At 38.6% G+C, this 72,089-nt stretch overlaps 1 protein-coding gene across 4 annotated transcripts; it reads left to right on the forward strand.

Moving 5' to 3' along the window:
• Positions 1–6,475: 6,475 nt before the first annotated feature.
• LOC131253755 (small GTPase LIP1) lies at positions 6,476–47,566 on the forward strand. Of its 4 annotated transcripts, XR_009175294.1 has the most exons (8): positions 6,476–7,041; positions 15,233–15,324; positions 15,422–15,563; positions 21,294–21,595; positions 43,023–43,076; positions 43,169–43,311; positions 45,304–45,379; positions 47,094–47,223. XR_009175294.1 is itself a non-coding variant. In XM_058254910.1 (7 exons), the coding sequence occupies exons 1-7, from the start codon at positions 6,909–6,911 to the stop codon at positions 44,565–44,567; spliced, it is 897 nt and encodes a 298-aa protein (XP_058110893.1). In that variant the 5' UTR covers positions 6,476–6,908; the 3' UTR covers positions 44,568–44,966. The 4 variants fall into 4 exon arrangements, 3 of the variants coding, with proteins under 3 accessions (XP_058110893.1, XP_058110879.1, XP_058110885.1); XM_058254910.1 differs by lacking the exons at positions 45,304–45,379; positions 47,094–47,223 and adding an exon at positions 44,537–44,966; XM_058254896.1 differs by lacking the exon at positions 45,304–45,379 and having other exon boundaries at positions 6,478–7,041; positions 47,091–47,566.
• The last annotated feature ends 24,523 nt before the right edge of the window (positions 47,567–72,089 follow it).

The raw sequence follows: 72,089 nt of genomic DNA on the forward strand, positions 1-72,089 counted from the left end.
GGAAGACCCAGATAATTGATGTGAAAATTGTCATTAATGACCTTAGTTCTGATATATGGTAGCAGATGAGGTTGAAAAATGTATAGTAGTTGGACATTGAATGATTAAAAGCATTCACTACTTCTGTTGCTTTTCTGCATATACACATGATTCATAGGCTGAAAAATTGTCATTGAGTTCGTGTTTTATGTTCGATTAGTAGAGAAGGAGAAGCTCTTTACACCAGATGACCTACAAAAGAAGAAAATTTCCAAGTAAATTGTACGAGGTTTACAGTAATCATGGAGTGCAGAAAATTTTCAAGTATTTGCATTTCAGTCCGAGTTTTTTATCTAATCATGATAGCCTTGAGAGGGTTGATCTGAGGGATGAGTTGATTGCAAAAGGGCTGATTAAAACTATATTGGGTTATCTTGTTGGCATAATGATTTCAGGACTAGCAAGATAACCCAATATAGTTTTAATCAGCCCTTTTGCAGTCAACCCATCCCTCGGATCAACCCAACCCAAGGCTATCGTGATTAGAGAAGGAACTCAAACTGAAATTCACATACTTGGAAATTTTCTACACTCCAAGATTATTGTAAACCTCGTACAATGTATATAATACAACATCTCATAAAAGATTTCTCCCATGCCCTTGACAAATATCATATACAGACTAGAGACAAGCAATCATATGTTATTGACTTCCTCCAATCGGCGGTGAATTTTTGCATGTCTGTTCCCGCCAAGGTGAGACCGCTACACAAAATGTCAATGAATTTCATTACGAATATGCCGCAGTCAAAACCATTGTACTGCTTTGGCGCCGATTCATCGACTCTAACGGTCCACTTCTTCCCTTCAAGCATTGTGTTATCTTCAGTGACATGGAAGTGAATGGGGAGTGCATCAGTCATCTTCTTCATCTTCTGCTTGTACTTTATTAATGGATTTGTGCTTAAGCTATCCACAATGATGATTTCTCTTTCTCTAGGATAGATGACCAGTAAAAACCAATGTACATTTTCATGATTTATGGGCGCAACACCTATACATGATTCAAAAAATAATATATTAGTCAAAACATGATAGAACACATAACAGTCAAAGATGATGTTCTTTGACGAGTGCATTACCTGTTCATCACTTTCTGTTGATCCCTCCTCACCCTTATCGTCATTCTCGTTACCCTCATCGCTCAATTCCTAGGTTTTGATGACCTACAAAATGTATCAATGCACATATAAGAATCGAAAAACTTTTAATGTTGAATTAAACAACATTCTATTTTAATTAAACGTTTATGATATCTCACCTAAAAACTATCATGGAGCAAGCGAACGGCGTCCGTTTCCCATTCTTGTAGGGTGGGTTTTAAGTTCTTTATTAAGATAGTTTGTAAAAGAACTCAGACTGATGTTAATATACGGAGTGTAAGTGTCAAATCAAGCAAAATGAACGGCAGAGAAATACATATAATTATAGCTTTACTCTAAAAAATTGCATGTATTTTGTTGTACCTCCAACCCTTCTAACCTCGATATTGAATGAAGAGTGGAATTTGTGAGGGAACAAACGAAATAACACACTCTCGTAGGGCCGATAATCTCTCTACAGCCCATATCTGTTTTAATGAGATTGCATGAGGATAAAAAATCCACAATTGAATATAATCATGTAAAATAAAGAAATGGTTCTTACCTGTAAAGGAAAGACATAACCATATACATTGTAGCGAACCACATCTGATGCCATCACAGCAGCTGCGACCCCTTGCGACATTGTAGTGTAGACCAAACTATTCCAAGGATAGCTATAGAAATCCTCTATGGAGTCTACTAGGTACATATAATCAGCCATGTTACACATAGTTTTCGATTAGGGGAACTAGTTTTCGATTCGGTTCCCCTAACAAAACACTCTACACACATAAGTAGAACAACCTTCACGACATCCTTGTGCTTATTAGTGTCAACTAATTTATTAAACACATCTAATAAATGCTTCTTAAAAATTGGATATTCTTTGAAGTATTTGTCCATTAATGTACTCTGATGGGACCTTTTTTTGGTATTGTAAGCTCCCTAGTCTTAAACCCCATTATGAGGGCGAAGTCCATCTTCGTGAATTGCAACTGTGTCCCCCGTATTTTAAATATAAGATCGCTTTTATATCTTACAAGAAGAAGGTGAAATAGAGCCCCTATAAATCGAAAGGATGAGAGGTGCAATAAAAAGGAAAATGGAGATTGCTTGAATAGACTTAGCCGAGCGTCATGCTTCTTTAATCCACCCTTCACCGTGTCGAACCATCATCTGAAAATATATTAAAAGTAAATTTCACTACTTCAAGAATCATAATGCAAAAAATTAAACATAGTTGAAATTGAGCGAAGCAAACTAAAAATTAAACGAGGCAAATTAGAAAATGAGTGAGGGAAACATGAAATTCAGCAAGGCAAACATTAAATTCAGCGAGGCAATTTAGGATTCAACGAGGCAACCTAGGAATTGAGCGAGGGAAGCTAGAAATTGAGCGAGGCATCTTAGGAATTGAGCGAGGGAAGCTAGGAATTGAGTGAGGGAACCTAAAAATTTAGCGAGGCAACTTAGGATTTGAGTGAGGGAAGCTAGAAATTGAATGAGGGAACCTAGAAATTCAGTGAGGCAACTTAGGAATTGATCGAGGGAAGCTAGAAATTGAGCGAGGGAACCTATAAATTCAGCGAGACAACCTAGGATTTGAGCAAGGGAAGCTAGGAATTGAGCGAGGCAACGTAGGAATTGAGCAAGGTAACCTAGGAATTGAGAGAGGCAACCTTAAATTGAGCGAGACAACGTAGAAATTCAATGAGGAAACCTAGGAATTAAGCGAGGGAAGCTACAAATTGAGCAAGGCAACCTAGAAATTGAGCGAGGCAACCCAGGAATTGAGCTAGGCAACGCAGGATTTGAGCGAGGGAACCTAGGATTTGAGCGAGGCAACCTATAAATTGAGTGAGACAACCTAGGAATAGAGCGAGGGAACCTATCAATTGAGCGAGACAACTTAAGAATTGAGCGAGGGAAGCTAAAAATTGAGCGAGGCAACTTAGAAATTGAGCGAGGCAATGTAGAAATTCAGTGAGACAACCTAGGATTTGAGTGAGGGAAGCTAGAAATTCAACGAAGAAACTTAGGAATTGAGCGAGGCAACCTAGGAATTGAGCAAGGCAACATATAAATTCAGCGAGGAAACATATGAATTGAGCGAGGGAAGCTAGAAATTAAGTGAGGCAACCTAGAAATTCAGCGAGGCAACCTATAAATTGAACGAGGCAACTTAGGAATTGAGCGAGGGAAGCTAAAAATTGAGCGAGGTAACCTAGAAATTGAGCGAGGGAACCTAGGAATTGAGCCAGGCAACTTAAATATTTAGCAAGGCAACCTGTGAATTGAGCGAGGGAACCTAGAAATTCAGCGAGGCAACGTAAAAATTCAGCGAGGCAACCAACAGATTGAGCGCTAGCAACAAGCAACGACTTTGAAGCTGCAACCGTTTTCTTACTGCCTACACTCGCTCCTCCGTTTGCTAGGCTTTTCACCGTTGCTTGTAGAATAAAGAATCTTCCTTTTTTTAAAAAAGAAAATATACCTCTAGTTAAATCATCAACAAAGATGAGAACGACTTTTGTTGAGAGACTATTTATCCTCTCATAGATAGATGAATAGATAGAAGAGAGAAGATCTCTATATCTTTTCTCATAGGTATAATATAAAAGAGAGATCCCTCTCATTTTTTATCAGGGGAGAGGTCTCTCTTCCCCGAGGGCTTTGAATTCAATGATTTTTAGGAGCAAGACAAAAAAGAAGCGTTGTGATAATACCTTTCATCCTAATCTCATCTACTAAAAAAGGGGGCTCTCTTAATCACTTGAAGAGATTTTTAGACAGAATTAGCATACTTATGACCGTGAGGATTGAGCTGCCAAATGAGATTATCCTCATTCCTTGGCTGGGGTTCTGAAAAATTAGATTTATGCAGTAAAAAAAAGTCTTTTAAATTGAGCAAGGGAAGTTAGAAATTGAGCGAGGCAACCTAGAAATTGAGCGAGGGAACCTAGGAATTGAGCGAGGCAACGTAGAATTCAGCGAGGCAACCTAGGAATTGAGCGAGGGAACCTAGAAATTGAGTGAGGGAACCTACGATTTGAGCGAGGCAACCTAGGAATTGAGCAAGGCAACCTAGGAATTGAGCAAGACAACCTACAAATTGAGCAAGACAACCTAGGAATTGACCGAGGGAAGCTAGAAATTGAGCGAGGGAAGCTAGAAATTGAGCGCAACAACTTAGGAATTGAGCGAGGCAACATACAAATTGAGCGAGGCAACCTAGGAGTTGAGCGAGATAAGCTAGAAATTGAGTGAGGGAACCTAGAAATTCAATGAGGCAATGTAGAAATTCAGCGATGGAACCTAGGAATTGCCCGAGGCAACATAGAAATTGAGCGAGGCAACCTAGAAATTGAGCGAACGAACCTAGAAATTGAGCGAGGCAATTTAGAAATTGCAGGACGAAACCTAAAAATTGAGCGAGACAACCTAGAAATTGCGCGAGACAACGTAGAAATTGAGCGAGGCAACCTATAGAAATTCAGCGAGGTAACCTAGAATTTGAGCGAGGCAACCTAGAAATTCAGTGAGGCAACATAGAAATTGCGCGAGGCAATGTAGAAATTGAACGAGGCAACTTAGAAATTGAGCGACGGAACCTAGAAATTCAGCGAGGCAATGTAGAAATTGAGCGAGGCAATCTAGAATTTGAGTGAGGGAAACTAGAAATTCAGCGAGGCAACCTAGAAATTTAGCAAGACAACGTAGAAATTGAGTGAGGGAACCTAAGAATTCAGCGAGGCGACCTAGAAATTCAGCGAGGTAAATTAGAAATTAAGTGGGGCAAACAAGAAATTGGGCGAGGCAAGGTGAAAATTGACCAAGGCAAGATAAAAATTGAGCGAGGCAAGCTGAAAATTGAGCAAGGGAAACATGAATTTGAGCGAGGCAAGCTTGAAATTGGGTGAGGCTAACTTGAAATTCAACGAGGCGAACATGAAATTTAGTGAGGCTAACATGAATTGGAATGAACTTTAAATGTAATTGAACTAGCCTAACAATTTGCTCTTTGGTGAATTTGACTGAGCAGTTAATGAAATTGACAGAGCTTTACATGAAATTCTCTTCGGTGAAATTGACCGAGCAATTAATGAAATTGATCGAGCGGTTTATAAAATTTTTTGTTACATTACATGAATCCGTGGAAGTTCCTCATATATTTTTATGATATCTCTGTCAAATTTATGAATTGCTCGGGGAATTTCACCAATCATGAACCGAGAAGTAGGTCAAATAGATCAAAACCTCTCGCAAATTGGATTTACAGTTTGCTCAGTACGCTCTTATAATACTGAGTTAACTGAGTTGGGCCCGCCTTGAATGTATGTGAGCTATCCACAATGTTCATCTGTTTTTCCATCTAAAGTAAGGGTTTGAGCCCAAAATGGTGGCATCTTGAAATATCAAGTGGATCATACCATAGGAAACAGTGGTTCCATAGTAGAAACCTTGTTATGCCCCCCATAATGATGTTTTATTTGTAATCCATCATGTTCATAGGATGATTTTTACATGGATGAACCGAAAACCAAGATGCGAGAATCATCCGGCAGTTCAATGGCCCACAAAATATTTACACCATTTAGGTAAATATATTACAATATACCCGTGGTGCGTGCTTTCTTCCGTGAAGGGACTATTTTCAGAAAAATGAGAGAATGCCGATGAATAAAGAGGGTGAGATCCAGCTAGAGGATGGTGCGATCCAAGCAACGGAAGTAATGCAAGATTTTTTGTCTTTTTTTTTTTTCCAAAAATGGATCGAGGGGAGGGAGGGAGAGGAAACGCAACGGCAGTGGAAAGGAGGGGTGGGTGTTTGCACGTGCTAGTCTAAGTTGGTAACTTAAGTTTGTATTGCTTCATAAAAACCGCTGGTTAAAAGGTTTTGTGTACAGTGGTAAATTCTCTTGAAACATCAAGGACAATTTCGTACATTCATAGAACGAGTAATAAAAAGCGAGGTAAAACTTTGATACTCTGGTAGAGTGTGATGGATAATACACAGGCACCGAGAAAGCATAGATATGGCATACAAATTATTGAAATTGTACCGACGAAATTACGGATCCCATTCGAACCAAATAACACATTTGATAACATAGTTATCGGATTGGTGGACATTTATTGGACGGTCAGGATGAAAATATCTGATCATACTTCGAATCAGAGGTAAGGATTGTTCAAGCGGATTGTGCTTAGTTAAAATAGTTTCCACAGTTTAGATGGTTTACTTTCAATTGATGCATGCCGCGCATACAATTTCTCAGTGGTTGTGTATCAAGCATCACAGGCTGCCAGAGTATCAAATAACTTGAAAGAACTCGAGATGGATCGAAGTGCGATATGCTCACACCGCCAAACCCGGTTTATTTCCTACTCGTTTTTTTCTTCTTTTACCAAACGAAATCTCCATTCGATCTGCTTGCAGGCTTTGGATCCTCTTACATCTCCAATCTCTTTGGAGAAATCGAGCGATTACACGAAATGAGTTTTCTTACAATCATCGAATTCCGTTGAGATTTGCCAGAAAATTACATTTCACCCATCTTTTCTCAGATCTCACCTCTCTCTCTCTCTCTCTCTCTCGTTTCATTTTCGCCGTTGTCGGTGGAAGTTTTGTTGAGAGAAATCAATGGTTTTGCCCATGGATTGTAATTGATTGAGTTTTGGAGATAACTGGCATCGGATTCTTCGAATTTCGATAGATCCTGGACTTTGCTTTGCCTGGTATGGCTTTGAAATCGGAAATCGAGAGACCCTTTTTGGTATCTTATGTCGGGAGGTGAATTTGGGGGTACGGATTCCGGAAGTATGTTTTGGAGGGAAAGAGATAGAGATAATAAAGAGCTGAATGGTGGCGGCCCGCCTTGCGGACAGGTCCGGGTCCTTCTTCTGGGAGACTCAGGTACTTCGTTTCGAATCTGTTGTCGTTTTTGTTCCATTCTTGTTCTTTAAATCTAAATTTAGAGTAGAGTATCTGAACGGATTCTGATTTAATTATGCCCTGTTTGAATGATGGTCTAAAAATTAGTTTCTGAAAACTCCATTATGTGGAACCTCAGATTTCGGAATGCATTTTCTGAAAATCCATCTTATAAAGAACTTGCATTACAGTTGTCTGTTTTTTTTTTTTTCCTTATGATACTGTTTGGATGCCAATATTTGAAGAATCATTTTATGAAAGTCAATGCATCGTAATGCAGTTATCAACAACATTTATAATTAATGCAATGTCTTAAGATCTCCTTAGGACTAAGGGATTGTTTGGCACCATGGATTTGGGGGGTTTGAGGGGATTCCCCTGGTATGTTTGGCACCATAAAATAACTGGGGGTTTCAAATCCTCTCAAAGAGGGGGTTTGAAATCCAAGGTGAAAGCTTGGATTGCATCTATAATCCTTCCAAGAGCTGCATGTGTAACATGTGTGTCACTAGGCTATTAATCTATTGGGCACATGGCCCACTTATGATATCCCAAAACAATTAGATTATCAATTGCATCACTATAATTACTTTAACATGATAATCTGCGCTGTCCAAACATCGTCCATGTAAATCAACGGTTAAAAATCGTTGGTTAGTCACTCAGATGTGATCTTGTGCTTGTGGCCCATCCGAGACTCGGAATTTCATCATTTTCGGGCAAAAAATATATTTCAACGGGCTTATTCTAACCATTGTGTTAAACATTACATACGTACACTAATTAGAGATATTAAAGTTGATTTAGTAATTAAATTCAAACCCCTGTAAATATATTATGCATAGCTACTTTTGGATTACAGGGGATTCTGAATCCATGGTGGCAAACACATCAGGAGGATTTCAAATCTAGGGGGTTTCACATTCAGGGGGTTCTGAATCCAGGGGGTTCCAAATCCCCGCTCCGAAATTGAGCCTGATAGCTTTGATTGGAGGCTAGGATCTTCCGGTCTGGATATAATCTGGGCATCGCTCATTCACTTTTATTTGCTACGATTAGAATGCTATGAAGAGAACTACAGTGACATTCCACATTCGACTAAAAGTTTGCTAGCTCTAGAATTCTCGCTGTAATTAAACTAATTGAGAGATTAGGGTAAATTCCCTTCTCCCTTGTCCATTTATATTAATAATGCTATATTCTAATATGATAGTCCACAGGACTACCCAAAAATATAGTGTTTTGTACTTCAACACTCCCCCTCAAGTTGGAGCATAAATATCTGTCATGCCTAGCTTGAAACATAGTAGAGAAAATTGTGCACATGGTAAGGACTTAGTGATGATATCTGCAATATCAATATGTGTTTTGGACTGAATATAAGTTGTGCTAATCTCCTTGGAAGCAATCTTCTCTCGGATGAAATGACAGTCAACTTCTATATGCTTTGCCCTCTCATGAAAGACTGGATTATTTGCAATATGGGTTGCTGCTTGATTATCACAATAAAGCATCATTGGCCCACCAAAAAATAACTGGAGTTCCTGTAATAAGGACTTGAGCCCTAATAGCTCACAAACGGCATGACCCATGGCTCTATACTCGGCCCATGCACTAGAATGGGCCACCACATTTTGCTTCTTACTCTTCCAAGTGACCAACTTCCCTCCAACAAATGTTCAGTACCTTGAAGTAGATTGCATATCTGTAATCTAACCTGCCCAATCAGCATCAACAAATGGCTTTACGTGAAGATGACCATTACCTCGATATAAAATCCCCTGGCCAGGTGCTTTCTTCGTATATTGCCTCCCAATATGGAACTCTCAGTTAGCGCATGTATCTACTCACAATGCTGATGATGAATGCAATATCTAGTCGAATGACTGTAAGATATATTAGCTTGCCAACCATCCTTCTATATGTACCTAGGTCATCAAATGTTGGACAACCCCAAGTGTAGGGTTGCTAAGTAGTATATACTCGGTGAGACTGAGGTCGATCCACAGGGATTGGGAAGAACACTTCTAGAACTAAACTAGGTTCGCTCTAACGAATTAAAAGAGTTGTAAAAACAATAATAAACTAAGAACTAAGGATCCAGTGATCTGCTTCTAATCAATCTACAACTCTAGCTCACTGATTCAACTTCAATAACTCAATTGGAATCAAATAATGATTCCTTCCAATCGGAGAATAAAACAGTTAATTCAAGTATAATTCACCAACAAGACATGAACTTCAATTGAATGATTCTCTTATGAAGAACAAAGTGATTGATCGTAGGGAATTCCAAGCATCCATTGTACCTGTAGTTTACAATAGATCAAGGGATTTTATAGATCAACACCTTCACAAAAACTAGCTAATTGATTGCAGAGAATTCTAAACATCCACAGTGCTCGGAGTCTACAATGGATCAAAGGATTATACAATTCAATAACAATTCAAACCAATAAAATTAAAAATTCATCTTTCAAACTAATGTATTGAATTAAATAAACTAGAACGTTGTAAATTAACTAGAAACTTCACCCCTTAGCCTTAGCTAAGAGATTAGCCTACCATAGTGCAATGGAAAACTAAACTCAAACTAGAAAACATAAAAACAAATTACAAGTAGAAGAAGAAATCAAAAAAGGAAGGCGCCGACAAAGCTTCGCCCTAACTTTCTCTCTCTTCAATCCTAGATGATACCCTAATTTGGGTTTGGAACCCCTTAAATAAGCGTTTCCACCGACTTTGCACTAATTTTGGAAACAAGTTTCTCAAATCCGCACAACTTATGCAACCTTTGATAGAACTCTTCGATCGAATCGAGTGCAATCAACAACCCGTCTTCGATCGAATTGAAGATGTGTAAAATAGTCCAACAAGCAAACTCGAAAATCCAAAGTTTCTTGATCGAATCGAAGACAACTTTGATCATATCGAGCCCCATCGAATGACCATTGATGGAATCGAAGTCCTATTGAAAATTCCTGAAAATTGCCCTTTAATTCTTCAAAGCTCCTATTTGTTGGATCTTGTTGTCCATTAAGCTTTAATCTTCATAAATGTCTTGGATCTTCTCTATCTTCCATCTAAGGTACTTGTTTCCTTTGATCTTCAACACTTCACTTCTTCAATTTCTTCTCGTGATCTCTTTTCAGGCTTTAAAACTTCCATCTTAGCTCAGATTTCATCTTAGACTTAAAATTCTTCCGCATATTGAAAATTTATCTAATCAAGCCATTTTAGCATTCAAATGCAAGGGAAAAGGATGCAAAACAAGAGATAAGTATGCAATATTTAACACTAACACACCCCCAACTAGCATTTTGTTAGTCTCGAGCAAAACATGTGAAAAGATCTCAAAAATCCAAGACCAAAAATTCATTTCCGAAGAACAAATTCTGTGGGTTAATGTAACCTTAAAGCGACCCAAATAGCTGAATTCCAAGGCACAAAGCTTTTAGGACAATGATAATTTAGATTCAAACACACTCAGTACTCAATCAAATTGATGAGTTCAAAACATTAATCATCTAGTGGAAAAATTCCAAACGTTGAAAACCATGATGCTTAGTGAAATCCAACTTTACACCAATAGGGGACCACTTCTTTGCCATAATAATAACACCAACAACTACCCAAGGTGAATAGATCAACCAAAGATTGAGTCAAAACCTTACTATCCATTCCAAATTTTTTCACATCGCCGACTTTCACACTATTCAATCCTTTTCATCTTCTTTTTTCTTCACTTTTTTTAAAATGTCCATATATCATTCATTCCTTTTCATGGACAACTTTTTTTTCTTTTTCAATTTTCTTCTTTTTATATTCCATTCTTTTTCTCTTTTTTTCAAACAATAGGTAGCCCTTTTCGATTCATTCTTCTTCCTTTTTCAGAGAGACAAACTAAATAGTCAAGGTTCAGCAAGCTTGGTTCCTTACTCTAGGCAATCATCAAGTTAACACGTACAATATCAAAATTAAACCTTGACAGTGTAAACTAGACGTGAATTGTGAAATTCATGATTCATCAATGTTTACAATTTCCATAAGAAAACTATTGAAAAGAACTCAATTTTCGATCTCTACAAGTATACTAGTTTCCAGACTTTAAATTCAATATTATTACGTGCTTTATCATTCTAATCATTCAGACTACTTCAAATAACAAGATACACACATATCAACCTTCCAATTTGTTTATTATAAAAAATTTAGCCCTTGGCCCAAAACAACAAAAAAGATCAACAACTTGAAGAATTTTCCTCAAGAAACCCCCCTCTGACCTAAATGACACATTGTCCTGAATGTAGAAATATCATGCACTAATAACAACATGAGAACAAATCAAATGTAACAAGTAGAGGGTAAAGAGTACCTTATATGATGAATAGCTTAAACACTTGATTTCTCTTAAGTCAGCGAAAAACAAAGAAACAAAAGACAAAAGAACAAAGCAACCTAATCTACTAAGACCTAATCTACGAAAGTGAAGGAAAGAGATCTCCATCAGACTATGAGGCAATCTTGATAAACAAGATCTTCTCAAACACGTGGCTTCATCCTATGAGAGAAGCATCTTATTCCTATGAGAGTTTTCATATAATTGTTCATCAGGGAACTTGTCTACCATAGGCGTTCTCTCCACAGAATTAGATGGTGCAAGGCAAGTGATTGACCGCTACACTTTCAGGGACATACCTCCTCTCAGTTTGATCGGGCACCACATTTTCAATTTCTTGTTCATCACAAATCTCCAAATTAGGTTGGGGTGCCTCGACATATAATATATCCACACTTGTTAGGAAGGGCTTAGAATCCCTCGAGGCATTCATTGTCTAAAATCATTTCATCGTTAAAATCAACATAGTGAGCCAGACATACTTCTAAGGGGTCGGAGAACAGGGTTGAAAGGAACGCATCCTCCACAATGGATTCAATCATGTCAACTTTGTGGATGTCATCATCGTCCCATTGTTGTTTACACACATTGAACACATTCAACTCTAGCTTCATATTGCCAAAAGAGAGTTTCATGACTCAATTCCTGCAATTGATCACAACGTTTGAAGTTTCCAGTAATGGACGTCCTAGGATGACAAGAATTTGAGTGCTTGCATTCATAATCGGTTAGGTGTCGAAGACAATGAAATCTATCGGGAAGTAGAATTTATCAATTTGTACCAACACATCTTCCACACATCTTCCACTACCTCTCGGTATTTTCACTGAGTGATCAACAAGTTGTAAGGTTGTCTTGGTGGGTTTTAATTCACTAAGTCCAAGTTGCTCGTATACTAAGGTGTGAGATTACTCGCTCCCAAGTCTAGGAATGCTTGTTCTATCCGGAAATTTCCTATAATGTAAGAGATGATAGGGCTATCCGGATATTTATATTTTGGGGGAGTGTTTTGTTTGATTATAGTACTCACTTGTTCCGTCAAGAAGGCCTTCTTTTGTACGTTTAGCTTTCACTTCACTGTACAAAGATCCTTGAGAATCTTGGCATATGGCAGTATTTGTTTTATGACATCCAATAAGGCTATGTTAATTTTCATATGTTTGAAAACCTCCAAAATGTCTTGATTGTTAACTAGCGGTTTGGATTAGAGCAATTGTTGAGGTAACGGGGCTACAACATCATGACCGAGCTCGGGCTCTTTTTTTGGTTGAGCATCGCTAGACTCATCATTACCCTTAGATTTCTCAGATTCCTCGGGTTTCTCAACTTTCTTCGGAATTGCTTTATCATTCACTTTACGACTTCTATGAGTGGTAATAGACCTAGCATGTTCGACATGTGGGTTGAAAGAATTTGAATCAACCACCTCATATTGGCATTTGGGGTTCGGTTGTGGTTGGGCTGGAAATGTCTCTTTTTCTCGAACATTGAGGCGAGATTCAATTCTCTCAACTGAAGTTTTGAGCTCTTGCAAGGTTTGCATGGTGGACTGATTGATTCGCGTTTGTCCATGCACAAATGCTTGCAATGTATCCTCCAGGGTCTTCTTCGATGGGGGCACATAAGGTGTACTAGTAGAGTGCCCTTGAGAATTGTTAGTAGCGTTCGGCCGTTCGCAGTATGTCCATTTCTCCAACTGAAGTTGGAATGGTTCCGTCACTCAGGAGTATACGTGTTTGAATTTGGGGCACTGAAGGGGCGTTGATAAGCGTTCATGGTATTAACTGGAGCTTGCAACACCTCTTGGAACGCAGGAGTTGTAGGACAATCCTTAGTTAGACGTGTATTGCTCTCACATATACCACAAGCACTTTCAACAACCTTATTGGGTTTCACCACATCGCTTTTCCTTAATTCCATGGCGTCGACCTTTCGAGTGAGACCTGTTATCTTTGCATTAACATTGTCTTCTTCTTTCAGAATGTAAATTCCTCCATTCTCCGTGGGCACATGCTTGGTATTACTAGCTTTATTGGATGTATCCTATGATTGGGCATTCTCAACTAGAAGATCAAAGTAATCTCAAGCTTCATTGGGATCTTTACTCATAAACTCACCATTGCACATCATCTATACGAATTGGCACATATTCGAGCTCAACCCATCATGGAAAAAGCTAATGACTCGCCATGTTTTGTAGCCATGATGTGGGCAAGCAAGCAAGAGTTCCTTAGACCGCTCCCAACATTAGAAAAACGTTTCATCCTCCCTTTGAGAGAAGTTCATAATGTTGCGTCTCAGTGTGTTGGTTTTGTGAATCGGGAAAAACTTTTTCAGAAATTCCCTAGTCATCTTAGCCCATGTCCCGATAGATCTCGACCGTAAGGAGTGTAGCCATGACTTGGCTCTCTCCTTTAGAGAGAAGGGAAACAACTTTAGTAGTCTAACTACGCCTTCAGAGATGTTGTTGTAATGCAAGGTAGCCACAATCTCATCAAACTCTTTAAGGTGCAAGTATGGACTTTCAGAATCAAGTCCATGGAATTTTGGAAGCAACTGGATAACACCTGGTTTGCAATATATGTTACTTGTGTTTACAGGAAAAACAATACAAGATGGTGTCGTTGTTCTTGTAGGTTGCAGGTAATCATGCAACGTCCTGACCCGCGACATGTTGTGCACCTCGTTCTTCTCAGCCATAGTTCTAGTTGATTCACAAGCACTCATGTATTTTCTAATATGGCGGTGAATAGACAATCCTTCAACCAATCCTCATTCACTTAGAAGACGAAGTGTGTGATCACTTACCCACTTAGGCATGAACACAAACAAACCCTAAAATTAAAAATCTATCCTTAGAAAAGCAAAAACGCAGAAGCAAAATCCTATAGCAAAACAACTAATTAAGAAGCAATTAAAAGAGAATAAGGGAAGGATGTTACCAGAAGGGGAGACACTTGACTCAAACAAAACCCTACAAAACAAATAGGAACGTTAGTAACTATAATCTAGAGAAATAAACTACTCTAAAAACACAAATTCTGAAAATGAAAACCTAAGAACTAAACCTATCCTAAAGCGTTTTCAACGCACAATCCCCGACAACGGCGCCAAAAAATTGGACAACCCCAAGTGCAGGGTTGCTATCAAATGGCACCTAAGTTTTTCTAAATGTGAGTTTTCTTAAGTTCTTAAAAAATCATGATATCACTAAAGTTATTTCTCCCTCTCTACTAAAATATTCTTGTGATCGTAATTTTTGTCCACTTTGTGGTTTGGGCGTCGATCTGTAATTGATTCGATAACTGGGTTGTACCAAAGACTCTTCTAGTTGTTGATAAGTGCATATGGAGTAATTTGATGAACATGCATCTAAAGTTCACAACGGAAGAATGACATTTTTCATACTTGATGTCATTTATGTAAGTGTAGGGCTGGTAAAAATTCAAGCTGTGTGACTGAAGTTATCTTTTGTCTATCCTCCATGATGTCATCACTTTATATGAAAAGTAGTGTTGTCAAATATAGAAAGCATGATTTTCTTATTTTCTTTTTGTTAAGAAAGCTATGGTCAGGAAACCAGTTGGAAGAATTTTTAGTACCTTCGGTTTAGATGACTTGGGAGGCTTGGACCCCAGCCCTGAGGATACACGAGGATGATACAAGTATCCTCAGGTCAAGGATCCTATGATTTGTCTCGTTTACTGGCTTTCTTTCTTGTATGTCTCTAACCTGTTATTGTTGAAATTGAATGTGACCATTATCTGCTGGCAGGTGTAGGAAAAACATCACTTGTTCATCTGATTGTTAAGGGTTCTGCAATTGCTCGTCCTTCTCAAACTATTGGATGTACAGTTGGTGTAAAGGTGAGAAATTTCTTTTCTTCTGTGTTTCTAGAGATTCTATGTTGTTGCTGCTATTTGTATATCTTTTGCTGAGTTCCTCTTGTTTCCTTTTATTTAGCACACCAGTTATGGAAGCACTGGCAGCTCATCTAATAGCATCAAAGGTGATGTGGAAAGGGACTTCTTTGTTGAACTCTGGGACATTTCAGGACACGAGCGATACAAAGATTGCCGATCTCTTTTTTATTCACAAATTAATGGTGAGTTAGATTGCCCATAACAAATGGTACAGGAAAAGAAAATGCTGTTATACTAAATGATTTCTACCTCTCCCATTGGAGCTAAAGAAATGATGCAAGAAATGCATGCTCACCGGATAGATGTAGAAATGTGCCATTGGTAACCTACTTTCTGATAATGTTGGCAACTTGAGCCTCTTATTTCTGGTAAATGGCATTCTTTGTACTTTTACATTTTATCAACCCAGCCATCTTTATCTTGCTTATTTCCTTTCCCTGAAAACTAAACTGGTTGAAATGTGTGAGAAGTGATGTAAATTACATGAGGTCACTTGCATGCGGAAATGTATTTTTCGTTAGTTTGAAATCTATTATTTTTTACCGTAGAGGTGTGTAGAATACCTCCTGTAAACTTAATTATCTACTGGAAATCTTTCCCAATCTGAAACTGAGTAATGACGAACATAAAACACCAAAAATCATTAAATTCCTTTCTGTGGTGCATTTACTGATTCTTCTTATCCCACAAACATCATCTTTATGGTATTTGTCAAGAGTTTGCATGACATATATAATCTTACTCATTCTTAATTTTATGGAGTCATTTCTTAGTAAATGAAGCTGTCAGACATCTTATGTCTTGATGATATCCAAGGCTGAATGTCCGATGACTTTTTGACTAAGAACTAATAGATAGACCAGTTCTTAGTATTGATAATATTGGCCAATATCAGCCGATATTATCCATGGTGTGCTGTAACGGCTGTTACGTAGAGGTTTGGCAACCGTTACATATTACAGGGTCGTAAAGGCCATTATGGAAAAAATGACCCGTAACGGCCGTTATACCCCCCTGTAAGGTCGAAACAGGTTTTTCGGGTTTTTTTTTTTTCCATAAAAAAGGGGAATGTAACGGCCTATATCATAATGATGCAAGACAATTAACCGCTTGCTTTAAAAGCTTGAACTAATAGAGCATGGCGAATCAATCTCGTAATCTCATAGCCTAGGCCCCACATCTCACAGGTTAGGACCTCGGTCTACCCCCCTCATGGGCCCCACTTCACACGGGTTCTGCTTCACACGAGCCAGCCGCTTCACACGGATGGGGGCTGCCTCACACCGGCTACTCACCCTGAGTGTGTCTCTGCATCCCACAGGTCACCTCACTCGAGCCCGATGTGAAAATGTCCCCGCGTTAATCACCTCTGGTGAGGAGTCTCGAACACGAGATCTCCCGCTCTGATACCACTTTGATGCAGCACAATTAACCGCTTGCTCTAAAAACTTGACTTGATAGAGCATGGTGAATCAATCCCTTTATCTCATAGCCCAGGCCTCACATCTCATGGGTTAGGACCTCAGTTGAACCCCCCTCATGGGCCCCACTTCACATGGGTTCTGCTTCACACGAGCTACCCGCTTCACACGGATGAGGCTCACTTCACACGGGCCGCCCACCCCGAGTGTGCCCCTGCATCCCATAGGCTCACCCCACTTAAGCCCGGTGTGAAATTGCCCCTGCATTATATAAAGGTAACAGTGGTGGTCGTTATGGCCACTGTTACCGTTACGGAATACCTTGACATTATCAGTATTGCATGTGCCTGAACAAAACAACCAGAGAACTATAAAATTTCCTTGATGCCGATAATATTGCATTGTATAGATGACATCATGTGATTTTCAAGTTATCGCGAGATATGATTTGGATTCCTTTATAGAGTTCCCCGATATTGTCGATACATGTGATTGGTATTGACAATATCAAAGCAACTCATGGGAGGTCAAAAAACAAAAAACAAAAAAAATTAAAAAGATTTATTTTTAATGGGAAATTTTGGGGGGAATCTCTTGGTGGGATATAATAGTCTATAACATACATTGCTCCTTTTGGAGCTTTTGTGCTCTCATTGCTGGTCTCAAGCCCAGATAAAGGAGGAGGGTTGCCTCAGGTTGATAGATGACGTCAAACTTTTGCCATAACTTCCATCATGGATTTGAACAATGTGACATTCCAAACTCACCCTTGATAGAGTGGAATGGCGGAATAGGATTCATGTAGGGATAAGGCTTAGATGATGATGAATCTCTTGGTGGGATGTAGTGGGCACTTGTATTTTTCTTACTTTTTCGTTTTTGGATGTATTGTTTGTGTTTTGGCACTTGCAATGTATGCTTAATGAATCAGATGAACTCTTTTTTTTTGATATAATTGCATAATATTTTACAGAAAATGCACTTGTTCAAAGGAGCTTATCATGCATTGTTGTTTTTTTTTTTGGGGCAATGTTTATGCATTCTTGTTTTTTTTTTTTTGGGAATGTTTAAGCATTCTTGTTTTTTTTGGCAATGTTTTGAGTTCCCAAGTGTGTAATCATGTCTTTGTAACATCTGTTGAAGTTTCATTGAAAAATTCTATCAATTTCTCAATGTTTCTCTCAGGCAATGATACATTCCCTGATACATGTGACCTTTCCCTATGCTATACCAATATGTTTCCGTATCCCAAGGGTGTAATACATGCATACCAATACTGAAAACACTGGATATACCCTGAATAAGGGCTCAGTGCTTTGTCGCTATATTTACGAATATTTCTTATGGTATTCTATTTAGAGAAATTTGATAGCTACTTGGGGGAGCAAAATTCACTTGGTTTTATAATCAAAATCCTCTAGTCGTGAATTTTCTTGATCCTCTCCTCATCACCCCATCCTTTTGAAAACATGTCTCCTTATGTGACTCGGCATGCCCATCCCAAAAGATTATTTGACCACAATCTGATTTGCCTGTCCTGAGTTGTGGGGTCCTAAGCTTGTCTGCTTTGAGATGATGTGGACAGATCATGAGTTTTTCATTCCCTGGTTCAAGATTGGTGGGCTAAGTGTTAGGTGGATGGTGACAAAGTGAGGAATGTGATTTTCTATTCCAAGGGTTACTGGGCGCTTGGCTTGATTTTCCGTTGGCTTCTTCCATATTTGTAGGAAGGTGGTTGAACTGGATTTGATGACTATGTTACGTGAGTGTCATGAAAGGGCCTTCATTTGCAAATCAGTTGGTGCCTCTTTTATCTCTCTTATCCCTAAAGGAGGAGGGAACTGAGGAGTTGTTCAACTTTACACTCATCAGCCTTGTTGGAAGTGTCTACAAGATCATTCCTAAAGTCCTCTCGGCAGATTGAAAAAGGTGGTTGGGAGAATTATCTCATCCTCAAAGTGCCTTTCTTCTTGGTAGGTTGATTCTTGATGGGCCTTTTCATTCTAATGAGCTTGTGGACGACTATTCCAGGAGAGGGCTGTTGGGTTACCTTTTACATTTGGATCTGGCTCAGGCATATGATTGTGTTGATTGGAGGTTCCTTTTGGTATATGTTATGCCGTATGGGGTTTGAGCTAAAGTGGTGTTGCTAGATTAGAGCCTGTATTATGTTGGGGTGGTTTTTGGTACTCATTAATGATACCCCTAAAGGCTTTTCAAGGGGCAACGTGGGATTTGGCAAGGAGATCCGTCTCCTCTGCTTTTATTGATTGTGGCTGGGGCTTAAACCAAAATGCTTCACAAGGCAGTAAGCGCTGGGATTATCAGAGGCATGTACCTGGGTAATGGGGAGGGCGTGGTGTCCCACTCTCAATACAAATGAGAGTTGCTGCCTTTTGAGATATTTTGCTTCGTTTTGAGGTTGTTTCTTGAATGAAGGTCAATTTGGTTGTGAGCATCATTGGCATCAATCATGGCAGTGGGGAGGTTGAGGCTATTGTGAGGGAGGTGGTCTATGGGGTGGTGTCCTTCCCTATTTTGCATCTTGGCATCCCAATCTCCATTGGTAGGCCCAAAAAGGTTGTCTAGGATGCTATCATTTAAAGGTTTAATGGCAAGCTTGCTTCTTGGAAGGGGAAGCTCCTTTCCATTGGTTGCAGGGTCACTCTAATTAAATTAGTCTTAGCAAGTTTGCCTGTTTACTTGTTGTATGTCCTGAGATGCCTGCTGGTTGTGGGTGCAAATATCGAGTTGATGCGGAAGAAGCTTCCATTATTAAGTAGTGAGGGTGGGTGTAAATTCCATTTAGTTGCTCAGTCCGAGGTGTTTAAGCCACTGGTTTCTGAGGGTCTGGGAATTAGAGATGTCAGGATGTTCAACATTTTTGTTCTCTAGAAGTGTTGGCTTTTGGGAAATGGAGATCCGTTGTTGTTAAGGAGTTCGTTGGTACAAAATGTGGAGTTGCAGACAATGGCTGGGATATCAATTGTGCTTTGCGCAATTCGGGCTCGCACATCTGGAGACCAATTTCCAAGGCTCATCCCTTCTGCCACAGTCACTTCATTTCTGAGTAGGCAATGCACATGGTATTCTAGCTTTCCTCTCTGTGAGTTATTTGAAGATCTTTATATTATATTGTCTCTGAAGTGTTGTAGGCACCTTGATCTAAAGAAGTGGCAGCATTGTGTGGTGCCTGCTTTTCAGGAGAAACCTGAAAGATGAGGAGATTGGGAGCTTCCATGAGGTAATGAAGTTTCTCCAGGATGTGTACCATGTACCTTCCAATGGGGGTTGTGGATATGCATATCCGATCCTCAGAACCTTTTGGGGCTTCTTTAGTCTGATCAAATGATGAGGAGGATTTCTGTGCTGGCTCTGAGGTGCTCTGATCCTTATCCACAGATTTGTAATGCCCCTGTTCCTCTGAAGGTCAGAGCGTTTGTGTGGCTTGCATGTACTGATAAGATTCTGATAGTCGACCACTTGCATTATAGGGGTACTGCCATTCCAAACAGATGTTCTTTGTGCTTCGCAACTGAGGAATGTGTTTCCCGTTTCTGTTTATTCACTGCAAGACTGTGAGAGATGTTTGGGTGTAGATTTGGAGTGCTTGGGTGTTTCTGAACCTCGTGTCTGATCTGGTGGCAGAGTGGTCTATGTCGACGTTGGGGTCCATTGGGTGATATCTGTGAGATATTGTGCCTTCAGTAACGTGCGTGCTGTGGCTAGAAAGAAACAAAATAATCTTGGAGGTGAAAGTTTTGTCTGTGCTCTCAATATCCTCTAATATCCTTTCGAGTACCGGTTTTAGGCTTTTGGTTGGCCGCCATTCCAGCAGTTTCTCTACAGCTGGGATTCTACTCTTCAGCTTAAATAGAGTCTTCTGTGTGGGATAAGACTAAGTGGTATCAAACTCACACACCCTTGGTGGGTACATGTTGTTGATGGATTCAGACAATCTATTTAGTGGTCCACCTTCTGGATGAGCCATAGCCTGAAAATTCACGCTGAGTTGAACTTCATAACTATCCGATGTACCACACATTTTTGGACAGCCTAGAAAATCTTAGAGCGGTGGCCAGAAAAAACTGTAGATTGAATGGTTGGAAACAGCCTATTTCTGCAATTCTTTAACTTGTGTGCATCCATGAAGTGGCCTAGCAATTGATCAGTTAATATGGGTCCCTACTAATGGCTCAATGGTAGATTCACAAGAGTTTCAACACAGAGGTCATGGGTTCGAGTATCCATTGTGGTGTGTGGGTGTGAGTGTGTGTGCGTTTAAAAAATTTTTGATCGGTTCATATAGATTGACACATGGGATACCATTTACTAAAGAATAGCTGTTGCAGTGGATCTGTTCCCCCCCTTTTTTAATCTGATGAAATTGCAATGACTGTTTATCTTATGTGGCATATGAGGTTATTCAGGGAAGTACGATCTATTGAAATTGTTGAATTTAGCTGTTTTTTGCTTGACATTCATGAGCAGGCGTTATATTTGTTCATGATCTTTCCCAAAGGAGGACGAAAACAAGCTTACAGAAGTGGGCAGCTGAGGTGGCAGCAACAGGGACATTTTCAGCTCCTCTAGGGTCTGGTGGGCCTGGTGGACTTCCTGTTCCATACATAGTTATTGGCAACAAAGCAGATATTGCCACTGAGGGAACAAGGATAAGCAGTGGCAATCTTGTTGATGTTGCTCGGCAGTGGGTTGAGAAGCAGGGCTTACTTCCATCCAGTGAAGAACTTCCACTGACAGAAAGCTTTCCGGGAAGGGGAGGCCTTATTGCCGTAAGAACTCCCCATCTTAAAGCTCATATCTACGTTTCCATGCCAGATCATTTTGGTTTGTTATGTTACGTGTTATTCTAGTCTTCTTTTTTACATCAATTCATATATGTTTATGTATTTTGAGTTGCGAGGGAATTGTTTAAAGATAACAATTGATTTTAATGGATTGTGATTGAGCAGGATATTTGTTGTATCCAATGTTGTCACATCGCATATGTGATCGTGTGCGATTGCATATGCCTATGGCATATGTGGTCGCATATATATATATATATATATATATATATATATATATATATATATATATATATATATATATATCTTGAAAAATTAAAAAAAAAAATCAGAAAAATAGGGGGGAAAATAAGAAAAATGAAAAAAAAAAAGGAAAGTAGGGGGAACTTTCGTAAGTTAATAGATAAATAATTTTATATCCCTTGCAATACATTTGAGTATAATAAAACCAATTAAACAATGAATTAAACATTAAGTCATCAACATTCGACAGTATAGTTAACAAATATTAATCAACAGTGAACATCAACACACTTAGTAAGTAAACAAAATAAAGAAGCTATTTATTTATTATTGATCTATTATAACTTTATAACAAAATAATAGTAAATGGTAAATGGCTATGCTACTATATACATTGATCTATTTACCATTGTGGCATTTGATCACCGCCACCATTGTCATCATCACCATCATCATCCGAGTCATCTCCTTCTTCCACATACACTTCTTCTGTTTCTTCATCATCTGTATGTACTAATACTTCATCAACATCCAACGGTGAATCTTCAGCTTGATTACCATCATCTCCTCCTTCTATCTCCTTAATCTCTTCAACAGATTGACTGCTACTACTTGCCCCCTAGCTCCTCCCTATCCTTCGCCTTCGAGTGGAAGTAGAAGTACATTCTCCAGGTGTCGATCCATATGCAACATCTTCAACTTGCTCTCATGTCAGGTCCTATCCAGCAAATACCGAGTCCTTTTTCTCTACGAGCCACTTGTTATCTACATCCAGCTCATCTAAGCGGATAGAGTTAAAGAAATTAGGCTTTTCTTTCCTAGTATGGAATCGTTCTCGCAATTTTTGATTGTATTAGATGAAGACCAAGTCGTTGAGCTTCTTTTGCTCAAGGCGATTCATTTTCTTAGTGTGAATCTGCATGAAAGAAAGCGCATTTAGCATTATCTATTTAGTTAATTAGCTTACGTTTATTACTTATAAATTGAAGTTATAATTACTATACTTACCGCTCCGAACGTGCTCTAGTTGAGCTCGCAACCGCTGGCTGAACATGTGAGTTCAAAATCTTCATTGCCAGCTTCTTTAGAGCTAGATCCTTCTAGTTCAGGTCCACTCCATAGGCAGCCCACTAGTCGGTTGAGAAAAACAGTTTTAGTAGGTTAGACTTTGTAGATTACATTGTAAAAAAACTATTTGTAAGAGAGCTGAAACATTCATACTACTTACTGGGCAATTTCATTTCCGATACCTGATGACGATATTCCTTGATAATATGCCCTCACTCTTTGTATAAAAGTCTAGTAAAACTGAGATCCTGTCCTATTCTTCTCTATCTGGAATCATTCTTTTCAACAAATCAATAAATCCAACCATATGCATAGTAAGTGCTTCTGCTGGATTAAGAGAAGTGAATAAACAGGCTGGGTGAAGGATGTAAGCAGCCAAATACAATGGAGATGACATTTGGTTGTCACATCTTCTATTTATAATATCTATAATTACCTTGTAATCACGCTCTCTATAGTTAAAATGGTCCATGATTTTATTTCTTGCCCTCTCTATTACATCATATATGTAACCCATTACAGACTTTTTATCCCCGTCCACCAATCGCAACACAGTGACTAAGGGCTCGAATGCTTTTAGCGCCTTTACCACTTGTGTCCAAAAACTTTGCAAAAGGATTGTTTGTCGAACCTGTTTCCCTTTGGTCTTCTTCGACCAAGGCTCACTTGTAAAATCGGCCGACACTACAAAGCTTCTAAGTTCCAAGGTATCCCATATCGGTATCGGTTGGCGTAACGGTGCCCACCAGTACCGATACGGATACGGGGGTGTAACGGTGATACGAGAGCATAACGGTCCGTAACGGTACAATTTTTTATTACCAAAAAAATATGGATTAAATCTGGAATATTCTAAGCATTCCAAATATGCATTCATTTATAAATTGGAACATGTTTATGGTGGTGTAACGGTCCACTCTTTGGTGAGAAGTTGTATCGGATTGTCTGATGAATTTATGAACTAGACAACCTGGATTTGACTGCAAAACTCATATACTTAATTTTCTGTCTACTATCAATGATAGATATATTAGAATGAATGTAATATGAAAATATCTTATATATGTAATATATCGGAATTAAAAAAAAGGCCTGAAAATAGTGCGTAAATAGAAAAAATTATAAAAAATATAAAATGACAACAAAAATCTGTAAAATGGACATTAATATGTTCTACTATGATTAACACATCATATTCTACCATTAAAACAGCAAAAAATTCAATAAAAAATGATTTTTTGAATTAAAAAAAAAGGCCGAAAATAGTGCGTAAATAGAAAAAATTATAAAAAATATAAAATGACAACAACAATCTGTAAAATGGATATTAATATCTTCTATTATGATTAACACATCATATGCTACCATTCAAACAACAAAACATTGAATAAAAATATAAATACCTATTTTTGAGGAATTTCTGAAAAATGGCCCACGGAGCTTCGAATCAAGAAAATCCTTAATATGAGTTTTTTTAATCTGTAATATTAAGCTAAGAGTGGTCGAAAATAGCAATAAAATGATTTAAGAAGAGTTTGAAAGAAAGAAGTTTAAAAAAAAGAGAAAAAACAGACCTTAAAAAGCAAAAAAAAAATGCCGTTTTTTGACAATTACGCCCTGATCGTTATGGGGTAGTAATGGCTAACGGCCATTACGGGGCCGTTACAGCTATAGAACCGGGGTGGGAGGGGGGAGGTGCCCCGTTACGGCCCTGTATCGCGGAATAGCCATTGCCATTACCGATACGTATCGGCCGATACGGCCGTATCGTAATGGATACGGGACACCCTGATAAGTTTTGATTTTTTTGCATGTAATCTTTGTAGTGTTAAAAAGGCTGTAGCGAAACAGGTGACTGCTGGATGTAGCAAGTTATCCCCAATGTATTTTCTCATTCGACGAAGAAAAATGATGTGTTTGTACATAAAGACGTGATTCTTCTAGCCCTTGCATTCACATTTAAAAATAATCTACTTGTATCTTTTAACATCAGATCAACACAATGGACCGCACATGAAATCCAAAATAAACGACGCCTTTTCTCCATAAGAAGATGACCGACCAATACATATGAGGTCGTGTTGTCTGTAATTACCTATATAACGTATTCCTCACCTAGTTCCTCAAATACATTATCTAGTAAACTTAACAAGCAGTCTCCAGTATGCGAATGACCCGATGGATCTACGGACTTCAAGAACATTGTCCTAGCTGAACAATTTATCAGAAAGTTAATGAGAGACTGACCAGATCTATCAGTCCTTCCATCGGCTATAAGTGAACACCCATATGTTTTCCACGATTCCTTATATTCGGTTATAAAGGATCGTATATAATCAACTTTGGTTTTGAGGCACGTCTCTCTCATTTCATGATATGGAGGAGGTTTAAGTCCAAGTCCTAACTGACCTATAGCTTCAACTATAACTTTGAAGCTTTTTGATTTAACTGCGTTGAAAGCAATGCTGGTTTGGTAAAACCACTTAGCAATATATTGAATAGTGGTATTCCTATCGTTTTATTTATACCGATTTTCTAAAGTTGTTTGAGTCGGCCTTTTGCCCCGACTCCTTTGGTCGACCAAATCTTCGGGGTGTGGTCTACACCATCTATCCATGGACTCATGCTCTTGGGCCATTGGTTGTGGTATAGACCGGCCTGTTGAACTAGGGGGAATAGGACTAGCTTCATTTATATCAACTAAGTTTATATCTTCATACGCGCCTTGTTCCATATATTCTTCATGACGTACGGCACTATCGCATCTCTTTCTCGATTGTTTATCCATATACTCCATGATCTCTCTTCGGATTTTTGTTGCATGTTTTTGCCTTTGACTCCGGTAAATGTGCAAGGTATTGCTTATGCCGCGCAATGCCTCCGGAACCCACATACCCACATAACTCACATACTATGTGAGTCTTATCCGTAGCATTACGATAGTGCTTATACTTCCAGGGTCATTCAACTTGGGTTTCAAAGAGGAAGATTGGGAAGAAGACATGGTGTTGGTATGTGTATTGATTCTTCTTGTTATAACTTATAAGTTGTAAACTAGTAAAAACTAAAGTTAAAGACTAAAGAGTCAAGACGAGAGAGAGAGAGAGAGAGAGAGAGAGAGAGAGAGAGAGTTATAAAAGCACAAATTACACAATTTAAAATTCGGAAATATATTATTCACTTCTTGTCTTCACTCTCGACTCTTGAATGTTGTAGACTTGTAGTCTTCTACTCTTGTTGCTCTTGCTCTTGTAGAACGTAAATTCTTTCATTTGAGTTTGAACTCTTACTTGATTCTTGAAAGTTGAATCTTATGGATCTTCTTGCAAGTTGTAAGTAACAAACTAAAAAAAAATAAAATGTTTCAAGTCTCTTGACTCTTGAATGTAAAGAAAGAGATAGAAAGAGAGAGAGTGTGTGTATGAATATGATTATGATTTATTTATGAATGAATATTATGTAACTTACTAGAGAATGAATATTAATAAATTAGAGAATGTAGAAAATGACATGAATGAGAAATATGAGATGTAAAAAATGAAATGATATTTAGAAGAAACTAGAAAGAGATAGAAGTAAAATTAGAAAATGAAATGTGAGACTTGAATTGACTTGAATTCAATTTCAATGTATTCTTTCTTGCTTTACTTTCTTGAATCTTGAAAGAAATATAGAGCTTGGGCCTTGGAATTTTGTAAGAGAGAATGAGAGATTTGAGATTTTGAAAGTGTGTGTGTGTGTGTGTGTGTGTGTGTGAGAGAGAGAGAGAGAGAGAGAGAGAGAGAGAGAGAGAGAGAGAGTGCATGTAGTATTGCAAATAGGAGGGTTTGAATGCCTTTTTATAGGGGAAAAAAGGCAGATTTTTTTATTTTTTATTTTTTTATTTTTTTTAAATAAATAATTTCCAACGGTTAGATTTCTGACCATTGCCCAATATGCGATCACATATGTTGTATGCGATCGCATATTCTCGCACGAGTGGCATATGTGATCACATATGTGCAGAAATCGCATATGCCACTGTCGCATATGCGATTTCTGCTCCTTCGTGTGCATATGCGATCGCATATGCGAATGTGGGATCGCACATGAAAACACTGGTTGTATCCTTGCCGTACCTTCAATCCTTACATAGTTGAACCTGAAAGTAGATAAATTTTCCCACATTAATGATAAAAATGTTTTCTTCCATTTCTATGGTTAGGTTTCAATTCTTATTTGTTTTCCTTACCCAAGATAGTTTAGAAGGCTTCTAGTAATTGTTGTTGCAACTTATTCAGAGCTTTGGTAAGTCCATAAACACCTCCACACACAGCCACATGTGCCAACTTAACATTCGTGGGACATCTGAACCATGCATCAGGGGGCCTGACCATGTAGATGATATGGCCTAAAGTTCAGTCTGGTCAATGCATTTGGTGGGCCATGCATGTACGGTAATGAAGGGTGGCTTAAAAAAGTTGCCAAGGTCCACACTCAAGGCTAAGGTGTGACCTGCTTGGGGAGGGGGTTGCCTTGATTTGGGCTAGGTCGACCACACAGTGAGTCCCACCTGATGCATGGTTCATATGTCTCACATCTGCTGCCAGTTTGATGCAGGACATGAAATTAAATATGACATGCAAGATTTTAAGCTTTAGATCATACCGATTTTAAACAATCACAAAATTCCGTGTCCCACACACGATCAAACATTCAACAAGGGAAATCTACGAGGGTCCAAGCCTACACACGTTTAGGGCTGGATCAAATAAAATTATAAACCAAACAATGCCCAAAGGAGTGTAAGATTCATCAACTCTTGCAAAGGATTGTTCCCCAATTCAAGAAATTCACCATGTTTCAATTCGGGGAAAGTCTAGGGTTTGCAAAAGTTGGAAAAACTTGAAATTTGGGATTATCTGGGGTTAGGGTTAGGGATTTAAGGCGAGAGAGGAGTGAAATAGGAGAGAGAGAATAATCTGAGATATTCCACACGTGTGGACAGCAGCCCAGCCCAGACGCACGTGCGTAGGTTCCTGTCTGCATGTGTGTTGGGCCCACGAAACTGGAAACGGCCAGCTAGGGGTTGGTCGGCCAGGGGAGGTTCATCCTCACGCCAAGTTTCATGTCGATCTGCGGTCCGGTGTGTGCGTGGTGCTTCACCGAAGTTTCGGCCCGGCCCCCTGATGGGTCAGAATCTGAAAATCTGCTGTAAAGGAGAATTTGGGTGCAAAGAAAAGATAAATCTGAAGATGGGAAGGCTGTGGGAGATGATGGATGTGGGGTGTAGAAGGTGGGGACGATTTGGGATGGTTGTGGCTTTGCACTACGGTAGTTAGCCCTTTGAGAAAGGGAGGGTTTCACACCCAATTAGCTTCTTCAACTTCGAGGAATAGAGAAGAAAAAACGCAGAATTTTATTCATAAACTTCAATGAAAAATAAACCTACATGGGGTTGCCTATTTAAAAGAAAACCCTAAAACCCAAAAGCCACGCCATGTGTGCACACTATTACTTAGAGACGAAGTAACAAAAATAACAACTAATCAACGCAATCAAAACCGTTTTTCTAATAACGATAATAACCAAAACTCAAAATCCTAGATCATTTAGGATAGTGGGCCACGATCATGAGATCCAATGGTGGAATCCCTATGATGATTGGGTCTACTCCAATGCTCCATAGGACAGCCCCTTAACTAAGAGGTCCTCCATAGATGTTGTTGTCGATCCAGATCGATACTGGGGCTTTCGTCCTCCTTGAGTATGTACGTAGGGTGGGGGGCCGTGTGCGTGTGCATGATGTCCCTAGCACGGTTGTGGTCCTTTGGAGGTGCCAAAGTTCCTTTATTCGCAGTGGGCTTTGGATGTTGGGATTCTTGAGAACTTCTTGTTGATGTTAAGTCACCCCTTAAATCTAACAAATCCATGTTGCAATAAATGGAGGATCTTCTCATAGATCCATACCAAAAAAAAAAAAAAAAAAAAAAACAAAAACCGGGACTCTCTGGTGAGACCATGTTCCCTGTTTGTGACAAACAAGGAGCTTCCCTCTTGTGCACCACGTTTGTACAGTTGTGGCCGATGCTTGGCTTATCCAAGCCATTGATCTAATGGCCTTCGTCATGGATGGACAATTCCCAAATATTGTCCTGAATTGGTCAACTCTTAACCTTTGGATTGTTGGCATGTAAATTCATGGTAAAAATAAATACACCATTAGTCCATATTCGATGGAGAAAGGATCAGAGATTTGATGGCTAGGATCTTGCAATCTAAGAGATTTGGGGATCGTGGTCCATCCATGATGGGGCCATTAGATCAATGACTTGAACAAAGCAACCATGGGCCCAACATATACAAACTCGGTGCACAACAAGTTCTCTATTCACAACTGGGAATTTGGCCTACTTTCTCATATTTTATATGCTACAGAAATTCTAACTTCAACTGTTGCCTGCTTAAACCAGCTGATTCCTTGATGATTAATGCCTGATCTCAAATCTGAAATTAGAGAAGAAACTTGATCAAGATTCAGTTGAACAGTTACGTCTCGCTATTTTTAAAGCCTGAGAAAATGAAATAAATAAATAAATAAAGTTCTCAAAAACTTGATTATTTTTCCCTTTTTTGAATGTCTAAACAAGATGAGTTGTCACTATTAAAGTCTGTTCAAAGATTTTGGAAAAAACTTGGTCCTAATTCTGCTCTAGTTAAGTTTATAAAGGTTTGGGCTGTTCAAACTTGTATGCAACACCGCGACAGAGTATTCCCTAGCCTTTCCTACCTTCCAACCATTTCTTTCTTCATAGATAACCGAGAAATCTATCAAAGGATCAAATGGTCAAAATATTAGAAAGGAGGGAAAGATATTCCAAAACAAAGAGGAGACTGCAAAACTCCTTTTGCAAGACATTGGCCAGTTCATTATCTTCCCTACTGACATGAAAGCAGATGTTTGAGGTAAGCTAACAGGGACCTGCTTTTTCCCGTCTTCAAACTTAATTTCTTGAAATTTTCTGAGGTTTAAATTGGAAAACATCCCTAATGTTGGATGTTATCATTTTTGATGGTTTTCTTCAATTTATTCGAGATTTTAGGGGAGCATTTTATGATTTCTGACATAAAATTCTCTAAAATTTTCAGAGGAAGATGGTGCATTGCGACTTGGTTACAGAGAAATTGTAGTGTGTTTAGATTTTCACTTTGTACAACTGATCCCATGGTTCAACAGTCCACACCATCGATAGGATAGGTCAAGTATTCTATTTTTGCTTCTAATGGAATCAACAACTTGTCATATCTACCTCTATGTTGAATAACTACAGTTTCTTAACCAGTCTATAGCAAATTTCAAAGGTTTCATAGACAATTCTATGTATTCCAAATGTTTCCCACCCTATTGTTCACTTTTTTTTTTGGTAGCAAATCCAAACTTTCGCATCTGGCTTTTTTAGTTTCTTGCACATTTCCGCGTTTGTTTTACAATGCATTTCTTAGTAGGTCTGCTTCACTTGCATGTTTAAAGTTTCCAACACTTACTGGGCACTGAGTTTCCCCTTTTCCATTTCACACTTCGCTTCCTGTATTTGTTTTGCACTCAGTTAACTGAAGTTTTGTGCTAGAACAACAAGTGAACTGATTTCTATAAAGATGTCCTGACATTGTACTCAAAACAAATATTTATAACCTCTTTAAGATCCTTACTTGGACCTAACAAGTTAAAACAAGCAGAAACTACCTCGATACAAACAACCATCTAATGACAGGACTGCTTCTGAATTTTCTACTGTCATAATAGACTAATAAAACGCATGCTATACACCTGTTTACATGACCAAAATTAGACCCTAAAAATATTATTTTAAGGATTGAATTTTGTGAAAATAGTTATAGAAATGGGTTGTGGTTATATGGATATAGAAAAGAGGTTTTTTTTTTGGCATATACGTCCCCCCCTTTTGGCTATACAAAGACAAAAAACCCCTTTCCTTTTCATATTTGTAAATAACACCTGTTTTTGCCCAGTATACACAAATCTCCAAACTATCAATGCTGAGATGACAGCTTTACTAGGATTAGTTAAGCTACCAAATTCCAGTGGGGTAGCCCAGATGGCACATGTCCTAAAGAATTGACCCATCAAATGGTTCCCACCTGCGAGTAGGTTGCACGTGTCTGCAAGATCTAAGCCATCCAATGGGTTAGCCCCACCATGTAGATGGCAGTGCTTGTAAGATTTGAGCCATTTAACAGGTTACCCCAATGTTGTCAATATCATACGATTTACGATTTGAGTCAATTCTTAAGCAAAATGATTTGAGTCCCACCTTTGAATCCCTTTTTATATGAATCTTACGATTTTATGATTTGAATCCTACGGTTTACAATTCAAATCCTGATTTACGATTCAAGTTATACTTGTTCTTTTCTATTTTAAGCTTCACTTGGCTTTCATTTTATGTTTTTGAATTGGTGGGGGCTTTAAGAATCATTTAAAAAAAAAAAAAACCCTTAAAGAAAAAGAATCATTGAGAAAAGGTAAATTATTTTATTTTAATCTTTATAAAAGATTAAATGATATATATTTTCTTCAACGTTAAATTGTAGAGTTTATATATATATATATATATAAAGATAGATAGATAGTGATTTCTTACTTCTTAGCTGGTTAACACACCAATTGATGTATGCCTTATCTGGAATATATATATATATATATATATATATATATATATATATATATATATATATAGATAGATAGATAGATAGATAGTGATTTCTTACTTCTTAGCTGGTTAACACACCAAATTGATGTATGCCTTATCTGGAATGTTTTTATGGATGGTTTCAATCATGCTGATTTACATATATTGTGGAGTGGTGGTTAGAATCAAAATATCTTTTTTTTTTTTTTTTTTGGTCGGTCTACAGAATCAAATGCTACTTTTCCAACATGATTTTACAAGAACATAATATTAAAGGATCCTTGTATGTTTGAATGAAATTTTTTCAAAGACTTGAAGATAAGAATCCTCAAACACTATTATGGCATGGTATTAGTTAGTGGATATTGACGGCAAAAGGATGATTGCTGAGTTTTTATTTTTATTTTCATAATTTTAAGAAGATCATAAAAAATGTAACGGTTTACAATACGATTTGCAATTCGATACGATTCAACCCTATTACGATTTGTTATATGATAACGATTTTAACAACATTGGGTTACCCCAACCTTTAGATGGCATATCTCTACAAGCTCTGAACCATTTAGTGAGTTAGTCCCACCCAATGTTTTAACTTTCAACGATATCGGCCTATATATCCTACAATATATCTTGTATCTCACCCGTGTGATACAAAACGCACAGGTAGTGCTGATATATCCCACATGTTTGATCCGGTGAGCATTTTCAATTTTTAATCCTTTTTTTGTTGTTGAAATTATGTTAAATCAATGTCAAATGGTTGCAAATCCATTGGTTCTTTATGTTTTGTATGAAAAATCATGGAGTTGGAGCTTTGATTTCAATATCCATTGGTTCTTCATGTTTTCTCTTTTTATTTTTGTTTTTCAAAAATTTCCTTCATCCAACGGTTAATTGAGACCAATTTCAAAGTATTTAGGAGTATTTAATGAAATGATCATCACATTCACTAATTTCGAAATTTGAGTGTAGGTGGTCCGATGTGGGGAAAATTGGGAAAAATTTAAAATTTTCCCAATTTCTCCCAAATTGCTTGTAATGTTGTACTACAAACATGAAATCAAGCATGCATGAGGACCGATCTACCAATTTGTTAAGTCCTTGTCAATTTTTGGAAAATAAAAATAATTTTTAATTAAAAATTATTAAAATATTATTATTTTTTTCAAAATTTCTTTTCAACCAGCTGTCAATTGAGACTAATTTTGAAGTATTTAGGAGCGTTTGATGAAATGATCATCACATACACTCTAAATGTTATGTATTCAATTTGAATATAGTTGTATTAGTTCAGTTAGACAATGCATAACTTAGGACCATATACAAAGGAAACCTATTATGTGCACTTCTTTTTTTTGAGATGTTATGATTTAAAAGTGTGTATTAAGGTCTTTTTTAATAATCCATGAAGTTTCATTGAAAAATTCAACCAATTTTCCAATGTTTCCCCTTATTTCCCAAAAAGTGCGATAAATTACCTGATACAAATGATGTATCCCGTGCAATAACCGAAATGTATCGGTATCTGTATCCCAAGGATGCGATACATGACGCGATACTGATATTTTGAACACTAGCCCCACCATGTAAATAGCGGACATGGTATACTTACGAAGAATGCTTGTCTATTTTATGTGTTATGACCCACCTGATTATTGGACGGGGCTGACTATGGGGACACTATATTGTCCATGCCTTTCATTTCAAGACACCAATCTACAATAATCCTGAATTGGGGCCCATCAATTAGATGGTTTGATCACCTAACAAGGTTATCTAATGGATCTAATGGCACCAAGCAGTATTCATGTTCCCCTGCTATATGTGTGGTTTGGATCATATATTGTGCTATGGACTACTAATGTTGAGGACCTATAATTGGACAGTCCTTATTTGAGCTCATCTTGTGGTGAGTGATGAGGACATCACGTCACGTACACCCTTACGTACGTATGTAACGTATCAGAGGAGGCGGGTCGCACCTTGTGGTTAGGCGAGTACCCGTGATCATGCTGAAGACCCCATGTGTATGTGCGAGCATCTGGAAGACCCCATGTGCATGTGCAAGCATCTGGAAGACTCCACACTGGGAAGATGTACATGGGCTGCTTTATGGAGTGATTCAAACTGTTGGATCGAAGGGACGCGACGATCGGGCCATTGGATCGCATGGATTACATGATCGGGCCATTGATCGTTGATCGTCCACATTAGTTTTAAACTTTATCATCTTTTAGGATTTAGTTTTTTATTATTTTATATTTGGACACATTATGAGTGTTTTGGTTGATTTTATTTAGACTAGTGCTATTTTCGTTAAGATTCACAAGACGGGGATTATTGTAAATTTTGAAACTTCTTGGATCTATAAAAAGAGGGGGGGCATGTGACCTCTCTCCCATTGGATTTTGTGATAAAAAAGAGAAAAGCTCTCTTCTTCCATCTTCATCTGATTTGAAGATACTTCCATGCAATTTGGAAGGAAGATTGGTGCGAGGCTAATCTTCATCAACGGAAGTCCGATGTTTCCATCTATCCCCACACCATCTTTTATTTTTTTCCCCCATTCAGATATTTTCTTTAGATTCTTCATTCTCCCCATCCCAGATCTTTGTCTTTTCCTAAACCCAACCTTCCTATACCCATCCACAATCCAAACCTTAACCGACCTAAATCCATTCTCCCACGCCATACATGTGAATCTCACCTGCCCCTTTTGGTTTTCAACCGTCATTTTCAAAACCCATTTCTTCCATCCCCAAAACTCTAACCCTAAACCTAAAATTCCTAATTTCCTATTTTTCCAAATTACCCAAACCCTAATTTTCATCATAAGTTATATTAGGTTTCCTATTTTGAAATAGACTATATCCTATGCTAATTGGATGTCCCTACATCCATTAGATCATAGTTTCTTTTTATTTAATAATCTTGTGTTACGATGTTGGTGACTTAGGTTAGGATTATGCATGATACTCTTTTGATATTTTATGATATTTGTGATGATTATAGCGATGTTTGTTTGTTTGTTTTTTGTTTTTGTTTTTGTTTTTTTTAATGTTTTTTTTATTTATTTATTCAAAAGTATCTTAACTTGGCTATTTGATCTCACAAGTTAATTGGTTCATGCATCGGTCCTGCAACAGTGAGTTTGCAGTGAAGATGGCCCAACTTAATTTGGGTGGTCCTCTCACTAAGTGATTCACGACACTCGTACCAGTGTGGCGTGTGCAAGATCTAGGCCATTCATGATCATCAGATAACAAACATCCGATGCAAGCCATGATTCAAAATTACAACCATCAAATTATCCTAAGCATCCAATCAATTGCATGCAATAATCGATTGTCAAAAGGTGATCAAAGATGATGGTAACCATGCAGTCAATGGCTATATAAAAGGACAGCAGAAGAAAGTGGCCAACACTTGAAGAGTCAAATTCATCCAACCCATGAGGCTTGGAGTGAATGAACATTAAAAAAAGGAGCGTCTTTTATGCAAAAAAAAAAAAAGAAAACTTCCAGTGGAGCAACCGACTGAACAGCCATATCCAATATGCAAATGCCACATGGGCTTCATATTGCATATCACCAAAATACCATGTAAGGCATTTATTAAGCCTTACCATCTTGTAAGGCATGTTACAACATTGTAAAATAGTAATTTAAACATGCTAACAACTCAAAAGTAACACTATTTACACATCCTACCATCATCCACCAACAAAATTTAACCACGGGGATTTTTGCACAAATACATAAAAAGTTTGGTGTCATTTACAAATACGAAAATAAGAGGTTTTTTCTTGTATAGACAAAAGGGAGGGGTGCTTGTGCAAAAACTCTAAAAAAATGATTTTGTGAAAATAATTTCAGTAAAGCATGAATCTTCTGAGCACTGCAGGTAGTGTGCAAAAATCACTCTCCCTTAGATTGTGACCACATGATTCTTCAGCTGTTGGAAAGAAACTCAGCACTGACATGTTCCATGATTTGGTTCCCTGTCGATGCAAGTTTCTTCACCGTCTCATTGACCATGATATATTTCCTGTGCTTCGATCGATTTCACTTTTAAAAAAGGCTCCTCTAAAACCATCCTTAATACGTCATCTTTCAAGCACTCTTTGGTTGTGGAGATGATCAAAATCTCATGTTGTGTTGTCTGTTTCTAGTGTGAAATCTCTTAAATTAAGCAATACCACCAAATTCTGAATAAAGAATCATTATCTTAATCGCTGAAGCCTTCACCTTTGAATCTCCATCTTCGAGTCAGTAGTTCTTTATCTGAGTTGTGTTCTTTTTCCCAAATCAGTTCTCTCGATCATTCCACCTCAACTTTTCATTTCCACCCAGCATCTGGAAAATCTTCATATGGCAATGAATGTAGTTTTTCTTGCAGAAAAATCATATGACCTGAACTGCAGTTTAAAGATCAGATCAGTTTGTTAATTGAAATGTTAGAACCATAGGTTTGAAACAATTGATATCGGAAGGGGTTCTGGATATTTTCCATGCAAGGTTTTTTGAGTAGGAAACACAAAGCTCTTGGAAGGGCTTCATAGAGAAATCATTAATGGATTTGGAAATGATCTATGTTCTACATCTCACTTGCAAGGTTTTCCAAGAAGAAAACCCCAAAGCTTTGTTTAGGGTTCTTGGGGAGTATCATCCCCTAAACCAATGGATGTGTAGGGTTATTGGGAGTGTCATCCCATTTCTTTAGAGGAGGGATGAGTAACCAGTTTTATTGCACCAACCAGGTATATCAAAGCAGCTACCAGGGGCTTAAACAATAGGAAAGACAAGAACTTCGCCCCTGACAAAGATAAGACAATAACTGCACTCCTGTCCAAGCACAATCGCCATTGCACCTTTACCTTCTGTATCATGTATCTCTAACAGTATCTACAGTGGACAAAATGATGACAGATCCTAACTCTGATTGATGACAAGTGGCAAATGCTGGTTGGAAGTGCTGCAAATCAATTGATGTAGGAGAAACTTTTACTTCTAGAATTTCATGCATGTACACCAAAAAACTTAGTCCAATGTAGGAAAATGTTTGTTAACTAGAAATTTTTATTGAGTTCAATAATATCTACTGATGCAAGAGAAATTTCATAATTGCCAGGGTTCAACACTGAAACACCACACTATCCTATTTGTATCATCTTCCTTCTTACCGTGTCAATCTCCTCTGCAATCTGATAATCACCGGTTCCCATAGGGTTTGGGCCAGTGAACCTACAGACAGCAGAAGCCCAAGATAGGAAGGGATGCCGCGGTAAGCCTCCCTCCTTTTTGCTTTTCCCCCAACCATGTAATGTAGTTTTAGTACATAGGTAAGTGATAGCTATCTTGTCTCCCGCTCGTTAGATGAGCTGCCACAGACAGTGTAGTGTGTGTGAGTCATCCAGGGTTCAATCCCTGGTTGTGGAACCTTTCAAAATAATAATAATGATAATAAAAATGATAGCTATCTTCTCTCTCTCTCTCTCTCTCTCTCTCTCTCTCTCTCTCTCTCCTGAGTTTTGAATCTTTCTCTTGGCATACTTTTGAGTCTAGATGGTCTGATGGTTAAGACACGATATTTGGAATGCAACTTTAGTGAGAATAGTTATAATCGAGGTGAGACTGGTTAAAATAAATTGCCAAGAGATCCATCAAAGGAAGTTTTTTGCTAGCTTGGATGTATAGTTCAAAGGGTGTGAAGTTTGATGAGGATGTTTACAATAGAATTAAAGCTGTGTAGATGAAGCAGAGATGTGCATATAGATCATTGTGTGGTTTTTGCATGCCAATGGTACTGAAGGTTATATGGGGAACAATATTGTTCAAACAACATGAGAAGAGGATGAGTGGAAGGCTAGGAAGGATGGTATCAGGAATATGGTAATTCGAAACTGTGTATGAGTGGCCCATTAGGATGCAACAAAAACCAGAGATGACCAGAGTAAGGAGGGGAACCGTGATTAGGGTTGTGGGGCTTGAAAGGAGGATGGGGAGAAGATCTATGAGGAGAAGGGATGTGAAGGCTTCATTTGTTGAGTATAAGGTCACAGTTAGGAATGAATGGTGAAACAAGATATATAAAGATGACCTCAAATAACCAGGACAAGTCTATAATGATGATAACCTTCTTGTCATATCAGGTTGTGTAAAAAGTATAGTGTTGTACAATAGAGCTCACCGTCGAAGTAGCTAAAGTCACGCTGGCAGGCACTATTGCATGGAGCTAATGAAGGCCTATCATTTTTTTTTCTACTCTCACTGGTCTACTATTTTTTGCAATATATCTTCTTAACTTAATCGAACTAAATTGATGCAGGACAATTTACCACTTGCTCTAAAAGCTCGAACTGATAGAGCATGGTGAATTAATCCCTTTATCTCATAGCCTAGGCTCCACATCCCATGGGTTAGGACCTCGGACGAACCTCCCTCGTGGGCACCACTTCACATGGGTTCTGCCTCACACGAGCCACCCGCTTCACACGGGTGGGGCCTGCCTCACATGAACCGCTCACCTCGATGTGCCCCTGCGTCCCACAGACAACCCCACTTGAGCCTGGTGTGAAAATGCCCTTGCATTAATGATGCAGGACATGGAAAATTAAATATGATATGCAAGATTGCAGGCTTAGATCACACCAATTCAGAAACAATCACACAAATTCCACATCCCACATGAAAATCCAAACATTCAATTAAAGGGGAATCTATGCGGGTCCAAGCCGACACAGGCTAGGACTGGACCGATAAAATTATAAACCAAACAATGTCAAAGGGAAATAAAATCAACTACTCATGCATAAAAATCAGTCCCTAATACAAGGGATTCCCTAATTTCAATTCAAGGAACCCTAAGGTGATAAAAAGGGGCAAATCAATTAGGGATCATGTAATATAGGGTTAGGATTCATGAAAAAATGGCTATGAGAGGATAAAAACCTGAGCCAAAAGATAATCCCGCGTGTGGACAGCAACAATGGCCCAGACGGACGTGCGTGTGATCCCGGCCGCACGCGTGTGGGGCCCACTATTCAGAAAAAGGCCACCTTGGCCCTGGTCGGCCAGGGATGGACTCCAAAACCTCCAAATTTCAGCTCGATCCAATGTACGGTTTGCGCGTGGTGCTCGAAGTTTCACCTGGCCTGCGGGCCGAAATCTGGAAAACTGCTTCAATGAAGAAATCGATGCAACAAAAGGACAAATTCAAAGTACGGATGGTGGGGAAGATGGAAAAAATGATGGAAGATGGGGGTGGATTGTGATCGATGTGGCTTCGCACTCACTTTTGACCCTTCGAAAAGGGAGGGCTTCGCACCCACTTTTGAATTCTTCCACAACTCACGAAGAGAGCAGAAAAATAAAGCAGGAATTTTTTTTATTAACTTCAATGAATGAAAAGAACTACAAGGGGTGCCTATTTATAGGGAGAACCCTATACCCAAAAACTCGCACCATGTGCGACACCTATTACTTGGCGATGAAGTAAACTAAAATAAAAACCAAACAAGAAAATCTAAAGCGTTCACGATGTTCTAAATAATAACAATAAGCAAAACCTAAAATATAAAATCAATCCGACGAGTGGGCCACGATCATGAGATCCCATGGTGGGCTTTTCTTGACTATTGGGCCACTTTTCTGAACCAAAACTTGACTTCTAGCTAGGAGGCCCTCCCTGGACGTCGTCATCGAGCCAGATCGATGGTGGGGTCCTTCTACGTACGTACGTGCGTAGGGGGGCGGCGTGAGTGCGCGTGTGCGCGTGATGTCCCCATCAATTAATCACCCTCGGCGAGGAGTCTCGAACACGAGACCTCTCGCTTTGATACCACTTTGATGCATGACAATTAACCACTTGCTCTAAAAGCTCGAACTGATAGAGCATGGCAAATCAATTCCTTTATCTCATAGCCCAGGCCTCACATCCCATGGATTAGGACCTCGGATGAACCCCCTCGTGGGCTCCACTTCACATGAGCCACCTACCTCACACGGGCCGCCCACCCCGAGTGTGCCCTTGCATTCTATAGGCAACCCCACTCGAACCCGATGTGAAAATGCCTCTGCATTATAAATATTTGAAATCTTTTAGCAAGGAAAACTGATAACCTACATCCGAATGTATGCTACCTTGCCATTCAACCCCATCTTTCCTATTGACACACCACTTGTGTAGGGTGTCCATACCATGCAAATGATAGGCCCTACCATGAGGATCACCTGACACAAAAATCCGGTTGATCTTCTCCTGGTTAAAGAAAAACTGGTAACAATATGGTATATCGTAATTGGGACAGTCCCCACCTTACAAGGTCCAATATGGGCCATATCGCCATTGATATGGCTTTGAAGGCCCTCTTTTGTAAGGCTCTCTTTTGCCTCTTCTTCTTCTTTTTGTCTTTTTTTTTTTTTACTTTACTTTTCTATCATCTTCTTCTTCTTTTTTTTTTTTCACCTTTTTCTTCCTTTCAACCATATAGGAAGCTGAAAAACTTATTTAGATCAGGCCTAAGCCTATCGTAGGACAAACCACAAGATTTTGCATGGGGTTCAACAAATCAAAGCGGAATGGACCATTTTGGGAAAAAAAATCGGGAAGAAGGGGAACCATCACATTTTTTTTTTTTCATCTTTTTCTTTTTTCAATGTAATGGACCATAATTCACCAAATCATGCTTGATTTTGTTTAAGGCCTAATTGGTTGACTTTCAGTAGGTAAAGATGACAAACAACTTCTAATCAAAGGAGGGTTTGATACACCATTGAATAAAAATATGAGGAAAAAAAGAAGATGGATTCTGGTGTTTACACTTGATTTTTCGTATTTTTCCATTTTTTTTTTCAAGAATTTTGGGCCAAAAAATTAATAAATAAAGAAATCGGCCAGTAGAAGCCCCCATCATTTAGTATGGGTCCAGTTCACTCCTTATCATCTCAGCTTGGACCCGGTTGATTTACCCACTGATACTGTTATTCAAAACCTTGGATATGCTCATTAGATCGACCACACTGTTTGAATTAACGGACTACTAACAGTCTGAATCGAGCATACATGTTTGGCCCACCAAAAGAGTGGATTGGCCAAATTTGTGATATTAGTAACCTTCATGATGGGACCTACTGTTTGCATGGTATTGATGTCCTAAACAAGTGACATGTTGGTGGGAAAGATAGGGTTGTATGACATGTGATGTAGGACACATGATTTAATGCTAGCATGCAACGTGGAGATTATGAAATAGTTCAAAAAGTAATTCAATTAACAAAAGATGCTAACCCACCAAGTAATTAAGAGAAAACAATAGGAAATAAAGTCTGATTTAACTTAAATCACATGTCTGCATGCTAAGAAATCACATAAATCAATTAAAACTAGGCTCGATGAAAGGATAGAACTTTCAATTTAGCATAGGCATATTCCACACTCAAGGGAATGACTTGTAGGTTTTATGATTAGATTTAGGAAGGGAAAATTTTGAAAATTAGAAAATTAGGGTTCATAGGAATTGAGGATTTTGGAATTCGGGTTTTTAGAAATTGGAAAAAATAGGAAATAGGGCATCTAGTGTTTAGGGTAGGGTCATGGATGGGGAATCAAGGGGTTTTTATAAGGGAAGCAAGTGATTGAGTGGTTGTCTATACGGTCAGCTTAGGGGCTCGCACATATGGGTCGTTGTCAAGGGTTTTTGGGTCAATGGTTGATTTCAGTTGGGGTTGAAGTTGGATGATGAAAAGGTGAAGAAAAAGATGATTTCGATGGTCTTGGATAGGAAGGAAAGAAGAGAGATGATTTTTTTTTTTTGGAAAATACCTATTTTAGATAGAAATGAAGAGAAAAGGATGATGATAGATGGAAGCCTCGCGCCTCCATTGAATGGGGAATGAAATTACACCACACCCAAGTTTTAAATCACATGGAGTATTCTTCAAATCACATGAAGAAGAGAAAATACAAAACTTTTTTTTTTTTTTCAAAATAATGGCATTAGGGCTTCACACACCCATATTTCTCTTTTATAGTCTTAGAAAAGACCTTTTACAAAAAGACACTCTCAAATAAGATTCTCAATATAAAGACGCTTAATAAATTAAAAGTTGCTCCTAACTCCTTAATCTCAACACAAATATAAGGTATACCAAAAATAACGAAGCATGTAAACAATCTAAATAACTAAAATATTTCGTGGCCCAAGGGGGTCCATGATCGAGATGTCCACCGATGATGATCTAATGGTCTAATTGTCATGTCTACTCGATCCAACGGTCTGATGCATCCATCAAGCTCCTATATTCAACCCACGTGTATCTTCCTAGTGTGGGGTCTTCAAAGATGCACGGATGAAGATGCACGAGGGGTCTTCAACATGGCCAGGAATGTGAACTGGGTCAAGTGGGCCCCATGTAATGGTCGTCAAGCCATAAGACGACTGGCTCAACCCTCCTCTGGTATGGTGCTCAAATGTCCTCATCAACATGTTAGCATGCAACCATCTATGGGTGATCGTTCTCTTGTGGCCTTAGGCTCAGACATTCATCAAATATGAGTAAAGTTTCAGGCTTTGAAACCTTAGTTTTCTGCAGGCAAACAAGGCTGCAAACTGAAAAGGACTGGGATAAATGCACCTTTCAGTTTTAGGTTTTGATTAGTTTTCAAAATAATGGCATTAGGGCTTCACACACCCATATTTCTCTTTTATAGTCTTAGAAAAGACCCTTTACAAAAAGACACTCTCAAATAAGATTCTCAATATAAAGACGCTTAATAAATTAAAAGTTGCTCCTAACTCCTTAATCTCAACACAAATATAAGGTATACCAAAAATAACGAAGCATGTAAACAATCTAAATAACTAAAATATTTCGTGGCCCAAGGGGGTCCATGATCGAGATGTCCACCGATGATGATCTAATGGTCTAATTGTCGTGTCTACTCGATCCAACGGTCTGATGCATCCATCAAGCTCCTATATTCAACCCACGTGTATCTTCCTAGTGTGGGGTCTTCAAAGATGCACGGATGAAGATGCACGAGGGGTCTTCAACATGGCCAGGAATGTGAACTGGGTCAAGTGGGCCCCATGTAATGGTCGTCAAGCCATAAGACGACTGGCTCAACCCTCCTCTGGTATGGTGCTCAAATGTCCTCATCAACATGTTAGCATGCAACCATCTATGGGTGATCGTTCTCTCGTCGCCTTAGGCTCAGACATTCATCAAATATGAGTAAAGTTTCAGGCTTTGAAACCTTAGTTTTCTGCAGGCAAACAAGGCTGCAAACTGAAAAGGACTGGGATAAATGCACCTTTCAGTTTTAGGTTTTGATTAGTTTCTATGTTGACAGTTTCAAAATCAGATCCTAATCCATGTGTGTATTTTGTTTCTGTTCGAAATTTGCAGGCTGCAAAAGAAGCGAGAATCGACAAGGAAGCAATAATGAAGTTCTTCCATATGGTCTGTGTTTGTGTTACTGTGGCCTGATCATCGTCTATTCTTTTTGGATAATTACTGCAAGAGTCTAATGTTTGTCGATCATGGTTTCCCAGCTGATCAGGAGAAGATACTTTTCAGATGAACTGCCCGCACCAAATCGATGGTCTGTGATGCCAGTTCAGAATTCTTTCCACCGCTCAGGGGAGAATGTTGGAGGCGAGATAAGTGATGATGATCAATTCTACAAAGCTACAAGGTTTGTTCCCTCACGTACTGAGCTGTTTATGTTCTGAGGCACTTTCTTGATAGCAACTGATGTTTCTGTTGTCCCAAATGTCTATTAGTTTTTACGGCACATGTTGAATCCCATGAAAATCACACCTCTTTAAACGGACATGAATTTTTCTTTCACTCATTTTTTATTTTATTTTTTGACCATTGATTTTTTAGGATTGTTTTGTTTTGTTTATGGTTTTTGTTTTTCTCTGAGGTGAAAAGGTTGATATACCTTTCTATTCAGAAAACTGCAAGGAATCCTGATCTTTTAGTGACAGAGATATCTTCAGAAATTGATTCTGATATTAAATATTTCCACCTTATAGAAACATGATCATTTTAGCCATCTTTGACATTAGCTACAGACTGACATATTTGCACCAGATGGTAGAGAATGGGCTCTCAAATCCAAGAGCCTACCAATTTTTTTTCTTTGGTTTAGAGAATGTCTTGCTGGAATTTTACCTGTCCATGTTCCCTTTATTTCAATCAATTATGCTTCTTCATTGATTTGAAAGGAAAAATAGTTCTGGCTGGTACTTCAAATTTGACTCAATAGTGTTCTAAAACCCAGAGCAGATCGGTGGAAAAAAAAAAAGAAAAAAAGAAAAAAAAGAAGAAGGGTCGGGTTGTTAATCGAGTTGTTTTGAGAAAGAAATTGCCCTGTTTAGACAGCCCAACCAATCCAACTGCCAGACCGTCTGGGCTGCCATCATTAGGTGAACTGTCCTGTTCTTGAATTTTTAAGTTAGAAAATGGAAAGAGGTATAGCAACATGGTCAACCATCCTACCTTCCCCTTTGCCTTCTTTACCAAAGGGGGTTGGCATGTCTACTTCTGACATCTTCAGCATCTGGTTTATGATTCCAGAGCAGATTTCTTTTTTAGTTCTTTTTCAATTCCTTTTCAACTTCCCTTGTACTGAATCCCATCTTCGGCAAGTTTGGGCATTGAGTCTCCAGTGGAGGTGGCTTGGATTTTAAATTTTTGTGTGAAGTGTGTGATTTGATAAGGATGCAATGTGCTTTTGGTTCCATGTTGAGATTTAAGTTTGAAGGGCACTGTTGAAGATCAGTGAAACAAATCAGGCACCATGTGGAAAGAGAAGGTCGTGTTGAACACTCAATGTTTTACTCACACTGAATTGTCTTGTGAAAAAAAACAAGTTGATATATTTAATAGATTTTACTGGAACTGCCCTGCAGTAGGTTCGTCTCCCCACCAAGTTGCCAGTAACTCAATCGGAATCAGGGTCTCCACTATCTTCCCATAATGCTTGAATATCGCTGCAAGATCAAATGGTTCCCCCAACAAATCTGGGATCTGCCTTCCATGAGAATCCAAATGCCTTCTTCCACCATTTTATTCAACCTTAGACATCTAAAGGAACCTATCCTAGTGCTATTGCCCAGGAAAATTGAGATTTGTTGGGCAAAATGGCAGTTCTGTAAGTGTTGAAGTACAATGGGCTGTTTTATGACTACCTAATGCCATATCCGAAATGTTTTGAACTTTTAAGGGGATATGCTTGCATGATAGGTTAAGTGTTGAAAACTTCGCTATTTTGGATGGAATTTGAACATCTCTCCTTTTCCTAATTTCCTTGTCATATGTGACACTGTTGGCTGACCCCAATTAGTTGTGATAAGGCTTAGATGATTATGATGATGTTTAACACTATTGTTCCATGTCTTTGTGGGATTGAAGGATTTTAAAGTGGAAACTAGGTTTTGGAAAAAGGAGGGGGGTGGGTGGGTTGTGGTTTACATGACGATGTTCTCTTGTAAGCTGTATGGTTGGGTTTGCATATCAGGGTAAGAGTATCTTTGGGCTGTCCTTCGCCATCCATTGTTTGCATGTGTTGAGTGATATGGATGGTCTATTTTGAAAAGAAAGAGAACATTGATACGATCATATTTTATCCTTTTCGTACTCTTTTAAGTATCAGGCTCTCTTTTGTAAATCCCTCCAACATAAAGATGGTGTCAAATTGCTAAGAAGAAGCCAAAGTTTGAGGGAAATTTGGCCATGGTTCTTGAGCATTTAAGGTTCATTTCTAATTCCCTTTTGACAGTTATTGTTTTTCATATATTTGTTTCTTTTTGTAAAAGCTATATTTTCCCATGATCTCCTATATCTTATTCTATTTTTCCATATCTTTTTTTTTTTTTTTTTTTTGTAAATTAATTTGTTGACTTGGACTGATGCGTGGACTGTTTTGGACCAAGTCATTGACACAATGGGTCATGATCAGACAGGTTGGATGGCAGTTGGGTCATTTGGGACCAAACTGTCAGCAAAAAGTGGGTCATGAGGCAGGCAGTCCAGGTTTTAAAACATCGCGTCTTGACGACAAATGCGTCTTGTTCCCTAAAATAATGATGGAAAGCAGCACTCTGAAAGTTGATGTTAGTTAATCTGAAAGACACTTTTCATCTTAAACAAAAACATTAAAAACATTAAAAAAAAATCAATGTATTTGGTGCTACCTTCTCGTCAAATGCTTCTCCAAGCCCTTTTGAATTATCTCATGACCCATTTTTAAAGGTTTATCACATCATTGTAAAGTGGTATGATGCATTGGTTTGGTCCTTGCACTATATAATGGCATTTTCCTTGGGCCCCCATTTCATTCCATAATCTTTTTTAATCTACTTGCATTTTGAGGATGAGTCTATTTGTATGTCAAAAATTTATGGTAGCCACCAGTTTCCTTTATTTCTTTAGGAAGCGGTGATCTGAACACGAAGTCATTTGAAGACCAGTGGCAGCTCATAATGTAACAACTTTTACCAAGTTACCTAGACAACACAATATCCATGTCCAACACAAATTCTGTATTGGTTATCTATACCACCAGTTTTCATTGATTTCAAAAGTGTAGCCTGCCTAATAAATGGGCCATCCTAGTTTTCACCCCGAGTGATCTTTATGATGCGGCCACCTTTCGCATGGCGCTGATGTTATGCACTAGTGACACACTGGCGGAAGATAAATCGCTGCATGGGTGTGTTTGTGTGCCTCTTTGAAGTCTTCAATATTCAGTCTATGATCATAATGTTCGTGTTTCAGCTGTGCTTTCTGATACTTTTACATATTAGCTTTCAGCTGTTGCTAACCAAAAGAGCTTTATTGTGGCATTTCATGGAAAGAGCGTTCCCCACAGATAAATGTGTTTTGCAAATTGGTTGTTTAATGAGTTTCGATTTTTATTTTTAATTTTCTTTTATCAGTGTAACAAGAAATGCGACAGATACTATCGCATCATGGAGCTTGGATGTTCATGTCGAATGATTAAATCTTTCATGCGACTTGCATCCTTACCAAATGTCTCATGTTTTGTTATGGATGCCACTTTTTCCTGCTCCATGTCCTACTCTTTCTTGTGGCTGTGTATCCATGTGGTAAGGTATACTACATGGAGGAATCGCATGTGATCATGTTCCATTGGTATGTTGGCAACATGGAAAAGATCTCACCGATCAGAAATCTGACCCTCCATGCAAAGGTGAGCTAGCAAATGTGAGATACCAAACAAGAAAGATTCCTTCTGAAGTGGAAGCTTATGGATGATGAAAGGTCTAAATCATCATATGGTGGAGCAGAGGGGTGAGCAGCTTGAGTGCACCTTGAGGGTTGTGATGCATCTGTAACATTCATCTACTAAATTTATTATGATGTGTGTTTTCTATTTCATTGTGGGATTGGAGTTCCAAGTTTTCTGCTCCAACATCTTACTAGGTTTCCTGTTGCATGCAGCAGCCTAAGCAGCGATTCCTACAATTACAATGCATTCCCTCCACTTCCTGCTCAGCGCAATCTCACACCGCCTCCCACTCTCTATCCACAGCAGCCAGTGTCCATATCTGAAAACTATAGTCTTCCGAGATTTGTTGCAGCTGGCTCAGCAGATAATGGGAGCACAAAATCAAAGCGAGCTGACATCAACGTCTGATTTATCAAAACTATGCACCCAGAATATGGATGCTAAGGCATGCAGTTAAGGCGATCATTGTGAAAAAAAGACACTGCATTTTGTGTGGTTTTTTTTTGCCTTGTTTGGAATGCCTCCCACTATTACTCTGTCACCGGTCTGTTATCTCTTTGCAATTGATTCGTTCAGGTCTCTGTGGATCGGTTGGATGTATATTGATTTTTTGATTTACTGAAACAGAAATCAAATGTGATATTTTTCCTCCTATTTTGGCTGGAGAACAGAAACATGATTTTATTCATTTTACAGCAGGAAGGGTGGGGTGTAAGACAAGTTGCTTCACCATACATTTAAATGAGCCCACAAAACTTGTTTGGACGGCAAGACCACATGAATGGGCCTAACCTTGCTCTCGGTGAATATGCATAGGCCAACTTGCATTTGTTTTCATTTTTAGTTTAGTAAAGGAAAATGCTGTAATGAATATGATCAGTATAGCAACAGTACTAGCAACAAGCCCCTTGAGATTCACAAAACTTGAGGGCTATTTATGTTTTTGTGGAAATAATCACAAAACTCATCACCATAGGAATAGGATTCCCTAAGGTGTTGTTTTACAAGAATTGCCTCTTTCAACTTTGGTGAGAGATTCTCATTCATTTGGGAAGATGAATGTTAATGTTTAAAGTTCTGAGAGGTAGAAAAAGTTAAATTGTTGAAGTGGGGAGAGTTCTGTAAATGGTGCTTAAAGGGGTATTTATAGTCTTGGTCTTAATTTCTCGCTAAAAGTTGGTTGCATGGATATAAAATTATTTTGGCCTTCAATTGAATGAGAAGAGCTACATTTCGTGAAATCTTGTAAACGAAACAAGCTTGCTACTGTTATTGAAGAGATTAAGTGTCTGATGAATAAGAATTAACATCTGTGCCTCTGTAGATTGGCGCTAGGAGCTTTACACATGGCACAAAAGGCTTTTCTAAAGTATCCCGTTGCATGATAGATGCCACAGGTGGTTTTAAGTCTCTAGGAAGATCTAGTAAAGTGCTAGGGCTTCATTTAGAGTTAGTCTCTAATTTAATTGTTTTCTAACATTAAGGTTTATAAATATATGGGCAGGACATTGGTTTAAGAGATTTCTCTTCCTAAGCAGTAATCTAAATAATAAAAATTAATAAAAGGTCCCATAATCCAGAACAAGATATAGGTGTGGCCCACTTGTTTAATGGATCAGCCTTAATTTTCGTATATCACTTTCATGATGGGTATATTCTTTTGCATGCTTAGGATGTCCCACACATGACCAATGGTATATTGCTAGCTTACTATGGGTGACAATGGGCCAGTTTCTAGTTGGGAATGAGTAAATGTACACGTGCGCAACAATGAGTATTCACCCATATATAAGTTAAGCGGACACATATACATCTCATATTCATTAGTGTCGGGATTTATTAAGGTTTTGGATACTTGTTTATGACTTGATTTTTTTTCAATAGTGTCAAGTACCAATACCCACACCCACCCACCCACCCACCCACACATACTCCACATGGGCACTCGAACTCAGGACTTCGGTATTGAAACACAGAGCGTCTACTACCGAGCCATGCATCGAGACCCACCCATACCCACACCTACCTATACCACCATTAACATGAATTAATGTTGCAAATAAACTATTGGTTGATCAAACTTTGTCAAAGTATCAAAATTTCCTCTTTTCCTTGTCAAAATTTTAAGGCACTTTGTGTGTTTGCCACACCATATTGTGTATGCCATATAACCCATCCATTTGAGCTTCACTGCCTGAAAAATTATGACCATCCCATCAATAGATGGACCATATCATATAAAACAATGTCGAACGACCCAAAAGAGGCAAATTCACGTGTGACTCATCTAATGATTGGATTGGCTTGAAATCTAGGACATCCCACTTTCATGGTGGGAGACCATGTTGGACATGCTGGATTGCATAAATACTGCACACACAAAGGTGGTCCCAAATGCAAAATGTTGTGGAAAAGCTTTGTCGCAGAGGAATCAACCTCTTTCTTTCTTTTCTTTTATTTATTTATTTATTTTTTTAATTTTTTTCTAGTTTAATGATTTGAAAAGTGTTAATTATTATTACTAATCATCGATGATACATTTATCACGGTATTTTGTGTGTGTGCATGTGAAAGAATTGAGTTTTGGTTAGGTTTGAGCATGGGCATAGGCATACTAACACCTCACCATATATATATATATATAGAGTTCACTCTCACCTGCACACTTACGCATGTGCGCACCTTTGCACATGCGTCATGTGTGTATAATCCAAACGGTCCATGAGATGCCGAATCCCATGAAACCTCAAGGGACAAATTTTCACCCTGATCTAAAATTTTGGTGGGCCATAGCAAAGAGATGCAAATCAAGGGAGGAAACTGTTTTCATTTTTCACGGCTCACCAAAGTTTTGGATCAAAGTAAAAATTGGGCCCGAGTGGTTTCATGAGGTGTTGCTTCATGTGGACCGTTAAGATTTTGGATTCACATCATGTATGATGAATTCTCAAAAAAGTTCACAAGACTTTCATGCGAAGTGGTGCCCAGCTAAGCATTCGACTATATATATATATATATATATATATATAGAGAGAGAGAGAGAGAGAGAGAGAGAGGCATGCTCTCCTACGCACCTGCGCACGAGATGAGAAAGATGAGAGAGGTGAGAGAAAAAGAAGAAGAGGGAGAATGGTGTGCATCCCAACCCATTCAAAGTATTATTCATCTTTTACTTCCTCATCATCCTCCCTTAATCTTAAGATAGGTCAACCTTAATTTAATTATATATATATATATATTAGTTTTTTATTTTCTAAACCACCTGATCAAATTTGTAGTTTCGACCCATGCCATACATGTGAAATTTAAACTGTCTAAAATCTGAATTTTTATTTTTCCCACTAGGATAAGCCCTAGATTGATCTACAATTAGAGTTGAGGGATTCCTTTAAGCTTACACCAAGTTAAGTTGATTTTATATATAGTTTCTCTTATTTTTACCGTACAAGTATGCATAGTTTGATTTTTATTGTAATTTTCATACTAATTAGTTAATGAACTGTTATGAATTATTTATGCACATGAAAATTATGTTTAAGATGTGATTTTAATCATGTTGGATAGATTTTGTGGGTTGGATCATAAAACTATATCTTAAATCACGAAACTACACATATTCGAGTACTAAATGGTGTATAATTTGCACATCTAATTGACTGAATAGTTATGTCAGCAAACCTTATAATTTTATTGATATTAATCTAACGTAAAATCTACATTTTAAATCTTAGGGAATAGAAATCCTATTTTAGGGTGTCGTGGACCCATTGGGTAACCCGTCTGACCTAAAATCGCACTGTTGTGCTTATTAATGCATTTTGAAGTGACTACATTATTTTCTATCATATTGGAGTTTATTTTATTATAATTACAGATTGATTAGTTCATGAAAACACCGCCAGACTTTTATGATTCATGAAGAGGATGGATATAAGCCTTGCCTTTCACTAATTTTAAGAGCGACGGGTGTTTCATTCTGTATTGAGTTGACTTTTGCTCATATTCTTTCTTATTGAGGGTTGATTTATGGGGTGTTATATATATAAAACAAGAAACTTTCATAGATAGGGAGATGTATCATCCCACAAAGAAAAAACAAAACACAAATAAAACAAAGATATAAAACCAACAATTACAAAAATTTTTCCCCAACCCTTAACTAAGGCCCATTCAATAACACAGTGCCAAAGAAGACTAGGAACCCAATTTGCATTCCTACTTTCATTTCAGAAGCATCTTTCATTCCCTTCCCTCAAAATCAACCACAATCCCACGAGCAGACATAACCTCCAAATGTTAATATATTTACTCCTAAGGACTACCCATGTCAAGCTAAGAAGAGATCTACACCTGGCTTAATGAGTCAGGCCAATGAGAGAAGTCAGTCTTAAATCATACTGCTTATTGTTCTTGAACAATAGTTGAGAGAATGATGCTCTATGCTTGGCATAGATGTTACAATAGGTCTACACCTGGGCGTAGAGCCTTCTCGGTAGGAGTGAAAATATTTAGACTAGTGAGGCTCACTTTTTTTTTAGCTTGTTAGTACACCCCACTGTCAATTCACACTTCACTGTTACCCACCCCCATTAGGGATCGATACCAAGACATCAGTGTTGAAACGAGGTATCTTTCACTCAGTCTACCACTTAAGCTATGTATCAGGGTGTTAGTGAGGCTCACTTTAAGTAGAAGATGAATATTAATGTTTGAAATTCTGAGAGGTAGAAAAAGTTAATCATTGAAATGTAGAGAGATTTGTAAATAGTGCTTAAAGGGAAATTTATAATCTTGGTCTTAATTTCTCTCCAAAAATTGGTTGCACGGGTATAAACATATTTCGGCCTTCAATTAAATTAGAAGAGCTGCATTCCATGAAAATTTGAAAACAAGACAGACTTACTATTGTTATTGAAGAGGCTAAGTGTCTGATGAGTAAGTATTAGCATCAATGCCTTACTAGATTGGCGTTGGGAGCTTTGCACATGACACAAAAGGCTTTGTTAAAGGACCCATTTGCAGGATAAATGCAGAAGGTGGTTTTAGACCTTTGGGATGATACAGTTAAGTGTTAGGGCTTCATTTAGAAAGTCTCTAATTTTTTTTTTTCTAACATTAAGGTCTATAAATATAGGGACGGGACATTGGTTTGAGAGGTTTCTCTTCTTAAGCACTAACCTTAAAGAAATCAGTTTATTCTTAAAAATCCTAATCCACCAAATCTAAAAATTTTATATTGTGTATGTTATTATTTTCCCTCATGGCTGAGAATCAAAATCTTCAGTGAACTTTCATTCGTCTTTGTGCATACTTCCATGCAATAAAGAAGACGATCATGGTTACTTGTTTAAATTAGTTTCATTCTAAAAAAATAATAATAAATTAGTATATTTTTTGACATTTTCGCTTTATACGTAAGTTCAACTAATTTAGTAGAGAAAAATAACTTACACATGAGTAGATGCCAACAAAAATGACATGTTAGGGCATAACAAAACTGCATGCAAAGTTAGCATAAAACCAATTGGTGGTAATTAGTTGTCATGAATTCAACAAGACTAGCTATGGTTAATCAACTTTTCTAACCATAAATTAGCTAAACCGAAACATCAATATATGTTCTAAATATGCACAAATTCCAACATATAAGGGTGGCAATATACTAGGCAACCTAGTTGACCTAACGAGCTCTACTTGAATTTGGGTTGAGCTTGGACCAACGGCTTGAGCCATGTTTTAGGCTTGGGCTTCGCATGCATGGCCTAATCAATTTTTAGGTTGGGCTTGGGCTAAAGTCATTCTAATAGAAGAAGAAAACAACTTACAAATGAATAGATGCCAACAACAATGACATGTTAGGGCATAATAGAATTGCATGTAAAGTTAGCATAAAATCAATTGTTGGTAACCGGTTGTCATGAAATCAACAAGATTGGTTGTGGTTGATTAGTTCTTTTAACTGTAAATTGGCCCAACCGAAAGTCAATATATGTTCCAAATATGCACAAATTCCCACACCTAAGAGTGGCAATAGACCAGGTAACCCAGTCAACCTGACGAGTTGTACCTAGATTTGGGCCGGGCTTAGACCAACTAGCTTAGCCCATGTGTCAGGCTTAGGCCTCGTATGCATGGCTCGATCAGTTTTTAGGTTGGGCTTAGGCTAAAGTCATTCTATCAGAAGAAGAAAACAACTTACACATGAGTAGATGCCAACTAAAATGATATGTTAGGGTATAACAAAGCCACATGCAAAGTTAGCATAAAACCAACTGCTAGTAATAAGTTGTCATGAATTCAACGATATTGTCTATGGTTGATCAGTTCTCCCAACTCTACATTAGCTCAAATGGAAAGTCAATATATGCTCCAAATATGTACAAATTCCCACACATAAGGGTGATAATAGATCCGACAGCCTGACCAACTTGACAAGCCCTACTTAGATTTGGGCCGGGCTTAGACCAACTTACTTGGCTCGTGTGTGAGGCTTAGGCCTTGCATGCATGGCCTGATTAATTTTTAGGTTAAGGTTGGGCTAAAATCATTCTAGTAGAGGAAAAAAACAACTTACACATGAGTAGATGCCAACAAAAATGACATGTTATGGCATGACAAATCCACATGCAAAGTTAGTATAATACCAATTGTTGGTAATCAGTTGTCATGAATTTAACAAGATCAGTTTGAAATTGTGCGTGGAATAAGATGCTATGACTATGCGCAGAAGCTTGGTAAAGCTATGGAATGAATGGCTATGTCCTAGAGGGAGAAGATTATGACAAAATAAAAATTTACCTATTAACGTACAATTACTTATATAAACTAATATGCTAATTTAAACTAAGTAAGACAATTAATTCTAAAGCTTCCAAGCTAATAAAGGGTCCAATCACATAGACTATAATAGATATGCCATTCAAGCAACTAGTCTATAAATGATGGTGCTCATGTATGTAGGACATGCTAACTATTCAAATCCTAGCATTCATCTAATCATGCATACATATAATTTATTAATTAATCACATAAGCATAATTAAAAAAAGTACTTAAATGACCATCCCAAATACAAGCATGTACAATGGTTCAATTTTCCTACTCACTCCCGACAGACGCACTCTCCCTGAGTGTACTAGATTTCACTATTGGAGATTTTAAATCAGGTTTACCTCTAACCTTTATAGCCATACACAAGGACCACAGTCTTGCACAAGAACGTATTTAACATACACTCCTATAGGAGGCTCTCATAAGAGACATTACTTGATTTTTTTATTGGCTAACTAACAACCTTAGTCCTAATATGAGGACCTACGTTTACTTCCATCGGAGGCTTCCACGGAGACTAACATATATATACTCGTATTCGGTGAATTTAACTCTACATAAGAGCCTATGTCACAAACTCTTATCCTCTATCTTACATAAGGAAAGAGAGTATAAACTCACTAATTGACACTTGTCGAATTGAGCCCCCTTAATACGCCTTTCTTGAGTCACTTCTTCAAAGCTATCTCATGCTTGAATTCACTCCTCAAATGCTCCCCCAATCGTTGATGCTAATACTTACCAGTACTTCTATTCTAAGATCAAAGATATTGTATGCGATGCTCTATTAAGGTAACCAAGGTGATGGGAGGTTGGGCGAATCTCTTATAACTTATGAGAATGTTGTAATTCCTAAGAGATTCACCTAGATAAGTGTTCTAGACAATTTAGATAAGGATTTTATTATGGGTTCAAGTCTAATATTTAGAATAAGATGGAGATTGAGTCCATCTTCTTCATTGAGGTTGTAATCCTCTCTCAAGTGATGAATCACAAGAAAATGATTTATATCTCATAAATTAAGATGATGTGGATGTGAGATATGAGTAGGGAATCTCCTAAGCTTCTATTGTATTAAAAATCCATCAAAATGTTTAAGAATCGAATGCTCTTTTATAAGAAATCGATTTGCAATGGTTATAAAATGACAAGTTAATGGATTTATTGATCTGATCGAAAAGCCTTTTGATAGGATCAAACATTCTGTCGTTCCCATCGAGAAAATTCGATAATTTATCTGTTGGATTACTGGACTGATTCTTCAATTGGATTGATTGGTTATTCGATTTCATTGAGTTTCATCGACAGCTTGTCAATGACATCGAGGACTATTCGAAAACTGATGTTTTACGCATATGATTTTACAGCAGTTTTACACCTCTTCTAGCCTTATATATATATCATGTTCTAATTAAGCTTCTAAGGCTAATGGATGATTAACAAGGTATACCTATTAGGGTTAGGATTATCTTGATGTTCAAGGGTTATTTTGGGTTACTGTTAGGGTCATCAAGGCCCATCACATCAAGGCACAGGCACAAGTCCTTTTATATCTGTGGTTTTCAACTTCTAAGGGCTCAACTGACTCCATGATACATGGACTCATGTGATTGATAAACAAGGTGCACGAATCAGTGCACTAATAATCTTCTCATTTGTCATTTACTTGAAAAAAACTAACACAGATCTCGTTATGGTCTATACGAATGATAAAGCAAAACAACTCAAAATATTACATGTCAACTTACAAATGATTTACAACTCGATACAAATAAAACATGTAAAACTTATATGCTCCCCCATACTTGCTCTCCCTATCTTCATCAATCCCTAAAATAAATAGAACCTGTAAAATATAATTAACTTGTTTTGGCGGGACTTCATGTTTCTTCCCCTTTTTGTCAGTATTTGACAAAGAGTTAATTCCAATAGATATACCTATAAACACGTAAGATAAAATTACTTTATAAGTTATGGATTTACCAATTATAAGACATATACTAACATGGGAATATAGTATATATAAACATTAAATACATGGAGCATACTTATTATGACCATTCAAAAGATATACCTATCAAATTAGAAATGACCATATGATATTAAAATCAAGCAAATTTAGAGCTAAATGATATTAAAATTAAGTAACTTTAGAGCTAAACTATTACAAAAAATGAAGTTAAAAAATTCTCGAATATACCTATTAAAAGCAAATTGAGGTTGGACTCATCTGATTTACCTATGGTACTCACTAAAGAGGTTAAATCCATTGATTTTCTAATAAGCTCACACATGAGGCTAAAATCTTCTGATTTTCCAATGATGCTCAACAATGAGGCTTGAACCCTCAGATATACAATTAGCCCATATAGACCTTTTAAGGTCACATATCCCTATTCACAACCCACTTGAGTGTGAATTTCATAGGACCTAGATTATGTTTGTGAGGGAGAATGATTTTTCTAAATTCATCTCTCTTAGGTGATTTTCTAGTTAGAGATTTATGTTTAGTAGATGATTTATCTATGTTAGTCCTACCTTGATTAATATTGCCATTGATAAGAATTTTCGTCTTTTCATTAAGTTGGCCAATTGGTTTCAGCAACACCTTCTTCTGATTGGTCTTTTTAGGAAGGGTTGAAAACTCTCTCCTATTTTCCGTTGATCATTTAGTAATGCTTCTCCATGAGTGTGTTAATTTCTTAGTAACGAAATATTTACCACTTTAATTTGAGATTGAGGTGGATTGAGCCCCTTTTAAGATTATACATTCAAATTTAAGGTGTCCAACATCTCCACAGCATAGCATATAGGAGAAGCTCTTAGTCTACTTCTAGAAGTAGATAAGTACATTTGGATTACCAGAGGCGTAGGGGTAAAGATGTGATTACCAAGTTTAAATACTCTATTGTCCTCAAAAAGCTTACCCATACTAGATTTATAAATATGTTCATTTTCTTGGGTAACCATAGTTTTTTGTTTATACAAAGACATTATTCCAAGGCTCATCTGGATCAACTCTAGGCGGTTAAGCTCTTAAAGAGCTACTTGCTCGGATGCCAATTAAAATTGCATGTTGAATAGGATACTACGACCATGCGTGGAAGTATAATGGAGCTACAGATTGAATGACTATGTCCTAGAGGGGGAGGGGGGTGATGATTAAAAGAGAATTAACTCTAAGGCTTCCAAGCTAATAAAGGTTCCAATTACGTAGATTACAATAGATGTGCCATTCACGCAACTAGTCTATAAACAATAGTGCTCATGTGTGTGTAATGTATTAACTATTCAAATCCTAGCATTCATTTAATCATGTATACATATAACTCACTAATCAATCACATAAGCATAATTAAAAAAATGCTCAAATGACAATCCTAAACACAATCATATATAATGGTTCAGTTTCCCTACTCCACTCTTGGTGAACACACTCTTCATGAGTACTGGATTTCACCATTAGATGTTTTAAATCAAGTTTACCTCTAACTTTTATAGCCCTACACAAGGACCACGGTCCTACACAAGAATTTATCTAGCGTACACTCCCGTCAGCGGTTCCCGTAAGAGACATTAGTTGGTTTTTTATTGGGTAATCAACAACCTCGGTTATAGTCTAAGGATTTATGTTTAATCCTGCTGGATGCTTTTACAGAGATTAACTGTCACGCCACAAACTCAGAAACCGGGCTCACAAAATTCCCGATCACCGAATCCGGTGCCGACAGCCTCCGTAGTACCCCATTCTCGGCTCCTAGCGTTCATACGCCAGATTCCGATCCTGGGATCCTACAAGGAGGATTTTTTTCAACGTACATTTAACTCATAATAAGCATAACCACAAGATTACCAAATTCATAAAGGCAACACATCATCATATATCCACTAATATAATCATTTGAGTACAATGCTGAAGGGAAAAATACATCAATAAAAAAATCAAGCTCCCGGAGACCGCTGCACACTCCAAGCTCAACGCTGCTATAACCTAACGCCACCTGCACGCATCTATCGTGCATAAGCTTACAAAAGCTTAGAGGGTGGTGAAAGTGTGTGCCCCAGGTAAGTGTCAAGTATACCATAAAGCCCATAAATCATACATCATCGGAGTAAGTGGAAATACTGACAAGATCATGAATCATACAATATCAGAGTAATGCGAAAATATGGGGTAAGTCCATGAATGCTATCAGCTGTACCAAAGTTGTGTGATGCAAGGCATGAATGCTATCGGCCATTCCAAGGCCATGCGATACGAAACATAAAAAGACAATAACAGATGCTGATGATACAATGCAATATGTAAATTCCGACGAGCCACGAATACCATCAATCTCATCTAGGTCATATAAGTGTAAAAACATGGTAACCCAAAATGCTAAGTACTGCAGATGCAATGTAACATGCGGTGCGAATGAAATGACCATGCTGGAATGTGAAGTCGAGATGATAGTACATAGTATCGCAGGCTATGGGGTCCATCACAAGGGACTTCTATCCAAACCAGTCCCATACCTAAATTTGGATAGTCAGCCACCATATGGTAAACTTCTGATCTCAAGTTAGTCACGCGCCCAACCGAGATCCTGGCCATGCGAAGGTACAAGTGACAAATAGTTACGTACCACCAGCCCGAGTGGATAGTGAATGAATGAATGAATGAATATGCAATTCCTGCTCAATAAGTCCACATATCAGTACGGTTACTCTCTGGAAAAATCACCGGGGTCTATTACACTCCAAATCAGGTTGACGCCCCATCGCGCGCAACAAGGTGAGTGGAAGAGACCTCACTATCTGCCTGCCAATATCGGGCCTGGCTTGTCGATAGCGGACCCATTCCTCGAGCTGGTCAGACTCAGCCTAGCAATGCCCCCTCCTCTCAGGCAGGTAAGGCCCTACCCCCTTCCAACCGACCACGACACAGTGGGAGACGCGGCCTAACGGTATACGGCCCTCATGCGCTTATGCATCCACTCGGTCTAGACGTTGGAGTAACCTCTGGAACCAAGAGGGTTTAGGAACTTTCACCCAGGGATATCTATAGCACCCCATGTAGAATAGATTTCCGGTGTCTCATCTGGCCATCCACGAAATACCTGTGGAGGCTACGCCCTTGATGTCACTAGGGCGTACAGTAATCACAACACACAATGCAAGATGCATGAGTCATACAATCCAGTCATGCATCAATCCTGCGCATACCATGTACTCATGTGAGACAATCTCAGCCTATCAGGGAGTCTTATAACAACATGCCCAATGTCATATGCAATGGTCAACCACATCTCATAACAAACATGCAGATGATGCATATGGGTATGTATTGTGGAGCTATGCTAAGCATGTTATAAAGTGATGAATTATCCTCACAACGAAAATGGGCCTTGATGGCCTACGCACAACAAGTATGGGCCTATCAATGGGCCCTAGGGAGAGTTATAATGTGGACATTTAACGAACATTATTTTTACGATGTGGACGTCAAACCAACATCGCTCCCAAGGCACGACCCGCCATAAATGTCATTACATAACCCATGGTGGAATCACACAATACAATAGACCTTGTATACATTCCATTGGGCCTTGACCCATGAGCCTCAAATACATCAAATGGGCCTCATAACATGGGCCTCAACAACGGCCTCATACACATCAAGGTGAGCCTCAACAATGGGCCACAAATATGACAAGATGAGCCTAATCACTTGGGCCTTATATATATACCAAGGTGGGCCTCAATGGATGACTACAAATAAATCAAGATGGGCCTCATCCACATACCAAGGTGGGCCTCAATGGACGGCCACAAATAAACCAAAATGGGCCTTATACATATACCAAGGTGAGCCTTAATGGAGGGCCACAAATAAACTAAATTGGGCCTCATACATGTACCAAGGTGGGCCTCAATGGACGGCCACAAATAAACCGAAATGGGCCTCATACATATACCAAGGTGGGCCTCAATGGACGGCCACAAATAAACCAAAATGGGCCTCATACATATACCAAGGTGGGCCTCAATGGACGGCCACAAATAAACCAAAATGGGCCTCATACATATACCAAGGTGGCCCGACAGGTGGATGGTGTGAATAAAACACATACATCAAGGGTGAGTCTCACGTCCCACATGTGGAAAGTGAGGATATAACATATATATCACGTGTGCCCCCACTGTTCCATACATCTGGATGGTGGAAATCAAATACATAAACCAGGGTAGGGTCTACTTGAACTTAAGATCTGACTCATCCTTCCTCTCATGCCATAAAACGATATATCAAAATGGTTGGACGATTGAGTACAACACATGCATCATGGTGGGTCTCATAAATAAATAGACGACATGGATGGAATAGGTGAGCCCCATGGAACTTGCTGCCGTGTAAACATTAGGGTCCACTTGCTGCCCTGTGTACAGCAGCGGGTCATGTAGACCTTGCTAATGTCAACAGGGCAGCTGGATAGCTGTTGAACATGCAACACTTGCTAGTTTAAAGAAGCACCCTCATGTGTGTATATATATATATATATATATATATAATCCATATCAGCTGCTAGTGTAGCTTTTCTGCATTAAAAGGGGAGGTGGGTCCCACATAGGGCACACCACTACATAAAATAGGAGATACTAAAATATATTATAATATAATATATAATATACTATATAATATATTAATATTGTATATATAATATTCACAACGTCCAGGGCCTCGACGGCCTGGTCGGATGCATAGACCAAGGTGGGTCCCATACACGTGGCCCACTGATGGACGGTATAGATAAACACATTCATCATGTGGGTCTTACACGGATGGATGGCACAGTCATAGTGGGACCCTCAGAGCTCGGAGATAAAACACATATATCATGGGTGCTCCACTGCACGGACGGTGCAGATGGAGCGCATGCATCACGGCTGACCCCAATACTAACGTCCACGTAACTGGACAGTGCAGATGGCGGATGGGACTCACAGAGCTTGGTGACATCACTCTGGTTGAGGTACACAAGCCAATCCACCTCCAACACGTCCAGGTGTATGGACAGTGGATCAACAGATACATCATTGTTGGGCTCCATGCAGTTAACCGTACATATGGACGCTGTGGATTCAAGACGCGTACATCATTAGGTGGGTCCCACCGTCCAATGATGTGGACGGTGCGGAGAGAGTACATACATCAGCGGGGTCCCACAGTCCAGTGCCGTGGACGGTGGTGACAAAACACATGCACCATGCTGTTCCACCGTCCAGTGACGGTGTGAATAAAACACATACATCACTGTGGTTCTCACGTGGGGCCCACCATCATGTCTATATGCCATCCAATCCGTTGATAAGGTCACACGTACCTGACTGAGAGGGAAAAAAAAATTTCATCTTGATCCAAAACTTCGGTGGCCCAGAAAAAGGTTTCAAAGGTATACGTTCAATCCCACTATTTCCTTTGATGTGGACCGCCGGTGCCGTGTATTCGGCTGATTTTTGGAGTGGTCCCACTTCTGAAAGTAGAACACCATATGAACGGGTTGGATGACAAATATACATCATAGTGGGGCCCACAGAGGGAGCCGTGGGTCCTGCCTACACGGCCGCCGCCTGGCGCAGGCGCTGTCTGCACGTATTACGGCAGCAGCAGCAATGCTGTTGTATTTTTATTTTTTATTTTTGGAAAAATCAGTTTTTCCAGGGTTTTTCATATGTGGGGTCCGATTCAAGTTAATCTATCCCAGCCAATGGATTCCATGGCCCGATACCGTCCAAAGGAGTCCAATATCCAGTATGATTTAGCTCAAGGTGGGTCCTACTTAATTTTTAACGGTAAAATCAATATCTTCTATGCTATGGCCCACCAGAAAAATTAGATTAACATCATTTTTTCGGTTCAACGTCTAAAATAAGCCATGGAAGGAAATGGACAGAGTGGATTGAATACTTACATCAAGGTGGGGCTTACACAAGCAGCCCACCCAATAAGCTTGGAAAAAGCTAATATTTTGTTTTCTTTTCACGGTGGGGACGCTGGATGGTTCATGCATAACGATGCATATGAGGTGGGCCTGCTCAGGTGGGTTACCAAATGTCTGGATGGCTTGGGTAAGATACATATATAAAGTAGGGTCCATCCAAGTGGGCCACACAACTAGATCATCACAAAGAAAAAGAGAGAGAGAAAGAAAGAGATCGAGTGATGGAGGGACCCCGGCACTATGGGCCCTCCCTTGCATGATTTAAAATGTACATTAAGTGGGTCCCATTACACATGGGCTCATTAAATCAAAATCCAATGGTGGAGATTCCTTCTCCACTAAAATAGACGGTCTAAATGACCCTAGGTATGCAAGGAAAATAAACATTATGATGGGGTCCATGGAGAATGACCCTATCATGGAATGATCATGATGATCCAAGTGGGCCATTGGCCATATCTTAGGGTCCAAAGTGAGATCCAAACCATTGATCGGTTGGCCTCACTTGGCCCATCTTAAAAAATTAAAACTACCCTATCAAAACACCTACTATGATCTAAAAGTCAAGATCTACTCAAAAGAAAATCACCCACCGTTGATCTTCTTGGTCCGTTGGAAAGCCGGTCCCCTTGTGCTTCACTTTAACGGTGGAAGATGGGAAATGAATAGCTAGGATGAGGGATTTCGAGATGGAGAAGTGGGCCACACAACTCACTTTCTCTCATGGAAGAGCTTGGACGTGTGAGGCTCTTTTGCTTGGGATTTGTTGCTTGGGAAATGAGGGAGAGAGAGAGTTGTAAGGAGAGAAGTGATGGGAGATGGGTGAGGTGATGGATTGGTTGACTTTGGTGGTTGCTTAACTTGTGGAGAAAGAAAGCATGAGTGCTCTTGTACTTGACATGATGTGATGTGATTGATTGATGGAGTGATTGATTGATGAGACATGTTGTAGAGATTCTCTCGGGATCACAAAAGAGCCGCGTTTCTTCGAAATAAACACTGGCCCACATCTTCCGACTAGGGTATCGCATCAGTGTGCAAGACGCGGCGTTGGAATCGCGGCGACGGTGCGGTCGCAATGATACAAGTCTCGGATTAAGCCGACTCAAATTTACGAGATCCGGCTTAGGGTCGTACGCAAACATCAATTATACATTGCAGGTTGCTGGAATTTGACGGGAAGAATTGCGGGAGTCGTCGGAACAGTATAGGCTAGGATACGGGTCTTACACTAACACGTACACACTCGTATCTGGTGAATTCGACTATATATAAGAGCCCAAGTCCTATACAAGAACCTATCGAGTTTGAGTTACAAAGTTTTATCCTCAATCCTATACAAGGAAAGATAGTATAAACTCACTAATTAACACTTGTTGAATTGAACTCCGTTGATACATTGTTCTTGAGTCGCTTCTTCAAAGCTCTCATGTGCTTGAATCCGCTCCTCAAATGCTCCCCTGATTGTTGATGCCAATGCTTGCTAGTGCTTCAACTCAAAGATCAAACACATTGTATGCGATGCTCCATTAAGGTGACTATGGTGATGAGAGGTTGGGTGAATCTCTTATAAGTCATGGGAATGTTATAATTCTTAAGAGATTCACCTAAATGAGCGTTCTAAAGGATTTAGATAATGATTTTACTTTGAGTTTAAGTCTAATATATAAAACAAAGTAGAGATTAAGTTTATCTTCTTCATTGAGATTGAAATCCTATTTCAAGTGATGAATCATAAGGAAGATGACTTAAATATCATGAATTTAGAAGCTAAGGATTTGAGATATGAGTAGGGAATCTCCTAAGCTTCTATTGCATCAAAAACTCATTAAATGCCCTTTTATAATAAATCGATTTGTAATGGATATAAAATGACTAGTTAACTGCTTCGTCGATCTGATCAAAAGGCTCATTAATGAGATCGAATGTCCTTCGATGGGCTCAAAGGTATGATAGGGTCGAATAGTCCGCCGATCCCATCGAGAAAATCTAGAAATTTATTTGTTGGTTTACCGGACCAAATTTTTGATTGGATCGAGTAGTCCTTCTATTTCATCGAGTCCAATCAAGAGCCTGTCAATAGGATCGAGGACCACTTGAAAATTGCTATTTTGGATATATGATTTCATAGCAGCTTCGCACTTCTTTTAGCCATACTTATCATGTTCCACTTAAGCTTCTAAGGTTAAGGGTTGATTAACAAAGTTTAACTATTAGGGTTAGGATCATCTAGAGGTTCAAGGTTTTTTTTTTTTTTTTTGGGTCAAGGATAGGGACACGAAGGCACCTCATATACCTGTTCTTTACTCCTTAATGCTCCACGTCCTCTTATTTTCGGTCTTCAGTTTTTAAGAGCTCAACCAATTATATGACATATGAACTTATGTGATTGACAAACAAGGTGCACAAATTAGTGTAGTAACATAGTTGTGGTTGATCAACTCTCCCAACTATAAATTGACTCAACCAATAAATCAGTATATGTTCACAAGGGTGACAATAGAATGAACCTAGTTGACCCAACAAGCTCTACTTGAATTTGGGTTGGGCTTGGACCAACGGCTTGGCACATGTGTCAAGCTTAGGCCTTGCATTCATGACCCAATCAATTTTTAGGTTGTGTTTAGGAGGAAGAAAATAACTTACACATGAATAGATGCTAACAACGATGACATGTTAGGGCATAATATAATTGCATGCAAAGTTTGCATAAAACCAATTGATGGTAACCGTTTGTCATGAATTTAACAAGATTGGTTGTGGTTGATCAGTTCTCTCAACCATAAATTAGCTTAACCGAAAAGTCAATATATGTTCTAACTATGTACAAATTCCTACACCTAAGGGTGGCAATATGACAAGCTCTACCTAGATTTGGGCCGGGCTTGGACCAGCTATCTTAGCGCACATGCCAGGTTTGGGCCTCGCATGCATGGCTCGATCAATTTTTAGGTCGGGCTTGGGCTAAAGTCATTCTAGTAGAAGAAGAAAACAACTTACACATGAGTAGATGACAATAAAAATGACATATTTTAGCATAACAGATCTGCATGTAAGGTTAACATAAAATCAATTAGTGGTAATCAGATGTCATAAACTCAATGAGAGTGGTAGTGATTGATCAGTTCTCCCAACCATAAATTACCTCAACTGAAAAGTTTAATATATGATCCAAATAGACACAGATTCCCACACATAAGACTTGCAATAAACTGGGCAACATAGTCAGCCTGACAAGCTCTACCTAGATTTGGGCTAGGCTTGGCTTAATAGCTTGGTCCATGTGTCAGGGCTTGGGACTCTCATGCATGGCCCCAATCAAATTTTAAGTCTGGCTTGTATTAAAGTCATTCTAATAGAAGAAGAAAACAACTTACATATGAGTAGATGTTAACAAAATGATATAATATAGTGGACGAAAAGTTAGCATAAAATCAACTGCTCGTAATCAATTGTCATGAATTCAACAAGGTTTGTTGTGGTTGATTAGATCTCCCAACCATAAATTGACTCAACTAAAAAGTCAATATATATTTCAAATACGCACAAATTCCCATACATTAGGGTGGCAATAGATCGGCAGCCTAGCCAACCTAATGAGCTCTACCCTAATTTAGGCCGGGCTTGGACCAACTAGCCTGGCGCAATTGTCAGGCTTGGGCCTGGCATGCATGGCTCAATCAATTTTTAGGTCAGGCTTAAACTAAAATCATTTTACTCAAACCGAACCCAATCCGAATTCACAGGTAGGCATATATTATATCCTACAAATATGCCAGTTCTTGGCTAGGCAACCCATCCATCCCGTATGCAGACGTTTGTTCCATACTTCTAAAATATCTACATCTTTGTGCATGAATGGCCTGCTTGATTAACGGATAGATTAGGAATATTCAAGTGTGAAATATGGATTTTTATCAATTTTCAGGCTGAGGTGGGCCTGGCACAAGACAGCTTGGGCCTTAGGTTAAGTGTTTTTGGCTGGGTCAAGCCTAGCCTAGCCTGACCTTAATCCAACCCATTGCCACCTGTACCCACACGCCAATGAACGGTGGCAATGTTTTTCACCCAATGACGCGTAGTCACTACCACACACCTGATATTTTAAATTATTTTCATTTTGTAAAGAGAGAGGACACCTTTGTGGGGTGGGGTTCTTTCCTTTCAATTGGGAAGCTGATTACGTACTGAGTAAACTCCATGGGCCCACCGTGATTCATGCAATTTATCCACTCTATCCATCCATTTTACCAGATAATTTTAGGCCTTGTGCCAAAAAAAAAAACAGTGTGAATTGAACATCTACCGTTGAAAAATTCTCGGGGAATAGAAGTTTTGGATCAAGATGTTATTTGTGTTTCACTTCATCTATGTATGTGTGATATTATGAATAGGTTTGGATGACAAATAAATATTACTGTGAGCCCTAGGAAGGTTTCAACGGTTGAAATCATTATTCCCACTGTTTCCCAATGTGGTCCACTTGAGCTTTGGATATGCTTCTATTTTGGCCTCAACCCCCAAAACGATATGAGAAAACGGATGAACAGCGTGGATAAATCACATATATTCACGGTGGGCCCACAGAGTTTACTTATTATGATAAAGCGCACTGAGTTGCTCAGTGAGCCATCTGATCTCTTTCAAATGACAGCAACCTCTATCTCTGCTTGGAGCGTTCCACCAATGGAGCGGATTAGGTGTTACCCGGATAACACGTCAGCGGGTGTTACTCTGACAGTGTGGAGCCTACCTTGATAAATTTGTTATATATCCACATCGTCCATTCACTTTTCCAGCTCATTTTAAGGAAGTTATCCCAAAATAAGGAGATACAAATTTCAGGTGGACCACACCACTGAAAACAATGGTAAATGACCATTTAAAACATTTTGTGGACCACAAATGTTTTGGATCAAGCTTATATTTATATTTTCCCTTAATCCAGGTCTTCTTGACCTTATCAACGGATTGGATGGAAAATAAACATTTCTATGAGCCCTATGAAGTTTTTAATGGTGAACATTCAATCACCACTGTTTCCTGTGGTGTGGTCCATATGAGATTTGGATTTGATTAATTTTTGAAACTGCATCTTAAAATGGGCTGAAAAAACGAATAGACAACATGGATATACATAACATCATCAAGGTGGGCCCCGCAGTAAGGGTAACACCTAATCCCCTGCCTTCCACCAAGCTAAGGCAAGCGGGCGCGGATTAGCTACTGACGGGTTGAGCAGCGAGACTCCATACTGAAGTGACGTCACCAAGTTCCGTGGGCCCCACCATGGTGTATGTTTTGTATCCATACCTTCCATCCGTTTGTAGAGATCATTTTAGGGCAATATCCAAATAACGAGTTAAATCCAACGCTCCATTCGATCTAGCACAAAAAACTGTGGGGACAGTGATGCCCACCATTAAAAACTTCTAAAGGCCACAAAAGTTTTAGAGCAAGCTGATATTTGTGTTTTCCTTATTTCATGTGTTTTTTTTAAACTTTTGAACAGGTTGGATTTCAAATAAACATTATGGTGGGCCTTAGGATAGTTTCAACGGTGGGAATCACTCTCCCCACCGTTTTCCATGGTAGGATCCACTACAGATTTTTATATGCCTGGTCATGCCCCAAAATGATATCTCAAAATGGATGGATGGTGCAGATATAACACATACATCATAGTGGGGCCCACAGAACTTGGTGACGTCACTTCAGTAGCCGACTCGCTACTCAACCTGTAAGTATCTAATCCGCGTCCCGCCGGCAGTGCCAGTTCCTTTCTCAAGGGTTCCTGTGTCATTATCATCAGTTATCCTGTGGCAAACTCATCTTCAGACTCCACCACAAGTTGAAGAAGTTCCATTCGTTCTCATAAAGCTACTGTCATGCGCCTTTTACCTGGACATACGTTTTAGGAACTCGAGTTCCTAGCCATCCGTTCTTTTATCGGCAATGGATGGTCCTGATTCACCCTCATCGATGACACTCGAGAAGAACTTAAGGGCCCGTTTTGCCGGCTGGATTAGATGGGCTTATGTGGGGTGGAATTGCATCTGGTCCTGTGCCAATTCCACTCCATGTTTGGGAAGAGTGGAAAAGCTTGGGAGTAGGCTAGATGGAATCGCATCGGTCCCGTGCTAATATCACTCAATGTTAGCAAGTTGTGTAGGTCCCACTATGATGTGTGGGCTATATCCACACCGTCCACCCATTTTTTTAAGATCATTTTAGTAGCATGGGCCAAAAATCCAGGTAGATCTAAAGCTCAAGTGGACCCCACTGTAGAAAGCAATGGGGATTGAATACTCACCGTTGAAAACTTCTTTGGGGCCACATAAGTTTTGGATCTGCCTCATTTTTAGGCCCATGCATAAAATGAGGTTACAAAACAAATGAACGGTTTAGATATAACATGTGTATTATTGTCAATAGTTTCAAATGTTGGTGGGTATATCCTTCCAATGTACCACCGTATTACAAACAAAAAAGGAATTAAGCTTATCCCACGGTAACAGGAACAGTCCCGCCATGGGTAATAATGATGTTTTTTGAATCCCATCTAGAGGTGGGCATCGAGCCGAGTCGAGTCGAGGTGGGCCAAGCTCGGCTTGGCTTGTCCATGGGGTACTCGAGTTCGAGCTCTAGCTCGAGCTCGGCCTCAAGCTCAACATTGAAGCTTGGCTTGTTTGCTAAAGTTGTCAAGTCGAGTTCGAGTCGAGCTAGTGGCTCGAGTCGAGTTGAGTTTATCTCGAGTGTTGCTCGAGCTTGTTTATATCATTATATGTTATATTATTAAAATTTTGACTAAAAAATACAAATTAAATGTCTCATATGCTAATGCCACATTACTAACTAGTAAGACATAAATGAAAAACCTCTATATACTATCAATATCATACCATAAAATCATATTTTGTCCTCAATAATCAACATCAATATCAATTCGAAAGAGTTAAAATATACCAAAAATTATAAAACTGCTCATGAGATTTTTTAAAGTTTTCCTTCCTTCAAGCATTCTGACCCACGTTTTCAATTTCATTGTCCTCTTCATACTCTTCAGCATCGAAACTGCTACCGCCCCAAACTGGATGCAACTAATCTTGCGTACATATCAGTGCTTCAACTGTATTCGAGGCAAGCGAACTTCGATACTTGCTAACTACCCTGCTGCCAGTGCTAAAAGTTGATTCTGATGCCACGGTTGAAATTGGAATTGATAAAATGTCTCGTGCCATCAATGAAAGTCTTGGGTATTCACGAACTCGAGATTTCCACCATTGTAAAACATCGAAATCATTATCTTTTAGCCTTATGACCGGCTCCTTTAGATACTTCTCCACTTCGGATTTAATTTTCTGTGCATCTGTTTCTTCTTCGTCTAAGAAAGACATAAAGTCACGAAGTCACTCGCCCTCAGCATCAGTAGAAGAACTGCCCGTAATTTGAAAAGTACCTATTACACATGATGTTTCGACCGAATTATCAACATATGAAGCAAACAACTCTTCAATCGCAGCATTAATAATGACGATCTCCGCTGAAACTCTTTCGGAACTTGAATAAAGCGATCTGAAAACATATCTAACCATTGCCATCTTGTATCGTGGATCCAAGACAACTGCAATGGCCATTAACAAGTGGCATTCAACTCAATACTTATCAAATTTCAACTGCGTTCCTATAGCCATCGCTTTTAAAAATTCTGGCCCATCACCAGCACACTTTTTTAGTGCTTTCATAATGAAAATAATTTCAGGAAGAAATTGATTTGCCGTGGGATACTGATTTCTTGAAAAAATCTTCGTGCAGTCGTAAAAAACTTTAAGAAATCGATGAACATCTTCAGCTTTCTTCCAGTCTTCATCACTTGGCATGCATGTGTACATTTTATCACGCGCCGTAAGTTCAGGGAATGCAACTTTAAATTGTAGAGCTGTATCCAACATTTCATAAGTGGAATTCCAGCGAGTGCAGACATCTAACTTTAACTGCTGTTTAGATTTTAAATCCAAACGTTGGATTATATCATTCCACGTACTCAGTCTTGAAGGTGATCCCCTTATGTATTTAACACTATCTTGTATGTTTGCAATCGTTGAATCAATTGCTTTCAGCCCTTCTTGCACAATCAAGTTGAGTATGTGAGCACAACATCTAACTTGGAACATTTTACCTTCGAAGAATAAATTTTCTGCAGCTTTGAACTGAGTACGTAAAAAAGAAACCAAAGTATCGTTGGAGAGGCATTATCTAAAGTAATTGAAGAAATTTTCTTTTTAATGCCCCACTCAACAAGGCAATTGTAAATGCAATCGGACATGACCACACCGGTATGTGGAGGAGGAACGTGGCGGAAGTTTAAAATCTTCTTTTGTAGTTTCCAATCCGCATCAACAAAGTGTGTGGTCAATGACATATATCCCTTTCTCTGATTCGAGGCTGTCCACATATCCGAAGTCAAACTTAATCTGGATACAGATGCCAGGAGGGCTTTCAAGTTAGATTTCTTAATAACATACATTTTCATGCACTCTCTTTTCACAGTACTACGAGAGGCTTTCTCACATCTGGGATTTAGAAATTTACAAAATCCCATGAAAATCTTGCTTTCTACTATGCTAAATGGCTTCTCATTGGCTATTACTAATCTCGCAAACCATTCATTCAGTTTATTTGCATCATACTTATACGTTGAAAGTGCAGCTTTAGAGTCGTCATCTTCAGAAACAGTTAATGAAAGTAGTTGCTGAACTCCACCCTTCAATGTTCTTGGTCTCTTCACACATTTATCAAGATGCCTCTGATAGTGAGTTGTAGAAGAATCAGAATGGTTGTCGTAAAAAGTTTTATAATACTTGCATCTAATCTTGACTGAACCATCTGATTACGTGATCTCATCAAAAGATTCCTATATCGCCGATCTTTTTTTCCCTTTCACAATAACTGAAGTTGTTTCAACTTTGTTATCTAATTTTTCTTCATCCATAACGGCTAAAGGAGAATTGATTGACGCACCAGGGACAGGAGTATTAGGATTTTCTTCAGTAGTCATCTAAAAATCAAAAGATAACAAGGGTAGGGTAAGATATGGGTTTTTATAGGTTGAAGGAATCAGTCAACGATATTTGTACGTATATATAAATATATAATACAAATAATATCGGGCCCCTCCATAAACTGGAGGACACAAGTGTCTCAAATAGTCCCCTAATAAATAAATCCACCGTGTTACATACATATACATAACTATAAATTGTCTATAATTGTTTCAATTTTTGTTTCCTAATTGTTTCTAAATATCTTATTCCTACTTGTCTCTATCTAGAGGTGTTAATTGTCTCTATCACATTCGGTAACAAACCACTAATTGTAACACAGGAATAAAATTACTAAGGGCATGCATATCATCAATGTAACTCTACAAGAGTATCAAAGCTTTTATATCTTATTTGCTGCGAAGTTCTGTCCTTACCATGAGATGACTCTTTTTCCTGTGATGGTGCCCTTCAGCTGTTTTCATTACTCTAGGTTTCCTATTCCTCAATAAATGCTAGAGCCTGGAGTCCAACACCCTTTGTGGTATAATGATTCATTGACCTTTTATTCGTGCTTTTGCACCAGATTGTCATTTACTGTGGTTATTCATGCACACTACATGTGTCACACATGCATGCCAACTCTCACCGTCAAAATGGTGGGCCCAAATTGAAACAAATGGACAAAATCAAGAGAAGCATTGATACTCTAGTATGATGTGATAGATGATACACACCTACTTTGATTTTTTAGTTTTATTTTTTAATCTTCTTTTATATTTTTATTTTTTAATATACTAAGATGAAAGTTGTATTTTTAGACTAAGAAGGAAATCTATATGATGTTTAATATACAAATTATAGGTATATCTATAAAATGTTTTAAGTTATCTACAAGATATGCACATCTATAAGATATTCTTCCTTATCTATATGATACTAATATAGCTTATGCTAGTCTACTCTCTGGCAAATTATTATGAAAAAAATATTATGTTTATTTAATTATTTGATTATCATATTGTTAGAGATATATTGGTCCAATGCTCTCATTTCAACAAATAGGTATCTCATTTCAGCAAATAGGTATTCATCAATAGAAGTTGGAATTGTCCCATGTTTCTTTTGCACTATTTTTTCTATGAAAATGTTTAAAGTCAGTGGTGTAATAGAAAAAGTCATCTCTCAATATCTTAACCGTTAAAATCCTCTTTTGAAGAGGTTTCTTAAAAATGATTTTTGTAAAAGAAAAATGATATGAACCCTTTTTTCAAACAAACACATCAGAGGATTTTTTTTTTTCCTACCTTTTTTTATGAGTTTCTTATCAGAGGCTCATGATTTGAATGGTTCTC

The sequence above is a fragment of the Magnolia sinica genome, chromosome 1 (assembly GCF_029962835.1).
Source record: "Magnolia sinica isolate HGM2019 chromosome 1, MsV1, whole genome shotgun sequence".
Lineage (NCBI taxonomy): Eukaryota > Viridiplantae > Streptophyta > Magnoliopsida > Magnoliales > Magnoliaceae > Magnolia > Magnolia sinica.

Excerpts from the sequence above, each read along its gene's own strand:
- LOC131253755 (XM_058254896.1), top strand. The coding sequence starts at position 6,909 with ATGTCGGGAGGTGAATTTGGGGGTACGGATTCCGGAAGTATGTTTTGG. Across the intron at positions 7,042-15,232 it reads CCTTCTTCTGGGAGACTCAG|GTGTAGGAAAAACATCACTT; the intron begins GTACTTCGTTTC and ends ATCTGCTGGCAG. Across the intron at positions 15,325-15,421 it reads GATGTACAGTTGGTGTAAAG|CACACCAGTTATGGAAGCAC; the intron begins GTGAGAAATTTC and ends CCTTTTATTTAG.